The 72,089-nt window shown below is 39.2% G+C and overlaps 1 protein-coding gene across 2 annotated transcripts; it reads left to right on the top strand.

Moving 5' to 3' along the window:
- The first annotated feature begins 28,335 nt into the window (after positions 1 to 28,335).
- ZC3H15 (zinc finger CCCH-type containing 15) lies at positions 28,336 to 59,701 on the top strand. 2 transcript variants are annotated; one of them, XM_062188855.1, is made up of 11 exons: positions 28,336 to 28,558; positions 37,731 to 37,832; positions 42,745 to 42,856; positions 43,964 to 44,116; positions 44,352 to 44,443; positions 45,876 to 46,058; positions 47,887 to 48,033; positions 48,185 to 48,286; positions 49,212 to 49,335; positions 52,145 to 52,373; positions 58,387 to 59,701. In XM_062188855.1, the coding sequence occupies exons 1-10, from the start codon at positions 28,484 to 28,486 to the stop codon at positions 52,333 to 52,335; spliced, it is 1,281 nt and encodes a 426-aa protein (XP_062044839.1). In that variant the 5' UTR covers positions 28,336 to 28,483; the 3' UTR covers positions 52,336 to 52,373; positions 58,387 to 59,701. The 2 variants fall into 2 exon arrangements, with proteins under 2 accessions (XP_062044839.1, XP_062044831.1); XM_062188847.1 differs by lacking the exon at positions 58,387 to 59,701 and having other exon boundaries at positions 52,145 to 53,450.
- The last annotated feature ends 12,388 nt before the right edge of the window (positions 59,702 to 72,089 follow it).

Genomic DNA, 72,089 nt, shown 5'->3' on the forward strand with positions numbered 1-72,089 from the left:
AATTGGTAATATAAATCCTTGAGAAATAAATGATTATGGTTTCTCACTAGAATCAAGTTTATTTGTATTTCGCATACATTATACTGTTGAGCAAATTGGAGCAAAAGGAAAGCTTAACTGATGCAGAGATAGAGTCCAGGTAAGCAATATTCATTTTATGGAAGTCAGTGATAGAAATCTACATCTTCTCCATTCGTTACTGCTTCTGAATGGCATTTGTACACATTTTCTAAGTGCTTTATAAATTAACAATTTTCTGAAAGTGAAGGACAAAGTATGTGAGAAGACTCAGTACCTAAATGTATATATTTTGTTTTACCTAGGAGATATTTAAAATAAAAGACTATTAAAATGAAAAACACAGAATATTAAGACAAAATATTTCTCTCTCATTTAACAAGGAATCCTGTAACCACCTACAAATATCAAAACAAACAGTCTTAAGTGATTCTGCTTTTCTAAGTAATAGTAAGTGTGAATAAGCTCAAACATCATAATCCCTTTGGGAACTGACTGTGTGCAAGAAAATAGAAACCTCTACAGGGAATTAGTCCTTTGCAGTAATAGTATGCACTTTTGCAAAAGAATGTTTTGTCACCTTTAAAAACTTCAAATTTCTAATTTTAATGTGACCTACTAGACAATTTGACAAAGTAAAAAGAACACCATGTAATTGCTTTTGAAGTTACAAAAAATTCTTGAGTATTTGAAATTTTCAACTTTAAAATAATTGCCATTATGTTGTTAAGTATTGAGTGCAATTAAAAGTCATAATTATTTGCTCTTTTACAAGGCAAATCTTCTGGGATGAAATTACAGAAATCATTTTGAATTTGAACTTAATTAATAAAAATTTACATTGTTTGATTTTTTTTAATTACTTAATTTTTTAATTACTTAATTTCAATTAATTACTTAATTTCAAGTGAAATTCCAAATACATTGAAAGTAAAAAAAAATGTGTGAACACAAGAGAATCCTAAGTCTTATCAACAAGAGAGAAGAAAGTTGCTGGGGCTACTGGCTTAAGCCTGTAACCTTATTGACACCTGGTGGATGTTATTGAAAAGACATGTGATAGCAGTTTGCAGCCCAAAACAGCAGCCTCTATGGCTACTGAGCAGGTGAAATGTGCCTAGCCCAAAAGAAGATATTGTATTCATATACTTAGCATGAAAATTCATAACATCTCATCAATGTTTTATCTTGACTATATGTTGAAATGATAATATTCATCTTATGGATTAAAAAAAAACTGTTAAATTCTCCCTAGGCTCTTGTCATGAGTTGCCAAGGCTATGGAAGCCTTTTGAGTTCACCAACTCTGATCTTATTTAGACAAGGTCAAAGTCAAAGTGGAAGTTCTCTCCTCCCTTCAGAGAAAGGTACCTCCTTCTTTGATGGCCCATTCTTTCTGCTGCGATCTCACAGAGATTTTTTTTTTTTTTTTTTTTTTTTTTGCCAGATTGTCTTGGCTTTCCATGCCTAAAATACTCTCATGGGCTGATTACTGATGCCATAAACAAGAGTGTCAATAAGTCAACAACAAGAGTCACTGTGCACTTACTCCTCGTGTAGGATCTCTGTCCTTAATGTGTTGTACATTGTGATTTAATGCTATAACTAGTACTCAAACAATATTTTTCACTTTGTATTTCTGTGTGGGTGCAAACTGTTGAAATCTTTGCTTAATATATACTAAACTGATCTTCTGTATATAAAGAGAATTGAAAATGAATCTTGATGCGAATGGAATGGGAGAGGGAGCAGGAGATGGGAGGGTTGCGGGTGGGAGGGAAGTTCTGGGGGGGGGGAAAGCCATTGTAATCCATAAGCTGTACTTTGGAAATTTATATTTATTAAAGTTAAAAAAAAACTATTAATGTCATCAATTTTTGTTGTATCTTTCTATGTGGCTACTAAAAAAATTTTAAGTTATATATGTGGTTCACATTTGACTTGCATTATATTTCTACTGGATAGTGCTATAATAATATCTAAGGCATTTAAACATTTCAATATTTCTCAGCCAAATAGTGAATATAAGAAAAATGTATGCACTTTAAGATCAACTATGGTAGGCAGAATTTTAAAATGATTCCCAATAATGTAAATTAGTACAGCTATTACAGAGAACAGTACACAGGCTCTTTTTAAAAGACAAAACAAAACAAAATTGAACTACCATATGATCCAACTATCTCACTTCTGGGTATATATCCAAAGGAAATGAAGTCAGCATATCAAAGAGATACATGTACTCCCTTGTTTATTGCTGTACTGTATTGTCACAATAGCTAAGATACAGAATCAACCTAGAAATCTATCAGTGGATGCATGAGTAAAGAAAATGTGATATATATATATATATATACAATTCAATACTATTCAGTTATTAAAAAAGAGTGCTATGCTATCATTTGCAGCAAAAAGGATGTAACTGGAGGGCATTAAGACAAATACCACATACTAGCTCTTATTTATGGCAGCTAAAATTTTTAAAGTCAATCTGAACGTGGAAAAGTGGTTAACAGAGATTGGGAAGAATGTGTATAGAGGGTGATAAAGGAAGTTGGATAACAGCTACCAAAATACAAGTAAGCTAAAAGACAATGGAGGGATTATAGTTGATAATAAATTGAATATATTTGATGAATGCCTTTAAGGGAGGAGCTCAAAGACTGACACATGAGGTGATGACAGGGGAGAGGAAACTGTTAATTGCCTGGATTTGATCAATACACATTGCATGTTCACATATGTATTGGAGTGTCACATTGCACCCCAGAGTCATGTTCTTTTACTTGTATTAATCAAAAAATTGTTTAAACTGTTTAAGGAATTGAACATATCAACCGTCCTATGTGATCATTCACCTTATAGCCAAGTGATAAGTATCACACTGTACCCTACAAAAAGCACAATAAAAACAGCTACAGAAAACATATAAAGCAAAATTAAGTTCCTTTGAACTTGAAAGTAGATAAGTAAAATTGCTCTTAATGATACACATTCACATAATCCCCTCTCCATGGGTCAAAGGGGACCTGTGAAAATGATGGGATTTCATTCCCTTTGGAGTATATTATATAGCAAAAGTGAAGGGATTTTGCATATGTAATTAAGGTCTCTAATTAGTTGAATGAGTTAAAAGAACATTATTCTGTGAGGCCAAACTCAATCAGATGAACCATTAAAGTACCCTCAAAGCAGCTGCAGGCATTCTCTTGTTGGCTTAGAAGCAAACTATGATGTTTGTGAGGACAGCCACACAGCAAGGAACTGCCAACAGTCTCCCAGATCTGCAGGCCTCAGTCCTTCAACTGTAGGAAATCAAATTCTGCTGACAACCAATGACCTTGGCAAAGAAATCACACCTCAGATGAGGCTGTAGCTCTGTCAGCTTCCCTGCAGCCTTGTGTGATCCTGAGGAGAAACACGGAAACTGAGAGGTAATATGTGTTGCTAAATTTGTGGCAATCTGTTACACAATTCAAAAGAAAAAAAAAAAAAACACTGTACAAGTCAACTTTTTCTCTTTTTTTCATTATTACTAATAAGCACTAATTATATCATTGTTAGTCTAAGACATATTCATCCTAAGAATTCAAAATTAGCAATGAAACAATTGTTTTACAGCATATAAGTTCTGTTACTTTATTCATTTTATCATAACATATACAATGGAAACATAAACAAATACCATAAAATCTAACATAAACCTCTCAATAGAGAAGTTCCACGGACATTATAATAGCCCCAATTCAGATCTCTTAAACTTAAGGCAGTGATACATCTTTTTTCTACTTAGCATAATTTTGGCACTTAGGGTTAGTAGACTTCTAATGGTTAGAAATTGATGGGTATCAGGTCAAGTGAAATCAGGGGCTGGCACTGTAGTACAGTAGGTTAAGCCATGGCCTGCAGTGCCAGCATCCCATATAGGCACCCATTTGAGTCCCAGCTGCTCCACTTCTGATCCAGCTCCCTGTTAATGCACCCGGGAAGGCAGTGGAGGATAGCCTAAGTCCTTGGGCTCCTGGCCCAGCCCAGTGGTTGTGGCTATTTAGGGAGTGAACCAGCAGATGGAAGATCTCTGTGTGTGTATGTGTGTGTGTGTGTCCTTCTCTCTCTAACTCTACCTTTCAAATACATATTTTTTAAGAAGTGAAATCATGGCAAGTGGAGAGGTAAAATCAATCCCTATGAGCTCAAATACCTCCATGGAGACATTTAAACAAGACTTTTAAAGAACTAAAAATTCCTCTAGTATCAGAATTTTCACTCTGTTTCCTTGAATTCCCACAATTTATACCAGGGTCTTGACCCATAGTTTCTTGAGTTAAAGATTAGCTCAAATAGTAGTGCACAAAGAGCTGTGCCCTGCAGCCTTGCCAACAATTCTGAAAGTGGTGACTGCCCCTAGCCCTTCCAATCAACTTACTTTCCATCAAACTCACTAGAATCTTTCTAGATTCTTGAGCCTTTACATAAACACCTGGTTTTTCCTGGAATAAATGTTCCATTGCTTCCATGCCTGGAAAACATTGCCTCCACTGCGAACCATTCCCATTTCCTCTTGTTGACTCCTTGCACTGCTTGTTCTTTTTTCCAGTTAAAAATTTCTTCTATTCCAGGGCCAGCGCCATGGCATAGTGGGTAAAGCTGCCACCTGCAATGCCGGCACCCCATATGGGTGCCAGCCTGGGAAAGCAGTGGAAGACGGCTTAAATCCTTGGGCCCCTGCACCCACGTGGGAGACCAGGAAAAAGCACCTGGCTTCTGGCTTTGGATTGGCCCAGAACCGGTGACTGCAGCCATTTGGGAAGCCGTTGCAACCAGCGGATGGAGGATCTCTCTCTCTCTCTCACCCTGCTTTTCAAATAAATAAATAGGGGTCAGCTCTGTGGCACAGTGGATTAACACCCTGGCCTGAAGTGCCAGCATCCCATATGGGCACCAGTTTGAGACCTGGCTGCTCCACTTCCCAGCCAGCTCTCTGCTATGGCCTGGGAAAGCAGTAGAAGATGGCCCAAGTCCTTGGGCCCCTGCATCCATGTGGGAGACCCGGAAGAGGCTCCTGGCTCCTGGCTTCAGATCCGCGCAGCTCTGGCTGTTGCGAACAATTGGGGAGTGAACCATCGGCTGGAAGACCTCTCTCTCTCTCTCTCTCTCTCTCTCCTCTCTCTGTGTAATTCTGACTTATAAATAAATAAATCTTTTTAAAAAAAATCTAAGATTTTTTTTCTTCTATTCCATGATGCTGACTAGAGAACTTGTGTGGCAACATGGCTTGGCAATTTTGTGTTTTGTCTCACTAAAGTTAGAGAAAGAAGTTCTTAGTTTGTAGTACCCTAAAAGCTCTTACAAGTATAGGCTTGGATACACATATTCATCCACAAAGAAACAAGAACAAAAACTCCCTTTGTTTCTTCTCTTGACCACCTTCCCCTGGGATTGCATTCGACATATTGTAGGTTTCTCCAATGTGCGTGTTATTGTAACAGAAAGTTACCTATCTCCTCCTTGCTGTATCCTCCCCTGCCCTACCCCCATAGTATGCTGGTCATAGGTCATGTGTCTGTTTTCTATCAATATATTTTGGGTTCTGATTTTTGGAAGAGTCCTCTTTTTCTTAACTTCTTTTATTTACTTTATCAACATATTTCCAAAATACTAGAAGACCTACTTTTATGTTCTATTACATTTCTTCTCACCCAAAGGCAGAGTTGCTTCAGCATTGTAGTTTCAGAACACGGCAGACTTCTGTTACAGAAGGTACCACGCTGTTAGCTACTTCAAGTCTACATCTGCCGTTAAACTAGGAACAGGGGTCATACCAGATTCAAACTTGCAGTCTTAATCTCTGGAAGACAATATAATAAAACAAAATAAATATATAATACACTATTTCAGTTAAAAACCTCACTGAGCTTAATGAAAACATTTTAAGGAAACTAGCATTATCACCAACAATAAACTTTCTTCTCTCTGCAAATGAGTTAAACTATTCAGTTGGGTGAACTATAACTATCGGAGGCTGTGTGGTAAGCAGGGAAGTGGGCAAGGAGAGAGAGGAGAGGCTGTTCTGTGTTCCCTTCTCCCCTTGCCTCACACACCCACAGTGATTTAACCAATGCCTTTATTTCAGAGCCAGAACTTATTTGACAATGATTAAAATGTGGCTAGAAACATGATCTTCCTTTAGGTGAATTTGATGTTACAGATTACAGGACAGAGCAGAGGTAAAAAGAAGGATATAGTTCTCACAGAGTAAAACAGAAAAGATGAAACTATGCTCTTGTTTTCCACACTAAAAGTCATGAGTGTCCTTGAGAGTGCTTTGGTTCGCTTCATTTCTCATTACTGGTGATGTTTATTTGGATAATTATAATGTAGGAAGGTTTTTAAGTGAACATTTTGTGACTCCTGTATTTATCTGAGTTATTATCTCTGTATGAACTTAACTATTGTTTGAGCCTGTCTCAGCCAAGTTTATTGGCAATTCCAGTCTATTTTCTAATAACTTAAGAAGCACTCACTTTAACTAAAGTATGCCCCACTCTTTAGATGCAATCCTGCCTTGAGTTCATAAAGCCAAATCAATAGAATCATTCAAATCCAAGGTTAGCTCTTATCTTGGAACCAAGCTCATTCCTATTGATTAAACTTGTATTTTTGCCTTATTATGAAGAACAAAAGGACCTTGGGAGTGCTGTTGGAAGAAAGGCACCCTAAAAAATCTATTTATGTTCCTATGGAATACCAAATTAATTCATGAAATTCTTACTCCTTATTTCATTCCAAATATAATAGGATAAGGTGTTGGTGGTATATTGGTGAGCATAGCTGCCTTCCAAATATAATAGGATGTCTCCTATATAAGAATTATTTATTCCTGATTGATGGTAAGATTTTTCAAATACTATTATTAGCACTTTTTTAAAAAGTATTGGGGAAACAAAAAGTGGAAACAAATTAGACATAATGTACTTGAAACAGTCCCAATAGATTTCTATAAAATCAGAAAAGAAAAAATGTAGGTTCTTATTTCTAAGAATTAATCTTTTCTTTTTCTTTTTTTCAAAGATTTATTATATTTACTTGAAAGGCAGAGTTAGAGAGAGAGAGACAGAGACAGAGAGACAGAGAGATCTTTCATTTACTGGTTCACTCCCCAGATGACTGCAACAACCAGGGCTGGGCCAGACTGAAACCAGGAACCAGGAGCTTTATTCAGGCCTCCCATACAGGTGCAGAGGCCCAAGGACTTGGGCTGTCTTCTGCTGCTTTCCCAGGTAGATTGGCCGGGAGCTGGATTAGAAGTAGAGCAGCTGGGACCCGAACCAGCATCCATATGGCATGCTGGCATGGCAGGCGGCAGCTTAACCACTCAGAATCTCCTCATTGCTGTATCCCTGCTGTATAACCTCAGAATTAATCCTGTTTGGTTAACATTAACATTGTATTAAGTGTTATAAGTAAACTAGAGACAATTCAAAGTATATGGCAGGATGTGCACAGGTTATAACCAAATACTACATGTATGATTATAAGACTTGAGTAATGCTCCCCATCAGAGTCTTGAGCATCCACAGATTCTGGAACCAACCCCTCATGGACACCAAGGGATGACTGAATGACTGTATTGCATTTTCAACTGCAAACAGTTGTGAAAGAAATGTCAAATTGCTGTATTTCTTCTCAATCCAATTAATTCCAACTCCATGCTCCTAGTACATGTGCCAGTAGGATATTCAACTTCAGTGCTTAGAGTTTCTAAGCATCCTCTCCATCTCTGCTTACCACGTTCTCCTTTGATATGCTGTTTGACAAGGTCGTTTGTCACTTCCTAAAGGAAGACAGCTCTTTTCATCCAATGTCAAACCTGACCACAAGAATCTGTGTCAAAGCTGGGAGTCCCATTGTGATGAGCCTATTCTCTCCAGAAGAACCACAAAGCAAACCCCCTCAAATGTCTTGCCGGTTCCTGAGGGTACCGCGAAGGATGGCATTACTTGGATTCATGAACCCCTAGTTCTGGTGGAGAAGTCTTTTCCCTCACTGGAATTCAGCTTGCTCTTCTACACTGAATATTTGTTGGAAGCTCAGATCTCCACATAAAACAAAAGCCCCCAGAAAGCAAGCTGTTTGCGAGAAACATCTACTTTCTACCATGTAATACAAATTCTTCATGAGATGAAAAAGAACAAGGGCCAAACTTTCTGCTAGTAATGAAGGGGAGAGAAAAACTAAGATGAATAAAATTCTAATCTGTCAAGAAATCATCATATTCAGTGATATCTTGATATATGTTAACAAGTTAGCTCTTTGGTTGGGAGGAGAGGTAAAAGGAACCTTAATTTTTAGGATTTGTATACTCCACATTGTAAATACATTGTAGGTGATTTCAGCTTAACCATGTGACATAACTGAACACAGAGTTTAAGAGAAATATGCAGTAGCACAAATTATGTGTGATATTTCTACTAGACACACTGCTGAATATTATTTCTTCATAATGCAAAGTATTTTATTATAATCTTATGTACTTAGTCATTAGCAATAGCTATTTAACAACTGGATCACAAAATTCCAGAGAATTTATCAATCCCCTTTTTTTTCCACAGCCAAAACAAATTTATCCAAGAAAAATAAATTTGCAGAGGTGGCCAACTGCTGGCCTGCACACAGATGGAACACGTGGCAAAGGACACAATTCTCCAGCAGACGGGGCCTTATACATTCTTGGGGCGGCTAAGGGTCCAGAGAGGGAGTCGGGGGCAGCAGTGGTGAGTTTCCCAATATAGGTTTCTCAGGTTTTTCCTGGGCTTTCACACTTGGAAAAGAATGCAGGGGGTGGGTGGGGAACAATACAGGGCAAGGGGCTGAGCTGGTCTCTTGAAAGAAGGCAGGGTTAAGGGGTAAGAAGGACTTTTATCTACTTTCAGGCAAAGAGCTAAAATGGCTGAGGCTTATGTCCTTGTTCCATCAATCCTAACTCTGAGCACAGATAAGAAAATGGGGTGCCAGTTTCTTTCTGGTTACTTCCTGCTGATACCAGGTGTTGATGTGGAGCAGGGTATCTATATTCTGGATTGGATTGATTGAAGATTACTCTTACATCATTTCTGCATTATGGCTTGAGATATAGTTATTATTCATTCCTATAAGAACCTTTGAAATATATTAATTGTTTGTGGTAGGAATAGTAGCACTATGATTATGAGGATAGAAGGAAATACTTAGAGACATTGCCCATGGCAGAAAAGATGGCCAAAATGAAGACAGAGAGGGAAACAGGAAAGCAAGAGAACAAGTCCCTGTCCAGTTAGTGAGAAGACAGACATATGTCTGGTTGCCACAGAGAAAGAACACTCCCATTTTGTTTAGTGTGTATGTGCTGACAAGGAGTTGTGGGATGGAGTTAGTGTAGCCTGCTTCTTGTCCTGGGCTCCCTCATTTCCTCTCTGCTTATGAAAACCCTGGCTTTCGAGTGCCGGCTGCTCCACTTCCAATCCTGCTCTCTGCTATGGCCTAGGTAAGCAGTAGAAGATGGCCCAAGTCCTTGGGCCCTTGTACCTGCGTGGGAGATCCAGAAGAAGCTCCTGTCTCCTGGCTTTGGATCAGCACAGCTCAGGACATTGCGGCCAACTGGGGAGTGAACCATTGGATGGAAGACCTCTCTCTCTCTCTGCCTCTCCTCTCTCTGTGTAACTCTGACTTTCAAATAAATAAATAAATAAATCTTTAGAAAGGAAGGGAGGGAGGGAGAGAGAGAGAGAAAGAGAGAGAAAGAAAGAGAGAGAAAGAAAGAAAGAAAGAAAGAAAGAAAGAAAGAAAGAAAGAAAGAAAGAAAGAAAGAGAGAAAGAGAGGAAGGAAGGAAGGAAGGAAGGAAGGAAGGAAGGAAGGAAGGAAGGAAGGAAGGAAGGAAGAGAGAAAGAAAGAAAGAAAACTCTGGCTGCTGTCAGGGGTTAGAGTGATAACCACTCTGGCTGTTTCAAGCTAAGTAGAGGCAAAGTAGGGACCTGTGGTCAAGGTTCCAGCAGGAGGTGGCCTCTCGAGGGGGCTGCAGTGCCAGCTCACAGAAACTGTCTCCATTTGAGGTTTCATGTGCATGGCCAACTACAATTTCAGTGCTTCAAGTCTGGAGAAAATATATCTAGCAGATTAATACAAATACACAGGGTCCAAAACAAAGAACAGATCAATCCACTTTTATGACACAGTCAAATAAAGGGTTGCACACATCTGATCCCATTGCCTTGTGAAAGACCCCAGGACTGACTTCAGTGGGAATTCTGTTGCTATGGTTTGAATGTTTGTGTCCCTCCAAAATTCATGTTGGAACTTAAACTTCAAATTCATTGTATTAGGAGGTGGCACCTTTTGGAAAGTGATTAAGTCATGAGGATGCTGCCCTCATGGATAGGACTAATGTAAAAGCAGCTACAGAGAGCTGTCTGCCCCTGTATCTCTTCTAGCATATCAGGACAGAGTTTTGTTCTTCTGCCATGTGAGGTCCCAGCAACAAGGCACCATTTTGGAAACAGAGAGCAATTCTTTACTAGATATCATGTGCTAGTGCCTTGATGGTGGACTTTCCAGCCTCCAAAACTTGAGAAACTAATATCTACTGCTTATAAGTTACCCAGCCTGTGATATCTGGATATAGTCTCAAGAACACACTAAAATACTTGTGTAATAAAAGTGGACTCATTTTTGTCATCCTTGCAAACAAAGGCTGTAAACCCAATGTATTTTCACCTTTTCAGGACAGGTGGAAATCAGGCCTGCTCAACTCAGGGCACCCAAGCTTTCGACTAGATCTGCTATTGATTGCCATCAACAACAGCAGCTGGCAAACTTGATCTCATGACCACTTAGCACTCAAAATTACCAGGAAACCAAAGAACCTTTGTTTATTAAGGAAAATCTCTCAATATTTATCACATTAGAAGTTAATACTGAGAAGTTTCTTTAATATTTACTTTCCATATAAGGCAACAATAATTAACCTATTACATATTAATGTAAACAACATATTTTGTTAAAAATAACTGTATTTTATGGAATAAAAAATCTATGAGAATAGCATTGTTTTCCACTTATGCAAATCTCTTTAATGTCTGTCTTAACAGAAAGTGGCTGGCTGCTTACACAGTAGCCCTCCCTTATCCTCAGGGGATATGATCCAAGACCCAGAGTGGAAGCCTGAGGCTGCAGATAGGACTGAACCCATGGAAATATACTGTGTTTTTGTCCCTATACATATATACAGCACAACATAGATACACTGGATAAAGAGAATATTCCTAGCCCAGGAGGGACAGAAAAAGATGGCTCGATATTTCTTCATGCTACTCAGAATGTGTACAGTGTAAAACTTATGGGTGATTTATTTCTGGAATTTCCCATTTAATATTTTCAGATCACAGTGGGTAATGGGGTAACTGAAACTCTGGGTAACTAAAATCACAAAAAGAAAAACAATGACTAAGAAAGGACTATTATATCTGCTTCTGTATTCAAAATATGTTATTTTGCGAGATGCTATTTTGTTTAAATAGAAGATGAATATCCACTCTGATACAGGTACACAATGGGCTTCAAAGAGTTTGTGAAAAAATATATTTAAAAGATAATGCACATTTTTTTTCATAAACCTCAAGAGACGTTTTTGTGTGTATGGGTTTTTTAAAGATTTATTTATTTATTTGAAATGCAAAGTTACGGGGCAAGGGTGGGGGAATGTGGTGGAAGTCAGGGAGAGGTTTTCCATCTGCTGGTTCATTCCTCATATGACCACAAAGGCTACAGCTGGGCAATGCCAAAGCCAAGAGCCAGAAGCTTCATCCAGGACTCCACATGAGTGTCAGAGGCCCGAACGTTTGGCTCATTTTCTGCCACATTTCCCAGGCCATTAGCAGGCTCCATATCCAAATAAGCTCTGTGCTTGGGGCACAGGCCTGACTCTGATGGGCTGGAATCACATGATGGTGGTTTGACAGGTCTTGGGTTGTGAGTGTGGCCCCACCCCTGATGCTCCACGAGGCACTGCCCTAATGGGAGCTCCTTGCTATTGCTCTGCTATTACTAGAGCTTTTGCACTCTGGGCCTGTAATAGGGATAGCAGTCCTTATGGTTTCTGAATTGGTTTCAGAGTCATTCTTCCATTGTCTTGGACACTAGTGCTGGCTTCTGTTCAGACAGCTGAATAATCTCCTTATCAGATGGTCATTTGCCCACACCTTTGGTGGCCTCTCCTCAACAACTTTCTTTTGTCTTTCAACATAGATAGGTTGAGGATTTTTCAAATTTTTAAGTTCTGCTTCCTTTTTGAGCAACAGTTCTACCCTTAAGCTATTTCTCTCTTCTCACATTTTACTATAGGCAGTCAAAACCAAGCTGTTCACTCTGGCATCAGAATCAGCCCTTAAGGCATTCCGATCCAGCTGAAAAGCCCTTGTGAGTATTTCAGGCATGGAAAGACAAGACACTCTGGGAAAAAAAAAAAAATGACCTAAATGAAAGATCTCCACGAGTAAGATCCCAGAGGAAAGAACAGGTCATCAAAGAAGGAGGTACCTTTCTCTGAAGGGAGGAGAGAACTTTCACTTTGACTATGACCTTGTCCAAATATGATCAGAGTCGGCAAACTCAAAAGGCTTCCATAGCCTTGGCAACTTATGACAAGAGCCTAGGGTGATTACTGATGCCATAAACAAGAGTGTCAATTTGTTGGGTCAACAACAGGAGTCACTGTGCACTTATTCCTCAGTAGGATCTCTGTCCTTAATGTGCTGTACATTGTGATTTAATGCTATAACAAGTATTCAAACGGTATTTTTCACTTTGTGTTTCTGTGTGGGTGCAAACTGTTGAAATCTTTGCTTAATATATACTAAACTGATCTTCTGTATATAAAGAGAATTGAAAACAAATCTTGATGTGAGTGGAAGGGGAGAGAGAGCTGGGGGTGAGGGGGAAGCCATTATAATCCATAAGCTGTACTTTGTAAATTATATTCATTAAATAAAAGTTAAAAAAAAACAAGCTGTTGCCACAACATTTTACTTAGACATAGCTTCTGCTGGGGCCTTTGTTGTGGCATAGCAGGTAAAGCTGCTGCCTGCAAAGCAAGCATCCAATTTGGGCACCAGTTTATGTCCCATATGCTCCATTTCCAATTCAGCTCCCTGATATTGGCCTGGGAAAGCAGGGAAACATGGCCCAAGTACTTGGGTCCCTGCACATGGTGGAAGACCCAGAAGAAGCTCCTGGCTCTTGGCTTTGGTCTGGCCTAGCCCAGGCCTTTGTGGCCATTTGGGGAGTAAACCATCAGAAAATTTATCTCTCTGCCTCTTCCTCTTTCTGTAACTCTGCTTTTCAAATAAATAAATAACTCTTTAAAAATATCATTGTCACTAAAGTAAATTTTAAAAAATGGTACTTGGAACCAGCATTGTGGTATAGCAGGTTAGGCTGCTGTCTGCAATGCCAGCATTCCATATGGGCACCAATTCAATTCCAAGCTGTTCCACTTCAGATCCAGCTCCTGGCTGATATGCCTGGGAAAGCAGCTGAGGCTGGCCCAAGTGTTTGAGCCTCTGCCACCCATGTGGGAGACCAGGATGAAGCTCCTGGTTCCTGGCTTCAGCCTGACACAGCCCTGGCAATTGTGGCTATTTTCAGTATGAACCAGGAGATGGAAGGTTGGCTTCAGTCTCTCTCTCTCTCTCTCTCTCTCTCTCTCTCTCTCTCTCTCTCTCTCTCTCTGTAACTCTGTACCCATATCAGATGCCAGTGTTGCAGGCAGCATCTTAACCTGCTACACCATAGCTCAGGCCCCAAAAGAACAGTTTTGTGAGCTCATATTAGGTAAGACATTTGAAAATACCTGGAAACATTTGAACCACTGTACAATTCTTGTAGCTATCCAAGAAGGGCTGTCACAATATGGTCACTGAAACTATTTTTTAGATTACAGCAATTTAAAACCATACTTTCCTGTCAATTTTGATATTTAGCTTTGACAAATGGCAATGAAACATGAATTACATGTTGGATTCACACATAAATAGCAGGGGGAAAAAACTTTCCTTATTTCATACATTTTCCTCTGAAAATTGAGGATCTGTTGCATTTTTACAGGAAATTAATAACTTCATCAAAGCCATGAAATAAGATTTGCTGCATTTACTTTACCTTCCTTTACACAATGACTTTTTCAAATCTATATGTGCTATCTTTTTCTCACAACATGAAAATAGACCAGTTACTTAAGGATACTATCTGCTGTATTTTGGGCTCTTGTTTGCACATGATGCCCTATTCTGCAAACCTCAATGAAGCAACAGAAATTTTCTTCCTCTAATAGAAGGTAGGTATCAAACTCCTTGAAAAATAGCCTCTTTCCCAAGAATACATGGAAAATATATATGCTATCTATAATATAGGCATATATTATATATACTAAAAACACCAATCAGCATGATTTATCTAGTTGTATTCTATCGCAGATGAATAGGAGATAAAAGATGAATTGTAAAAACATATATCAGCCGGCGCTGCAGCACACTAGGCTAATCCTCCACCTGCGGCACCTGCACCCCAGGTTCTAGTCCCGGTTGGGGTGCCGGGTTATGTCCCGGTTGCTCCTCTTCCAGTCCAGCTCTCTGCTGTGGCCCGGGAATGCAGTGGAGGATGGCCCAGGTGCTTGGGCCCTGCACCAGCATGGGAGACCAGGAGGAAGCACCTGGCTCCTGGCTTCGGATCGGCGCAGTGCGCCGGCCGTGGCGGCCATTTGGGGGGTGAACCAGCGAAAGGAAGACCTTTCTCTCTGTCTGTCTCTCTCTCTCTCTCTAACTCTGCCTGTCAAAAAAAAAAAAAAAGAAAGAAAAAAAAAAGAAAACATATATCAAGAAGAGAAAAACTCATTCCTTTTGGTTTTTTTTTTTTTTTTGAGTTTTTAAGGTGAACAATAATTATTCCTGAGGCCAGAGAAAAAATGACTTTGTTATACAAGAACCTGCAGCTGACAGAACTGACACACAGATTTCCCAACAGAAAGGACTCTTTCTATTAGCGGAGAAGAAAGAAAATGTTCTGTCCGAGTACAATTCTTGGGCCCCACTCCCACCCCATATAACCCCTGGAATGCAAACAGATCAGTAGAATCCCCATTAAAGACTGAAAGTCAACCCTCCCAGCTTTTCTAATGAGCAGCTGCAGTGTTGACAATCGAAGGAAGGAAGCAGCTGGCCACTACGTACATTCCTGTGTGCGTGAGACTGAGGGCACCGCAGCAGGAGAGGAGGAAATCTGGATGAGCGGCAGTTGGAGAGCCACCTGCCCCCTCCCCAGCTAAGACATCTCTGTCCCTACACCTGGAAACACTAGAGGATACACTAAGGACTAGTTTTAGCCTGCAACTGGGAAGGTCTGAGGCCCATTATATCCCCAGGGAGGTGTGGGACAAGGGGCACCAGAGAGAGCACTGATTAGACAGACAGGCTCAGCACTCAAGTCCATTCCAGTCCAGTGCTAGGTAGCCTGCCTACCTCTCAACCACAACCACCTTCAGGACAGACCCCTGTTTTCAGGGTGAGAGAGTGCCATCTCAATTTCTGCCTGTGTCTGTTACCATCACTGGGGTGGCACTGAGATGTTTCTGTGTGACAACATGACTTGGGTGGAAGGGAGGAATGTTGGAAGACCACAGTGCCTCAGTTACAAGGGCTTGGTTTCCAAAAGGCACCATCCACCACCACACGTTGTCAAACATTCCCTCCCCTTTTGGTCTCATGTGACTGTCAAAAACTAGAATGGTGAGAAGGGAGTCACTGTTGGACCACAACCGTCTGTGGCCCCACCCAGCCCACCCTTCTGACCCTCTTATAAAACCGTATAAAAATTCTCAGCAATGCTGTAAAATTATGCCATCCACAATCCTTTCTCAACCCAATCCAACAGCTCTGCTCTGACATGCTTTCTCCCTGGGCTGAGGAAGCAACAGAAAGTGTGAACTAAGCATGTGAAAATATGATAGCATGTGCTGTGTAATCTCTTCTCCATGTCTTCAAGTTCTGTCTCCTCCATGATGGGAACCTTCCGCTCTTCCCCCAGGTCTCACACACACTCCTTCCTTACCCCCAAGTCTAGGTGCTCCCATCTGCTGGGCTTCCAACACTTATTTCCCATAGACACTCCCATCGCTGTAGGCCACGTTTAGAAAATAGTCTTCCTCATGGCCGTCCTCATACAGCTGGCCCATGGTGGCACTAGTGGGAGAGAGAGTATTGTTGACAAATAAGGTGCTCTCAGGGCTCAGGGGCATCCTCTTCCATTAAGTAGAACTGGCCAGCAGTGAGGTCAGAGGGCACTAGGTACTTCCTCTTGACCAGGTCTGACACACTGGCTTTAGTGCCTTCTCCAAAAATCATGGGGACCCTGTTGGGATATTTCTTCTGGATCTTCTCTCCTTCCTTTTACTGATACTCAAAAGGGTGATTTTCCATGTTCTGGAACTTCATGATGGACCACAGGTTTTCCAAGATTCCCCTGTCGGGCCCTACCACCCTCAAGGAAGATTGCCTCTCACATTTTGGAGCCTTCGGCCTACTTCTGTGGCACCAGGGTGGCCACAGAAGAGTCCGTAGCCTTCACTAGGCTGCCTGTCCCAGGGCTCAGGAGGGAGACCTTGGGCCCCTGGCCTGGAGGTGGTAAGCAGCCAGGTGAAGAAATGCGGGCAGCTCTCCAAAAAGAGTCATTCTGAAATGGACATAGAGTGCTTTCCAGTGAATTCTGTTACTTGCCTAGCCATCCTTTTCTGTTATAGAAAATGACCACTTGGTACAGAAGTGGATCACTAAAGGAAACTCACTTGTTCTTAGTTCTGCCTCCAAATACCTACGCAAGTATGTGTCCATTAATGCTCCATTTCCTCTTATCTCACAAAAACAGACAATTTCTCCACCTTTTTATGGAGAACACTTCTCCATATGTTCTTCAGATGCCTTTATTTTTTTAATTAATTAATTTGAGAAACAGAGAGTGCTCCTTTTTGCTGGTTCACTCTCCAAATACTCACAATGGCTGGGATCAGGGGCCCAAGCTAGGAGCCAGGAACTCAGTTCCGGTTCTCTAGGTAGGTGACAGGAATCCAGTTACTTCAACCATCACTGCTGCCTCCCAGGATTTTCATTAACAGTAAGCTGGATTAGCAATGCTCACTCTCCACCCTCGATTTTGCTTTATCAATCATTTGCTTAGAACTTCCATGTCTAAGGGCTGGCGCTGTGGCACAGTGGGTTAAAGCCCTGGCCCCTGCAAAGCCAGCATCCCATATGCGTGTTGGTTGGAGTCTCAGCTGCTCCACTTCTGATCCAGCTCCCTGCTAATGTACCTGGGAAAGCAGTGGAAGATGGCCTAAGTCCTTGGGCCCCTGCACCCAAGTGGGAGACCTGGAAGAAGCTCCTGGATCCTGTTTCGGATTGGCCCAGCTCTGGCTATTGCAGCCATTTGGGGAGTGAACCAGCAGATGGAAGACCTTTCTCTTTCTTTCTGTCTCTACCTCTCTCTGTAACTGTCTTTCAAATAAATAAAATAAATCTTTAAGAAAAAATAATACAGAAGCTTGCAATGTGAGGGTTTGAACTTCTTCATAATAATAAGAGGTTTAAAACAATTTCTGTGTCTAGGCTTTGACTTCTCCACATATTTGAACATATATACCCTTACTTTTGTCATTCCTTCAACCTACTTTCTTTTACTTCCAGTATGCTTGTCATTTTTATTTAGTCTTCACTTCCCATTTGAATTTTCTGCCTATTATAATGTAGTTGCCATCACTATCAACTCTAATCAAATTGATCTCATTTAGCTCACCAATATCCTTCTAATTGGATTCAATGAGCTTTTTCAGTTGTATTAATGTCTTGTGCCCAAAATATTTGATATTCTTCCTGATTGGTTTTTTTTCAAAACTCTGTTTCCTTTCTACCTCGCTGATAACTCCTTGTAACTTTTTCTTCAATGCCTCTGTATTATCTATTACTGTGTAATAAATTACCCTAACAGTTAGTAGCTTGAAACATAAATACATTAATTACCTCAAAGCTTCTGTTGGTCAAGAGTTCAAGGGCCGGTGCCATGGCTCACTTGGTTAATCCTCCACCTGCAGCGCTGGCATCCCATATGGGCGCCAGGTTCTAGTCCCAGTTGCTCCTCTTCTAGTCCAGCTCTCTGCTGTGGCCCGGGAGTGCAGTGGAGGATGGCCCAAGTCTTTGGGCCCTGCACCCGCATGGGAGACCAGGAGGAAGCACCTGGCTCCTGACTTCAGATCGGCACAGCATCGGCCGTAGCGGCCATTTGGGGGGTGAACCAATGGAAAAGGAAGACCTTTCTCTCTGTCTCTCTCTCTCTCACTGTCTAACTCTATCTGTCAAATAAATAATAATAATAATAAAAGTTCAAGTGCATCTTGAGGAGGAGATAGAAAATAACCTGGCTCAGGGTTTCACATGAGGCTGCAGTCAATGAATTGGCTGGGGTACATCCATTGAGGCTGGAGAATCTACTTACACAGTAGTTTGTCCACATGGTTATTAGCAAAAGGTCTGTTCCTTTCTAGCTTCTTACAGATGTCATAGTTCCTCATTAGATACTAAGACTCAGTTCCTCACCTCAGTAGGTTTCCTGAGTGTCTTCACAATATGGCAGATAGCTCCACCAGCAATGAGAGTGAGAGCGAGAGCGAGAGCGAGAATGAGAGCAAGAGAGAGAATGCCTATCCACTAGTTCACTCCCCAGGTGCCTGGCAGCTTAAAACTCAATCCAAGAGACTCGCAAGTACTGGAGCCCATCACCTGCTGCTTCCCAGGTCCTGCACCTGGAATTGAGAGTGGAGCTGACTCTCAAACCCACACACTCTGATAAGGGATATGAGGCAGGTGTCCCAAGCAGCATCTTAATCACCTAAATAACCACCCCAGATGTTCTGTCTTTATGCCTTCATAAGAACGTAAATAAATGTGTTAAGCTATGTTCCCCATTTTTTAATTCAGAAAACATGATGGTTAGTGATACTACTGATCCCCTCTAGGAATCTCAGAATAATCTTTTGTAGGCAGAGATCTGCATGCTTCTTACAGGATTTTTTCAGTTTTTTCTGATTCTGTGTGGCCAACCTGCACCACTGAAGGAGACAAAGAGCGATTTCACTCCCAGAACTCAAGCAAATATTTTACCAATGTTTACACCTTTTCCACATCGACCATTGCTCATAATCATCAGTACACTATTGCAAACCTGCATTCCATAATAAACTATCATCAGAACTAAAACAAAGCCAAACTATAAACATCTATACACCTCTTCAGAGACATTTTTCTTCAGAAGTGTCACCTATTAATTTTGCTCTTTTATCATAGAATCTTGGCACTTATTGACAAATAGCACATCCCATTATTACTGGAGAATTCCCCAGATGGGTCTGGGTCCTCATAACTTCTTGGCACTGAGGCTTTTATTAAACTCATCTTCAACAGGTAAGATAAATACCAAAACCAAAGAAAATGGGGAAAGAACTCTTAGCTCTCACTTTACTTTTTAGCCATCATTCTTTTTTTTTTTTTTTTTGACAGGCAGAGTTAGACAGTGAGAGAGAGACAGAGAGAAAGGTCTTCCTTTTCCGTTGGTTCACCCCCCCAAATGGTCACCACGGCCGGCGCGCTGCGCCAATCCGAAGCCAGGAGCCAGGTGCTTCCTCCTGGTCTCCCACGCGGGTGCAGGGCCCAAGCACTTGGGCCATCCTCCACTGCCTTCCCGGGCCACAGCAGAGAGCTGGACTGGAAGAGGAGCAACCAGGACACAATCCGGCTCCCCGACCGGGACTAGAACCTGGGGTGCAGGTGCCGCAGGGGGAGGATGAGCCTAGTGAGCCGTGGCGTCAGCCGCCATCATTCATTTTTTAAAACACAGTATGGAACTCTGTCCGAGACAAGTTGCATTAGGAAAGAGAGCCATGTCCATGTTCCTATGAAGTTTACATTCTGGGACAAGAAATACTCAATTAAGAAACAAAAACGGGCCGGCGCCGTGGCTTAACAGGCTAATCCTCCGCCTTGCGGCGCCGGCACACCGGGTTCTAGTCCCGGTTGGGGCGCCGGATTCTATCCCGGTTGCTCCTCTTCCAGGCCAGCTCTCTGCTTGGCCCAGGAAGGCAGTGGAGGATGGCCCAAGTGCTTGGGCCCTGCACCCGCGTGGGAGACCAGGAGGAAGCACCTGGCTCCTGGCTTCGGATCAGCGCAATGCGCCAGCCGCAGCGGCCACTGGAGGGTGAATCAACGGCAAAAAGGAAGACCTTTCTCTCTGTCTCCCTCTCTCTCACTATCCACTCTGCCTGTCAAAAAAAGAAAAAAAAGAAACAAAAACTAAAACTAATTACATATTGTCATAAATCTGTAATTAAAGATGAAAAGGATTTTGAGAGACTAACTGGGCTAAAGTTTCTTTAGATAGAGTGGTTAGAGAGAGCCATTTGGAGAAATTGGCATTTGAGCTAAGACCTGTAGGATGAAAATGTTCTAGCCATGTGGAGATCTGAGGTAATAATATGCCCCCCAAAAGAAAAAGGACAACCATGCCCTAAGTATACACACTCATCACAAAAAATACCCTGCAAAAATTCTGGTTATCAGTATATGACTGTATCTCCATAGGAGAGATACCCATAGGAGGGTACTTTAAAATGTTTGTGAAAATACATATTATGAGAAAACTATGCCTAGATTTTAAAATTAATTTTTCACTAAAACAAACAACTTTTAATTCCAATTTTCTGTGAACTTTTTGAAGTCCTCTTGTATACAAGAAAATAAAGATAGCTTGATATAATTTGAAATATCTACTTGTTGCAGACCTCTGTTATTGAATACCTGGTATGACATATTCTAGTTCTAAGTAGCAACATTTTTTTGTTTTGTTTTGTTTTAAAAAGGGACCATGAAGGAAGGAAGATGGGAATACAAAGGAAAGGTAATTTTTTTTCTTTTAAGATTTATGTGTTTATTTGACAAAGCTAGATAAAGAGAGAGAGAAAGGCAGAATTACAGAGAGAGAGACAGAGAGAGAGAGACAAAATCTTCCACCTGTTGGTTCACTCCCCAGATGGCTGCAAAGGCCAGGGCTGGGCCAGACCAAAGCCAGGAGCTTGGAACTCCATCCGGGTTTCCCACATGGGTGTCAGGGGCCCAAGTACTTGGACATTTTTTGCTGCTTTCCCAGATGCATTAGCAGGGAGCTGATTGGAAGCCAAGTAGCTGGAATTTGAACCAGTGCCCATGTGGGGTGCCAGCATTGTAGGCAGAGGCTTAACCTGCTGTACCACAATGCTGGTCCCTAACTCACATATTTATAACTCTAAAATATAATCTTTTAAACATTATGAAACATAAAAGTAGAAAATTAGCTTTCATTTTAAAAATAAGTATTTAATTTGGGAGTTCTTTCCAAGGACAACGTTACCACTTCAATGATTTTAGGACTGTAGGATAACTGGCACTAAGTCCAGCAATAAAGAAGACATAGAGTTCAATCTATTAAACTGTGTTCTAAAATGTGTTCAGATGACAAATACTTGGAAGTTGTGGTGTTGTCTGGAAAAAAAATGATAAACTTAGTTTCACCCAAAAAGCCCTAGATTTAATTAACATTAAATTCAGCTGTATTTTACATAAACAATCCCATGTTATCCTGAATATATGAAATATTTTAAGCTACATAAAATGTTCTATCCACTACTGATTGTTCATCCTTAGTTTTTGTTCTGCTTTCATTGAAAACTACTAGAAACTCACTAATCTTTAAAGAACAAATATGAAGGAAGAAAGGTTAAAATTGAAAGGTTCATGATTTTTATGTGAATGAGAAAGAAATCAATTTAGTAGATTATCTTAGTCCAACTTGCTGAATTCTTCCCTATGAGCATAACTTGAGAATCATTATGACATGTGTTTTAAGTACCTATTATATTTATTAAACTATGCAACATGTTTATGTGAAAACAAAGAAAAGTAAGATATAATCATTAGTTGGGGGGTGCTGTGGCACAGTAGATAATCCTCCGCCTGCAGTGCCAGCACCCCATTTGGGTGCCAGTTCTAGTCCTGGCTGCTCTTCTTCTGATCCAGCTCTCTGCTAAGGCCTGGGAAAACAGTAGAAGATGGCCCAAGTGCTTGGGCCCTGCACCCACGCGGGAGACCCGGGAGAAGTTCCTGGCTCCTGGCTTTGGGTCATTGCAGCTCTGGCCATTGTGGCCATTTGGGGACTGAACCAGTGGATGGGAGATCTTTCTCTCTGTCTCTCCCTCTCACTGTCTGTAACCCTACCTCTCAAATGCTCAATCGGACTTGCCCCAAATGGTGGAGTTAGAAACGTGCCAGGGGATTCCAATACAATCCCATCAAGGTGGCATGTACCAATACCATCTCACTAGTCCAAGTGATCAATTTCAGTTCACAATTGATGGCTCTGATAGGTCTAAGAGTCAAATGGATCACACAAACAAGACAAGTGTCTGCTAATACTAACTGATAGAATCAAAAAGGGAGAAAAGGATCCAACATGGGAAGCAGGATACACAGCAGACTCATAGAACGGCAGATGTCCTAAACAACACTCTGGCCTCAGAATCAACCCTTAAGGCATTCGGATCTGGCTGAAGAGCCCATGAGAGTATTGTAGGCATCAAATAAATAAATAAAATCTTAAAAAAATAAAAAGATATAATCATTAGCTTCAGTTTGTAAATTTACAGAGATCACAATTCGTTATAGGGTTTATATAAGACTGTTAAATATTGTACAACATATAAAAAGTACGCTTGTTGCAGAAAAAAATGACACTAATATAACTAAAGTATAATCATCAATGTAAAATAAAACATGTATATATCAATTATCTATATAAAATATATATGTAGAGAGAGAGCCTTGGAAGAAGGTAGGGAGAAAATTGAGTTAAGGAACCCACTTTTTGAACAATGCCTTGTTAAGAAGCTGGTACCCCCAAAAATTTAAGAGGCATTTGTAGAAGTCTAAGCAAAAGATATGGCCCTGAAAAATGAAGGGGATAATTTGAAAGATACTTAAGAGTCTTGGCTGAATTTGAAGGTTGAAGAAAGAATTGAAGATAGCTCTCCAAAGTTATTGATAAAGGCCATGATAACTAATATCACAATGGCACCAAGAAATATTTCAAGTAGAAACAAATGTCACTAAGATTTTATTTCATTGTGGGTTGAAGTAAAGGCTTACAATTTTGGAACTGAAACTGACAAGTTAAAAGAGATTTTACATTCTCTCCTGAAACAATGGCAAATCTTATATAATAGTTTATTTTGGAGGGGAATACATCTCAAAAAAGACTGCCTGCCTAAAATAAGTATTTTGAATCATTCGACATTTAAATTAAAATACTTTCTAATATGTAGTGCTTTGACCCATAAAATGAATCAGCAGTATGGCCAGTCAAATTCGCCTTAACTTTATGACACGAATTTATTTAAATAAACTGGCAGTCTTACCTCTGGCCCCTGCCCACTGTAATAGCAACACCCACAGGATGGTTCAGTTCTTTATCAGAACCTAGATTTTTTGAACAACCATAACAAAGTACCACATACCTTGGGGCTAAATGATAGAAATTCATATTGTCATCCTCTGAGATCAAAGTGTCAGCAGGGGGCCGGCGCCACGGCGCCACGGCGCAGTGGGATAACCCCCTGGCCTGAAGCACCGGCATCCCATATGGGCGCCAGTTCTAACCAGCTGCTCCTCTTCCAACCTAGCTCTTTGCTATGGCCTGGGAAAGCAGTAGAAGATGGCCCAAGTCCTTAGGCCCCTGCACCCACATGGGAGACCTGAAGAAGCTCCTGGCTCCTCACTTCAGATCGGCCATCTGGGATGGAAGACCTCTCTCTGCCTCTCCTCTCTCTGTGTAACTCTGTCTTTCAAATAAGTAAGTAAATCTTTAAAAAAAATGTGTCAGCAGGTTTGGTTTCTTCTGAGGCCCCTCTCCTTGGCAGATGGCCACCTCCTGGCTGTGTTTTTATATGTGTATTTATTCATAATGTCTCTTTATGTATCCAAATTACTTCTTCTAAGAATACATTCAGATTGGATAAGGACCTACCTGAACTTATTTTAACTTAATCACCTCTTCAAGGTAGTATCTCCAAATTGTCCCACTTTGAGGTAGCAGGGGTTAGGGTTTCAACATAAGAACCCTGAGAGACAAAATTCAGCCAATAGCTGAGGGCTTGGCTGCAAACAACTAAAAACAACTTTCTGACAAGTTAGAGATTTTACATTCAGACTTAGAAACAAAAGAGAAAGTAACAGCAAATTTGAAAGTGGGTCCAGTGTGGACCGGTCACTGGTCTGCCACCATGGGACTTCATATATTTAGTCTTTTAATGCCCTGAACACCTCCTGGATTCTTCCTGTGTGTTAGTCTCATTCTTTTGACAGTAAAAAGTCCCAGGCATAAGGGGAAAATGACACAGAGAATCTACCTGCTCAATCCTAAATTGCACACCCGGAATTTAACTCGGAGAGATATGGAAGAGGGAGAAACTTGCCCTTTGCTTTTAAAGTGGAGATTTTACATAATGGGTAGTCTCTCCCACATATACAGGAAGGACCATAGAATACTGGGTAGCAAAAATTTGTACTTCATTACCAAATCAATTGCCTAGCAGCTCAGGTACAAGAAATATATTCTAATGCAAAATTATTCACAGCCTGTCCACCAAATCAAACCTGTCAGATGGTTTGAGCATTTGATGAGCATTTGATGTAGAGGTTAAGATACTGCTTAGAGGCCACGCCATGGCTCAATAGGCTAATCCTCCACCTGCAGCGTCAGCACCCCAGGTTCTGGTCCCTGTCAGGGTGCCGGATTCTGTCCTGGTTGCTCCTCTTCCAGGCCAGCTCTCTGCTATGGCCCGGGAAGGCAGTGGAGGATGGCCCTGCACCCGCATGGGAGACCAGGAGAAGCACCTGGCTCCTGGCTTCAGATCAGCGTGGTGCGCTGGCCGCAGCGCAACAGCTGCAGCAGCCATTGTGGGGTGAACCAAAGGAAAAGGAAGACCTTTCTCTCTCTCTCTCTCTCTCACTGTCCACTCTGCCTGTCAAAAAAAAAAAAAAAGAAAAAAAGAAAAAAGAAAGAAAGAAACTGCTTAGAGGGGCTGGCAGTATGGTATAGCAGGTCAAGCCATTGCTTGCAGTGCTGGCATCCCATATGGGTGCCGGTTCGAGTCCAGGCTGCCCCACTTCCAGTCCAGCTCTCTGCTATGGCCTGGGAAAGCAGTAAGAGATGTTCCAAGTCCTTGGGCCCCTGCACTCATGCAGGAGACCCAGAAGCAGCTCCCGCTGTTGCGACCATTTGGAGAATGAACTGGCAGATACTTCTCTCTCTCTCTGCCTCTGCGTCTCTGTAACTCTTTCAAGTAAAACATATAAATTAATATATATATATATATATATATACTGCTTAGAGACCTACATCTCATATCAGAATGTCTGGGTTTGAATCCTGATTCTGATCTCAATTCCAGGTTCCCACTAATGCATACCCTGGGGGACAGTACGTGATGGCTCAAGTAGTTGGGGCCCTGTCACCCACATGGGAGACCCAGATTTAACTCCTGGCTTTGACTTGGCCCAGCAGTGACTGTTGTGGCATATGAGGATTGAACTAGCAGATGGGAGATTTCTGTCCATTTGTCTGCCTTTTCTCTTCCTTTCAAACAAAATATTTTTAAAAAATTCAGATTTGGCATTATTTTTCTTTAAGTTCTTTTAGGATGGGCATTTACTTCATGTTTGACCCTATTCCCACTATTTACTGATGTATGTTACTCATCCTGACAGTCAAGTTTATAACCCTGCTATTTTGGCCACTAGAATTTGTTAACCTTTGGACCATGCCTTCTAAAGTTGGTAGAAGTATAGTTTGAATTATGATCAATACAAATAGAAACGGGAGGTTTACAATTCTAAGTCCTGATTCCAGGTGACATTGGAGAGCATAAAACAGCATTCACCTTGGGGCAGGCATTTGGCTATTAAGACTTCGCTTAGAGTGCCAGTGTTCCATATCTGACTGCCTGGATTCATTACCTGATTTTGACCCCAGCTTTCTGCTCATGTAGACCCTAGGAGGCAGCGGTGATGCCCAAGTAATTGGGTTCCTGCCACCCATGTAGGAGACTTGTATTCTGTTCCCAGGCTCCCAGCTTCAGGCCTGACCCAATCCAGCTTTACCCTTGATCCAGTCCCTACAATCCTGGACATTTGAGGAGTGAACCAGCCAACAGAAACAATTTCTCAATGAAAACAATTTTTAAAAAATTCACTTTTATTAAAAAAAAATAGTGAATTCAATGAGTTCGATTACATTATTCGCAGTCTATGAAGGGATGAATGGATGAGGGGAGCCAGCTGTCAGAGTAAGACCAATACTTAGAAGTGTATATTTGGCCGGCGCCACAGCTCAACAGGCTAACCCTCTGCCTGCAGCGCCAGCACACCAGATTCTAGTCCCGGTCGGGGCGCCGGATTCTGTCCCAGTTGCCCCTCTTCCAGGCCAGCTCTCTGCATGGGAGACCAGGAGAAGCACCTGGCTCCTGCCTTCAGATCAGTGTGGTGCGCCGGCCATGGTGGCCATTGGAGGGTGAACCAATGGCAAAGGAAGACCCTTCTCTCTGTCTCTCTCTCTCTCTCATTATCCACTCTGCCTGTCAAAAAAAAAAAAAAAAAAGTGTATATTTTCCACTTGAGGCAAGGAAAGATCTTTTTTTCTCTACTTGAACTGCAACTTTAGGGAAGAAATAAACAAATGTCAGAAAGGCAAAAAAGAGTTAAGAACTATGACCCTGGAGCCACTATTATAACACTATACACTATACACTTCTAGATTCTTTGTAATTGTCCAATATTTGTTATTTATGTAGTATGCATCAGCTTTGTAATAATGATTATTAATAAAATTCTTTAAAAAGGGCTCAAAGTGTTATCTCTGGGGGCACTAAAAAGACAAAGTGAAGAAAGCTGTATTTTCCCCAATCAAAAAGATTATAATAAAGCAGAAAGAATGAACAGGTTGCATCCCTGCATCCTCTAACAAGAACTACAACTACAGCAGAATAATGAACAAGGTAGAAAAAATGAATACTGTAGTTCATCAAGCTGGGAGAGGTGCTTAGGTGAAGAAGCATATGCACCTGCATATTTGGGATTCTTTGATATCACTTTATTATGTAGGAAGTTACTACACAAATAACCTGTTGCACTAATTAAGGGAGCTTATCGTTTCTCCCTTCTTAATTAATAAAAAATATTTTAAAACTCTTACCTAGAAATATGATTGTTGGCCACATAATGCTTCCCAACAGAAACAAATTAAACAATGATCATGGAACAGATATAACACCTAAGCATTGCACATTTTAAAAAGAGACTATTTTAGTTTACACATATTAACAGGCATCATCCTCGCATTCACCAAGTAAGTTCTCAAACTGGACCTACTTTTGTAATGTTAGATGACAGGTATGGAGGCTCTGAAGCCAGGCTGCCAAGGTTAGAGTCCTTTTCTCAGCCCTTAATATATCCTTGGCATCTTCCTTTTTGTGCTTAATCTATGACATGGGAAGAGTAGCAATGCCTATTTCAGTGTCCTTGTGATAATTACATGAAATGTGCCCGACAGTTTCTACACTTGCCAAGTAAGTACTTAAACTAAGTTAAAACCAAGGTTAGCCCAAATTAAGTTGGTTACTTTTACACCAAAGAGGAGTTTTTCGGAATCATCTAGGCACACTTTCCTCAAGTCTGAAAACAATAAATATATCACTTAAACTCCAGCACTCAGTCTCTCCGGAGCGCCATCCCTGAGCGCTTTAAATCAAAGAAAACTTTTTCCATTTCTTCACAATCATTTGCAGGACTCTGCACTCGCCCGCCGTCCAGTCCTGTCCCGGCAGGGCACAGGAAGGGATGGTACTGGCTCGCCTATCCTCAGTGACCGAGGCGGAGAAAGCACAGACACGCAGCGCCACAATCCTCTCGCCCACTTTCATTTTGAGCCTTCCAGCAACCTAGCAATGCTCCGGTAAGTGCGCGACATCACGTGTGACGCCGTATTTATTTTCCCACGTCCCGTCCCTGCCCCCTCCTGGCCGGAGGCGGCAGAAGCGCACGCGCTGCTCCGCTTCCGGGCGCCGCTCCTCGCTACCCAACATGCTCCGCGACGCCGACCTGTCGCAAAGGCCGCGTTTCGGCAGCGAATGAGCGACTTGCTTTCCGTGCGGAGCGGCGGCGACGGCGGCCGGGTCTTCCTCCTCTTGCCGCGGGGCCAGATCCCCCGACGGTGTCCAGCTGCGTTTAAGTCTGGCCGGTGCCACCTGTCTCCGCAATGCCCCCCAAGAAACAGGCTCAGGCCGGGGGCAGCAAAAAGGCGGAGCAGAAAAAGAAGGAAAAGATTATCGAAGTGAGTACCCACCCCCCTCCCCCACTCATGCCGCGAGTCCTACGGGCAGCAGCCTCCAACTCCCCGGGGCTTCGGCCCCGGCTCCGTGGGCCACGTGTCCTCCCTTTCGACCCCGTGTGGCCCACTGTCCCTTCTCCAGCCCCCTGGTGACGCTTGCTACCTCTCATTGCTATAGTGACGCTGCTGGCGCCCGCGCACCTGGGCTCTGCTGCTCCGCCTACACGTAGCTCGCCTTCACCCACCCGGCTGCGAGGCGACCACCGGGCCCGCCACAAGGGTTCATCCTTGTGTAGCACTTTTTCGAAGCTGGAGACGTTTTCAGGGTTGTGTTTTAAAAAGTGCTGTGAACGGGCTCGGGTCAGTCTTTCTGGAAGGCTGACTCATGATGGGTCTTTGTGTTCCTGGGTAGGTTTTTTTCTTTTTTTTTTTAAACCTTCAGAAGTATATTGCTAATTTTTTGAAGCCAACCGATTATTATTTGGTGACCTTTTCGAGCCACCTCTGTAAGAGTCCTATAAAGAATGGCGGTTTCTTTCAAGTCATAGCTAGCTCAGGCGTCTTGCACGTAGTGCTTGATAACATACATTCTGAGTCAGGTTACGTAGAGTAGCTCTTTAAAAGGGATTAAGGATGTGTCGTTAGCTGGATGAAATACCATACTCCAGTTTGTTTTTTTCTGTATTCGTTTATTGGGTAACCCTTTAATAGCCTGTTGATGTTACGTGCTCTACACTTGTTTTCAAACGACTGTATCGATTCTCCAAAGTGAACTATACTTGACATTTCATAAGCATATTCCAGTAACGAGATTATCTCCTTCCTCACTGTGTATTACTCCTTCTCATAATTAAAATATGTAGTACGGCGTGTACTTTTGAGTGTAGTTTGAAAGACATGACCGTTTTACTGCTTGAGGGTGTCTGAATGATGGACAGTCTTTTAAGTAAAATGCTTACGAAGAATTAAGTTACCTTGGCCAAGTTTCAACTCCGAAATAGAGCCTGTATTGTTAGCTAATTTGTGCAGTTTAAAAACTGTGGCTGGTAGTGATATTTAAAAACAAAATAATTGCCATCACACCTCTGTTCACCATCACTTTTTCTTTTTATATTTTCTACTATTTGAGAGGCAAAGAGTGAGAATGCATGCACTCCTCCATTGGTTCACTCCCAAATGGCCAAGACTGGGCCAGAGCCTAATATAGGCTTCAGGAAACACGAGAGGGGCAGAAATCTGAGTTACTTGAGCCATCTCTGTTACTTCCCAGGATTTGCATTAGCGGGAATCAAAGGCATCAAATCCAGGCATTCTCATGTGGGACTCAGGCATCTTAACCACTAAGCTAAACTCCCACCTCTACTATCACTTCTCTGAACGATCTGGATTCCTGCCACTTAGGTAAATCTGAAGATGATGATCTGATGACATTTATTATGTAAACCAAGGACAGTTTAGGAATGTCATTCTATTTCTAAAATTTCTTTACTAGATTAACATAGTAGACTATGATACAAAGTAAAATTCCCATATGGGGGCAGGTGTCTGGTGCAGCAGTTAAAAGACACACCTTGGAATGCCTGCCTCCCATATCAGAGTGCCTGGGTTCAAGTCCAGGCTCTCTCCCAATTCCAGCTTCCTGCTAGTGTGCACCCTGGGAGGCAACAGCTGATATCTCAGGTAATTGGGTCCCTGCCCCATAGGAGACCTGGATTGCATTCCCAGCTTTTAGCTTCAGCCTGCCCATTGGGAACATTTGAGCCATGAACCAGCCAATAGGAGATCTCTCTGTATGTCATTCTCATTCTGTCTCTTTCTCTGCCTTTCAAATAATGGAAATAATGAAAATTTAGATGAAAAAATGATGTTACATCACAATTTAAACTAAGCTTTATGCATAAATATAAATGTTGGGTTTTGTTTTTCTTTTAATTTTTTATTTGAGAAGCAGGCAGACAGAACATCCATCTTCTGGTTCACTCCTCAAATACTTCCAGTGCCCAGGATTGGCTGGGCTGAAACTGGGAGCCAAGAAATCAACTACTGAAGTCATCGCCTGATGCTTCCCAGGGTCTGCACTGACAGGAAGCTGGAATTGGGAGAGAACCAAGACTCAGACACTCTGATGCTGGCTTCCCAACCACCATCTTAACCACTAGACTAATGCCTACCCCTGTTTATGGGTAGGGCTAAAGTTTTTAAGAAAGTGTATATGAAAGTTATTTATAGTATCCCATCAACTCTAAAACCATAATAATCTTGTAATATGAGTATTAAGATAAAAACTTTAGTTAACACGAGTGAAGATAACTGCCAAAGAAAAATATAAGGACTGCATTCTTTAACTGACCAAAGAAATGTTATATCAGTGATGCAATCAAGCCTGGTTTATTTGTTTGCCTTTAGTATATCAGATGAGCTTTTTTTTTTTTTTTTTAACTTTAATTTAATGAATATAAATTTCCAAAGTACAGCTCATGGGTTACAATGGCTTCCCCCTCCCAAAATTAGCCTCCCACCCACAAACCTCCCTTTCCCGCTCCCTCTCCCCTTCCAATCACATCATGATTCATTTTCAATTCTCTTTATATACAAAAGATCAGTTTAGTATAAATTAGGTAACGATTTCAACAGTTTGCCCCCATATAGCAACACAAAGTGAAAAAAAAATACTGTTGAAGTACTAGTTATAGCATTAAATAAGAGTGTACAGCACATTAAAGGCAGAGATCCTACATATTATTTTTTTTTAAATTAATTTTCTATGCCATTTCCAATTTAACACCAGGTTTTTTTTTTTTTTTCATTTCCAATTATCTTTATATACAGGAGATCGATCCAGTATATAATTAGTAAAGATCTCATCAGTTTGTACCCACGCAGAAACACAAAGTGTAAAAATACTGTTTCAGTACTAGTTATAGCATCACTGCACATTAGACAACACATTAAGGACAGATCCCACATGGGATGTAAGTACACAGTGACTCCTGTTGCTGACTTAACAATTTGACACTCTTGTTCATGGTGTCAGTAATCTCCCTAGGCTCTAGTCATGAGTTGCCAGGGCTATGGAAGCCTTTAGGGTTCACTGACTTTGATCTTATTCCGATAGGGTCACAGTCAAAGTGGAAGTTCTCTCCTCCCTTCAGAGAAAGGTACCTCCTTCTTTGATGGCCCCGTTCTTTCCACTGGGATCTCACTCACAGAGATCTTTCATTTAGGTCTTCTTCTTTTTTTCTTTTCCATGGTATCTTGGCTTTCCATGCCTGCTATACTCTCATGGGCTCTTCAGCCAGATCTGAAAGCCTTAAGGGCTGATTCTGAGGCCAGAGTGTTGTTTAGGACATCTGCCATTCTATGAGTCTGCTGTGTATCCTGCTTCCCATGTTGGATCCTTTTCTCCCTTTTTGATTCTATCAGTTAGTATTAGCAGACACTTGTCTTGTTTGTGTGATCCCTTTGTTTCTTAGACCTATCCAAGCCAGATGAGCTTTTTTGTTTTGTTTTGTTTTTAACTGTAGTAAAGTTCTGCAGACTCAAATGTGCTTTATTGATGTTTGCTACACTGAAAGGGTATAAGAATACTATAGATTGTTAGGTCTGCTCTGGTTAGGAAACAATATATTTCATTTTATTCAATAGCATAGACAATGTTTTTTGTCTTCCCTAAAGGCCCTGCCTGTCTGTAGAGCAAGTTTAACTCCCTGCTCCCTAATCAAGTTTTATACACTTTACCCATATTTTTGTATGCATTTCTAAAATATCAAGTAAAATGACTTTGTTGTCACAACATATAAAAATTAAAGTGAAATATATTTTGTGGCAGATTCACAATGAACGTAATTGAAGCCTGGTTCAAACTGGTTATTAATCTATTTGGTTATTAAAAGTTTTGTTACCAGACACTTCTCCATATTCTATTTTGACATGTAAAAACTAATACTTCAGAGTCTGGTTAATTTGGGGAGATCCCATGTATATGATCTGAAGTTCTAAATTTAGTCAAAATTAACAGGTAGACCATGTGCTTTTAAGCAGCTGTCTTGAAAGGACTTTAAAATAAATTGTTGACTTACATACCTGTCCCGTGCCTCTACTGTTTTTTCTGCCACCACTATGAATACTTATTATGAAAGAACAATAACATGTAACTTCTGAGAGTTCTTCAGGAAGTGAGAGAATACATGAGATGTAGTATAATCTAATGAAAGACGCACCAGCTTTGGAGTTCAGTAGACCTGGGTGAAAGTCCATATTTCAAATGCCTAGCTCTGTTATTCAGGACAAGTTACATGTCCTATCTGAGCCACAGTTCTCATTTGTAAAGTGCAACTAACTTTTAAAAAATGTTCAGGAGGAGTGAGTTAAATGATACAGTATGTGGAAAGTGCCTGCCATATGACATGTATTCAGTAAAAGGTGGCTACTGTTACTAATACAGGATTATAAATTAGTACTAGTTGGGAAATAGACTGATTCTTTCTTCTCAATATTGTGCTTGCTCCCTGCCTACCTGAAGTAATTTCTTTTTATCGCCCATAGGTTTTTCTTCTATAAATGCCCTCAGATGGCATGACTTCATTAGCACTAACAAGTATTTTCTTTCTAAAATTGTATGTCAGAGCGTTGTGATTCTATTAGATGTTCACATATTATTCCCAAATGATATATGTCATTTGTGTTCTTACTGCTAAAATCTTATAATAATAAATAGAAGTCAGCTTTGGGCAGTGTTTGGTTGTAGAAAAGGGAAAATAATCGGGTTTCAGGGCAAATAAAGAATGCACAGATAAGGACTGTTAGCAGCAAGAAAGGTGCTAATACAGACCTACAGAGATCAGATCCAGGTGTGTAAAAGAATGGAAGAAAAATTACTGGTTTATCAGTGAAAAATTTCAACTGTGGTCAACTGTTGATTATTTGATTAATCAGTTGCAGACTATCTATTATATTAATGGACAGCAAAATAACATTAAACAGTGCTTTTGAGGAAAAGTTAATTAAGGTAAAGTGATGCCAGCCTTTGTTTACCCTGGCATTCTGAGGTAAATTCCAGTTACCTTGGACTGCTCTTTGATGTTGACCTACCCTCCCCTGCCTTGTTTTTTCCCACCATCTTGTTTAAGGAACAGAGGCTGTCCTGTGAAGGGAGCAGAATTATCTTAAGGGTGGGAAGGGGGAGGAAGAGTCAGTGTTTTAAGAGAAGTCTGGATTTCATTGTGTGTTGAGGCTCTTGGAGCCTCAAGGAGGCTTGCTTTTTCAGCTGTCTGCTTTCTAAGCTCTGTATTCAATTCCAGATTGTCTTCTGAAGCACATGAACACTGTTCCTTCCCTGTAACTGATTTTTTGGTACCCTGTAAATCTAGTGAAGAGTATCATTTCCCTAATTTTATTTTAACCATGATGTGGAGTTCACTGTAACTTTCTTGTTTCTCACTTCATACTTCCCCATTCCTAGATTTAAGTTAATCCTTAGTTAAGGATCTGTTCTAAGCTCCAGGAAAAAGGAAGAGGCCTTTTTGAAGAATTCCAAATTGTAAACCAGCCTGTTTTCCAGAGGCATTGTGGCATCCCAGATCTACAATGTGATATTTAGAAAGTTTTTAAAGTACTAATCAGCCCAGTAACTTAACCAGTTTTCTGTAGGAGTACATAGTTTTTCATGGTAGAAAGAACAAGTACTTTCATTAAAGTCAAATATATTTTGGTTTAAATATCATCTTCCATTTAATAGTTAATAATGGGCTACACACAGTTCTCAGTGTTTTGGGGAAGGGAAAGGGAAGAGACACAAGCTATCTGTAAGTGATATGTACAAAGCTCCCTTAATTCTGTCAGTTAACTATTATTACCCTTTTTATAGTTTGAGGAAACAAGAACAGATTAAATAACTTGCCCAAGGTTACTAAATAAGCAAGTAGCAGAGCCAGGATTGAAACCCAGGAAGTCTGGCTTCTGAGTCCTTAATATCAACCACTGTGCTGTGCTATCTCTCTGTAGTCAATCTTTTAACTTTCACAGTAAACCTAAAGGGTGAGAATTAGACTCACTTTCCAGTTTAAAACAACAACAAACAAACAAAAACTTTGGCAAAGAGAATGATTTCCCAGCTCTGGTTGGCGTTAGATCTCAGGCAGTCCAGCTAAGAGCTTGTATCTTTACACCACATTGCCTGCACCTTATTAGTAGTGTAACTTCAGAAGAGTGGTTCTGAGTTTCTGTATTCAGATTTCCAGAATGAGGTAACCGTGTATCATAGAATTGTTGAAGATTCAGTAAAGTATATATTCAGAAGTCTCTGTTTAATGACTGCTAGATAAATGTGTCTCCTTTCACTATAAAAATAATTTCTGATTTCTAATCTAATTGGAGACTTCCAAAACACAACTCATTCATTATCTCTTCAGACTGGTTAATCATGTACTAAAGCAGTTTAATTAAATCTGAAAACTTTTTTCTTCTAGGATCTGTAGTCTATATATCTCTACCAGAAACTACCTCTGTGAGTACTTTTTTCCTAACTGACCAGGTCTCATTAAGGGACTTTTTTTTTCCTTCCTGGGATTTTATATATTTATATCTACCTTGCTTTATTTGGCCTTGTTTATTCATAGTTTGTATCTCTGTAATTATGTATGGGCAATGGTTGAACACTAGTCATACTATTTTCTGGTAAAGCATTTGTAGATGCTGTTACACTTGTCCTGATTCTGTTTTACCTAGAGTCTCATCTCCCCATCAGAGCTCATCTTTTTTTATAAAAGAAAACTAGTATTTCAGACTTGGCTGCTGCACTAAGATCAACTCTCTCCATATGTCACATTACGCTTGACCATCTTTCCTTCAAATTGGATTGTGTTAAGCTTTCTCTTCTGTAAAAATAAGGGCAACCATCCATAAAAACTTGATGGCCTGTCTGGGAGAGTGAATCAGAGCATTGGAAAATCCATTCTCTCTCTTTCTCTCTCTCCCTCTTTGACTTTCATATAAGTAAATAAAGCCTTAAAATAAATAAATAAATGTTGGTTTTTTGGGGCTGTTACCCAAAAAACTAGTGTAGGCTTATTGCCCTACTATCCAGTGGATCTTCCTAGAGAAATAGAAAATACACACAGAAAAAAAGACTTACTGTCCATTCACATATGGTAAAACCCATTAGTTACACCCACTGTATTAGTTTTTCAGGACTGCTTTAACAAGTTTCCAAAAACTAGATGGCTTACTCTCACAGTTTTGGAGAGTACAGGTATAAAATCAGGTGTCAGGAGAGCCATACTCCTCTGAAGGTTGTAAGAACTTTTAGTTTCTGGTGGTATCTGGCAGTCTTTGGCATTCATTAGCCATGTCACTCTGTGTATCTATCCTTTCATCTTATACACTAGTTGGACCTAGGGTCACCCTAATCTAGTGTGACCTCATCTCAACTGCAAAGACCTACTTCCTGATAAAGTCACATTTAAAATCAAGAGAATGTGATTTGGGTGGAGGTGGGGGTAATTTTCCAGTTTACAGTCCCTAAACACACACACACACACACACACGCCCTGGATTCTAGGTTTGTTTGTTTGTTTGTTTGTTTTTTGTTTTTGTATTGCATGTTCATTAAAGATGAACAGATAGCCAAAGACCCCATTAGCACCTTACACATAATAAGCATTCCATAAATGATAGCCACTACCATAGTAATAGTATAATCATGGTCCCTTAATGATAGAGGTAATTCTGAGACCCATATCATTAGGCAATTTCGTCATTGTGTGAACATCATAGCATATTTACACAAATTAACATCACTAGGTGATATAGTCTTAAGTCATTATATAAATGGAGGAAGCATATGAATATATTCTGAAACTGTAATGTGAATATTACAAATGAATTTTTTAGAAGTATTGCTTAGGGGCCAGCATTATAGCATAGTAGGTAAAGGTGCCACCCATGACACCAGTATCCCATGTGGATGTCCTTTCAAGTCCCAGCTGTTTTGCTGCCCATCCAGCTCTCTGCTAATGGCCTGGGAATAGCAAGGAAGATGGTTCAAGTGCTTGGACTTATGCTACCCATGTGGGAGGTCCCTGTGAAGCTTCTGGCTCAGTCCTGGCCATAGCAGCCACATGGGAAGTGAACCATCAGATGGAAGATACCTTGTGTGTGTGTAACTCTGATTTTCAAATAATTAAAAAAAAAAAAAATGGTGCTTGGAGTTGGCATGGTGGCAGAGCAGGTTAAACCTCTGACTGCAATGCCAGCATGGGTATGGACACTGGTCCAAGACTGGCCTACTCCACTTTCGATCTATCTCCCTGGTAATGCACCTGGGAAAGCAGCAGAAGATGAATCACGTCCTTGGGTTCCTGCACCCACATGGGATACCAGGAATAAGCTCCTTGTTCTTGGCTTTGGTCTGATCCAGCCCTGGCTGTTGCAGCCATTTGGAAAGTGAACCAGCAGGTGAAAGATCTCTCATTCTCTCTCCCCACTTTGTTTCTAACTCTGCTTTTCAAATATATAAATAAATAATTGTTGCTTATTAGGTATGCTTTAATTTCAGCATTTCTGCTTTAGTGACAATTAGGAATGTGTACATTTCAGTTTGATTCCATTATTAAATTAGAAGTTTTTGAGAAGCTCTTTATTACCCAGAAAACTAGTCCAGAACTTACTGTATCTGCTTCTTATTCTCCAAAATATTTTCAAGCAGTACATAATCCCTCAAGAAAATCTTGGGGGAAAAATATGTGTTGTGAAGTAAAATAAGATTTGGAAGTAAAAGACTTATACTATATTTCTACTGGTGAAGGCTCTAAGAAGTATTGTGTTTAAAAGTCAGGAACCCTGCTTATCTAAACATTTTCTTAAACTGTTTAGATTATAGGACTTCTTATCCCAGTATAACAACTCTGTGTGGCCCATAAAATAGTTGTTCCGAAATGCATTTTGGAAAAAGCATCATAGAATAAAAAGTATGTATTGATATATAAAGAAACCTTGGTAATGTTTTGAGGTCATTAAGTTGCCTTGACTTGATGTTTGAGTAGTTTTTTACATCTGTTTGTATAGCATTAGGAAGAATATTTTTTAAATCAATAGGTTAAGAATAATTTTTAGGTATAATTGGAAGAAATATAGTAATAAACATTGCTGAGGTATTTCCATGCTCTCTGTCTTTTAGGACAAAACTTTTGGTCTAAAGAATAAGAAAGGAGCAAAGCAACAGAAGTTTATTAAAGCTGTCACTCATCAGGTTAAATTTGGTCAACAAAATCCACGTCAGGTAAATAATTTATATTTCTATATTATGAGTGTAATAATATATAACATCTGTTACAGATAAAAATATTTGGTATTATAATTTTATTTCCAAATGAAACTTAATTTTAAGGTTTTTTGCATGTTGCCTTTCTTACACGGATGTATATCTTAAATATTCCTGCAAGCCATTTTGATATAGTTCTTTTTTATTCTAAAAATGACTGCATACTATTCTATAGTACAGGTGTATTTATCTATTTCAGTACTCACAAGTGATCACTTTGTTTACAACTCTTCTGCAAGAAATATCTGTATGTATTCTTACACATGGTTATGCTTTTACTGGTATCCCTGTGAGATAAATTTTCTAGTAACTTTCTAGTTCAAGGGAAATGAATTTCTAAATTTAACAGATTTGCCTAATCACTTTCTGTGTATACATTTTCATCCTTTACTTTTTTGATTGTTTTTTCTTGTCCATTTATGAAAAATACCTTTTGTATACACTGCTGGTAATTTCTGATATTTCAGCTATATTTTGCCATACAACAATTTTTAGTTTTGTCACGTATGTGTAGTTTTTAACACGATTGAGTGGTCTCTTCTGCCACTAGACAATGCATGCTTTTCCTAGATTTTTTTTCTATTTTTATTTTCACAATCAACAACTTGTCATAAATTTATTTTGCATATCCTTAGGTTTGTTTTTCTTTAAATGAATAGCCTTTTGTACCAGGATCATTTATCACTGAAGTTTGAGCTATATTAAGCTCTTATTTCTAGTTCTCTCTTCTTTTCTACTTATTGTGTATCCCTGAGTATCATATTGATTTTTATTATGGAGACCTGGTAATAATTCTGTTACCTATTAAGGCGAGTCCTTTCCCCAGAATATTCTTCCTTCTATTGTTGTTGGCTGTTCTGAGGTCATATGAATTTGGAATTTATTCATTGGCAACTCATGCAAAAATATTTAGCTCTTTTTTTCCTTAAAGCTTTTATAGATCTTTTATGTGCTCAAATTTTATAGACATAGCTGTTTATTTTCTTAAAGGACTTTTTTCACTGTTCTTAATTCCTTGTCCTTAGCTTATAGAAACACTTTGTTTTGTTTTTAATTATTTGAAAGGCTTGGGAGTTGGGGAGAGAGGAGAGAAAGATAGATAGATCTATATCTTATCTTCTGTGATCATCTGGTTCACTCCCCAAATACTCAAAACAGCCAGGGCTGGCCCAGGCTAAAGTCAGGACTGGAAGTCCATCCGAATCTCCCACGTGTGTGGCTGAGCCGGGCTGAACCCAGAAGCCTCAAACATCCAGGTCTCCTGCATGGGTAACGGGCACCCAAGTATTTAAACTCTTTAACACAGGAGAGAAGAATTTCTAAAGTGTTTAAATACACATTTTTTTCACCTGAGATATCAGAGTATGTATTTATGAGACAATCTGTATCTGCAATAAATTTCTTTCTGTTGTGCTGACTACATATCAGTGCCCAACATTTTTCTTTTCCCCCGGCCCAATTCTGGAACCAATAACTGCTCTTTCAAGCTGCTAATGTTAATAGCCTGGTTTAATAAAATACGCTGTTAACTCCCAGTATCTGTAAGTTCTGCATCTGTGGAGTCAAACAACTGGGAATCAAAAAAAATTTTTTTAATGTTGTTACTGGCATGTACTATGTATGCAGTTAGGCCTTTGGTGATTGATGGTTGCCTCCATACTGTACATATACAGACTTTTTGTTATTTCCTAAACTACTTTACATAGCACTTACATTGTAATCAGTTCTTAGAGGTAATCTACAAATAAAGTAAATGGCAGAATGTGAGTAGGTTATATGCAAATACTTTGCCATTTCATACAAGGGACTTGAGCTTCCATGATTTGATATCCTCAGGAATTGGTCCTGGAACCAATCCCACATATGGACATCCATGGACAGCTGTATGCTCAGACCTTGGAGTCAAATAGACTTGGGTATCAGTTGTACAGCAGAAGGACAATTAACCCTCGTAGGGCTCCTCTGGTGGTTAAATGAGAAAAAAAAGTAAATCTTCTGTTAGACCTAGGACTGTAAGAAGTATTCACTTTCTTCCCTTAATCTCTTTTTCAATCCTATGTTCCCTCTCCATCAACCTTTTTTTTTTCTTCTGGGGGAAGTATTTTGAATGATTTCAGATTTCACAGATCTGGAAAAACCGTAAAATTTGTAGTGGTAGTTAGGTTTTAGAGTACATTGAATATTAAACGTTTGATAATTTCTTGGCAGGTGGGATTTTATCTGTGAACATGGAGCACTTTAACCACTCACACTAAATTTAGAAGTGAGCAGCAGTCCTGCTCTTAGGGTTGAATTAAGGTGAGGTGCCCTATGGCTACAGAGGATAGCTGTACTCTTATGTCTTCTCAGACATGTCTCTTCCTCACACGTAGAGTCAGTGAGGCCAAAAGGATGTGACCACCCAGATTTTTTACACTGCTCCCCACAACAGCTTAGAGCCCACTCTCAGGTCCTATAAAGGCCTGTTCCCCTTGCTCATCTCCACCTAGGATTTGCTGTGCTGCCAATGTGCCTGAAGTTGCCAAAGGGAGAATTTGTGCAAGGAGGCTAGACAGAGCCTGGGTTTATACCGTTTCTTTCCCCCATGCCTTTTACCTACCCCTGTATACATAAGGTAGAATAAAACTGGGAGTGGAAAGAGGAGGAAGAGGAGCCGTGGGCTGACTCAGTAACCACTTTGCTTCAATGTGAAACTCTGTGGAGCCTGAGCGTTTTAAATTTGAACCAGTCCTTCCAAGTCATAAAGTATACATATTTGTAAATTATTAATACAAACCATGTTTTACTTAACATTATCTTGATTTCTGATGTTTAAATATTTAGACAAATAGTTTGTGGACCTCCATTACTCCTGCTCTTTTCTCACATGTTTGAGATGGGCCTAATGAGCAAAGAGTATTTTTAGTAGATTTAAATAAAATAGCTTTTTTTTTTTTTTTTTTTTGACAGGCAGAGTTAGAGAGAGACAGAGAAAGGTCTTCCTTTCGCTGGTTCACCCCCCAAATGGCCGCCACGGCCGGCGCACTGCGCCGATCAGAAGCCAGGAGCCAGGTGCTTCCTCTTGGTCTCCCATGCGGGTGCAAGGCCCAAGCACTTGGGCCATCCTCCACTGCCTTCCCAGGCCACAGCAGAGAGCTGGACTGGAAGAGGAGCAACCGGGACTAGAACCCGTTATGCCGGCACTGCAGGCGGAGGATTAGCCTAGTGAGCCGCGGCACCCGGCGCTTTTTTCTTTCTAAAAAATGTTTTTGTTTAAACACTTCCACCATGTGGTCAGGGCCAGAATTGGGATATCTTTAACCTTATTACAGCATCTGGCCATTCGTTTCCTAAAATTTCTTCCTTTAACATTTTTTGTCCTGATTGCTGCCTACTTCTTTGATGTTTTTTAGTGTTTATAATAGACTGTTTACATCCTGTTTACCCATGTAATGGTATTATTCAAGGAATTGTCCACTACTCTTGGCAGTTTTTTATACTTTGAGTAATTTCACGTACACCCCAAATTTTAACCAGTTACTATCTAAGCTATTACTTCTAAAATCTTTATCAAACCAGACTTTTTCTGGTTTCATGTAATCAGTATCTATATACAACTGCCTTCTAAATAACTCCACCTAGCTCCTCTGTAAGCATCTCATACTCGGTATATCCAAAACTGAGATCATCTCCACCTTCTACCCTGAAACCTGTTCCTCCTGTATTCCCTGTCTTGTTCAACAACACCAGCCATGCATATGATAATCCTAGACTCCTCCTCCTTACCCCTCAAGCTCAGCTATTCATTTAATCAGTTATACCTCCTAAAGAGTGCTATCTGTCTTGTTTTCTCTGTCCTCACTACTAATACCCCCCCATTTTAAGCTCTTAACGTTTTCTTGCCTACAACAATTATAGTGGCTTCTTTGCCTTCATTCTTAGATTCTGGTTCTATCCTCAACAAAGCTACCATCATGATCCTTTATAAAATATGACCTGATCTTGTCACTGACTTTAAACTCTTTTAAGTTCTACTTTGTCACTACTGATGTGGTCCAGATTTCTCATGGATATTTCTCATACCTTGTTCCTCTGGTCCTGGTGTCTGCATTGGCTGGCTCTTTCTGCATTTCTTCTTTCTTGCTCTTCAGTAGAATGCATCCAGTTTTCAGCTCAATCTGATTTTCTTAGGCATGTAGTCATTCTTTGTTCCCAGAATCCCATATATTATTATACATAGATGTTGACATGTCTGTCTTCCCACTAGGTTCTGAGCTTTAAATAAGATCTTTGTCTTTTCACCTTTGTATTCCCTGTCATCTAACATAGGACCTGACATGTAAATGTCTGGATGACTCTTCTAATGATATTAGGTATGTAAATTGTGTGCCTGGAACTATGTTACATGTTTTGTTTAGTCTCTTGCACTGACCTAGCCCAGTGTTTTCCCACAGGGACACTGTAGGTATTTGGGGTGGTACAATTCATTATATGTTCAGAATATTTGCATCCCTGATCTTCAAAATGCACCCACACATTTCTGGGGAATGGGTTGCTTTCATAGGAAGAATGACCCAGGTGAGAACCATTTACTAAAAATGCTGGGCATGTAGTAAAAGCTTAATGCTTGTTGCTATAAGCTTTTGAATACATGTTTTTAACTAGGTATGATACCATTTGTAGAACAAAAAGAATCATTACAATGGATAGCAGTTTTGTTTTATAGTTCAACCACGCATTTATAAATACTACAAGGCTATTTTAACCCTTATGTTAAAAGGTAAAGGCTATATACCTATCAATATGCAACTTGTTACATTAGTGACTACCATGTAGTGAAAACAACTTTGTAAACCGTCAAATTTACATTTTAAACCTGGGAATATTATAGGTAGCACAAAGTGAAGCTGAGAAGAAATTGAAGAAAGATGACAAGAAGAAAGAATTACAGGAACTAAATGAGCTCTTCAAGCCTGTAGTTGCTGCTCAAAAAATTAGTAAAGGTAAACTTTAAATTTCAGAGGTGTTACATTATCAAATGTAATTTAGGTTAAAAAGTGTTGATTTATTATGTTTATCTCCTTTAGATTATAAGCCAGTTGTGTCTGCTTTGGAAATTATACTCACTTTGTCAAAATTAATCTGTATCAATGGCTTGCTTAGGGCTCCTCTGTACAAGGATACTTCAGAAGGTTTGTGAAAAAATGGAATTAAATGATAAGATTTGAGACAATTGTGTAGTCTCATTGTAGCTCCTTACTCCAGCTTTCTACTAATATAGATCCTGGGGGCAAGCTGTGATAGATAGCTCCAATAATTGGGTTCCTGCTACCCACATGGGAGACCTGGGTTGAGTTCCTGGCTCCCGGCATTGGCCTGGCCCAGTTCTGGCTGTTTTGGGGAGTAAACCAGTGGGTGGGAACACTTGCTTTCTCTCTCTCTCTCTCTCTGCTTCATTTATAAATAAATATAAAATATAAGTTTGTTTTGGTATAAAAAATTTGAAATTCATGTATAGTTGTTCATAATACACATCATTCATGGACTTTTTAGACATCTGATAGGCATGGTTTCAATTTTTTGTGCTGAAATAAATTCATCTTTTCATTTGCATTTTCCATGAAATTTTTGAAGTGCCCTCATATGTGCAAAGTTGTACCTTTGTACAAGTAACTATACTTGCCCCGTACTTAAGGCAAATTTAAGGATTTAGAAGTCTACCAGTTGATTTATAATATCCAGTCTTTGATAGTAGTCATGGCAAAGCATAGTTGTATAAACTGTCAGTTGCAAATTTTTGGCAGTATTCCTCTATTTATGTGTTTCTCTTGCCTTCTGCCTCATTTACTGCAGTTAGACTAATGACTAGGGAATAACCCACGTTTGTGTTTGGTTTCCCATTGCCTGCTGCCTTTCTTAATGAGAAGAAAAGAAACAAAAATAGATTTAAAGTACCACAGGAAGGACTTAAAAAGAAATTTCTTGATAAATAAATAAAAGTGATATTTTCCTCTAACATCAGTGAATGGAAAAATCATCATTTAGCCAAAAGTAATTACATGTCGCATACAAACTATACTTTATGATCTGGCCAATGCTGTTTGTCATAGGTGCAGATCCCAAGTCCGTGGTATGTGCATTCTTCAAGCAAGGACAATGTACTAAAGGAGATAAGTGTAAATTCTCTCATGACTTGACTTTGGAGAGAAAATGTGAAAAGCGAAGTGTTTACATTGATGCAAGAGATGAAGAACTTGAAAAAGGTATTTCTTTTAACATTCTCTTAAAAGTGAATACCAGTTGCCTTCGGTTTGTTAACTAAGATATTAACTAACTTGAAGAATATTTCAATTTTACGATTATGTTTGTAAAAATAATTAGATTTAAGAGTTTTGTTAGGTTATGAATCTTGTACAACATTCTCATCTGTTTAAGGAGATAATGTATTATGGAAGCATTAGATAAAAATATTTAATCTTCATAACTCCTTTTATTTAGATACTATGGATAATTGGGATGAGAAAAAGCTGGAAGAAGTAGTGAACAAGAAGCACGGTGAGGCGGAAAAGAAAAAACCAAAAACTCAAATAGTATGTCCTTTTCTTGAATTGAGTTGCTGTGGTATTTATCATTAGACAGAATTATGTGGCAAGGTATTTGCTGCTATTTTCTACTGCATTTTTCTTTTTAAGTTGGGAAATTTCATTTCATCAAAATAAGGTGCATGTTTTTTGGTGGGATTATGTGAGCTATATTTGATGATATTAAATACTTCAGAAAAAGCTTTTGAAAGTCATGTAGTACTGAAGTCTTTTAAGTGCCGTTTTACTCAGGATTTTACTTCCCTGAATATGGGTTGAACTCAATCATACTCAGATAGGGATTCTTTTCTTATTTTTGTTATAATGAATGGAGACTTGTTAAACAAACCCACTTAATTAAATTAATTAAATATTTTGTTTTAGTGCAAAGAAGTTTTTGATTGCAAAACTGCACTTTTTTTTTTTTTTTAAGATTTTTTTGTTTATTTATTTGAAAGGAAAGTAACAGAGAGAGGGGAAGAAATAAAGACAGATCTATCCACTGATTTACTCCCAAATGGCTGCAATAGCTGGGACTGGGCCAGGCCAAAGCCAGGAGCCAGGAACTCCATCCTGGTCTCCTATGTGGGTGCAGAGATCCAAGCACTCGGGCCACCTTTCACTGCTTTCTTAGACTCATTAGCAGGGAGCTGAATCAGAAAGGGAGCAACCAGGATGTTACTATGTACAAATTCCAAAGTGAATTTTTGCTAGGTAGTGGCTCTAGTATTCCAGAAAATGTACCTTTAAGTATTAATGAGTAATTTCTCAGACTTTGCATTGATGTTGACACATTTATCTATAATCTCATTACAGTGAAAAATCTTAGTGTGCTAGAAAAATTCTAAATGTTAGTTGCACAAAACTTTTTTTTTTTTAAGAAAAATCCTGTTGGTTAATTTTTCCTTATTCATAAAGCTTATGACCACAATCTCCAGTACAGTTGTATTTTGCCCTTCTGTTCATGTTTTGAAGGGTCACTATACTTTATGTTCCTTTTGTGCCTTGTGCCTTATGCCCTTGTGACTCAGATGTAAGAAATTTCCTATGATGTCAGGTAAATCAAATAGTGTTTATGTAATTACTGTATTGATTAATTTTTAGGAAAGATAAAAACAAAGTAATATTTAATCCATTTATGCTTTTTAAAAAGCAAACTTTGGGATTACATATATAAAGAATAACAAGCAACTTTTTGTATAATTCAGAATGCAAAACATTGACTAAAATAGAATAAATATTGATCTTCTCTAAAGAGAATATGCCATTGTTTTAATTGTTTTAAAATAAATTTTTATGTGTATTTCTGTACATAAGAGTGTTGTCTACCTAAGTGGTTTAGCCAGAGGGTGTGAATAAGATGTATTTATTCCATATACTTAACCATTTACCTTGGAAATAAATGACACTGAGCCACTAGTGAATAATATTGTCTCTATAGGTATGCAAGCATTTCCTTGAAGCCATTGAAAACAACAAGTATGGCTGGTTTTGGGTTTGCCCTGGAGGGGGCGATAATTGCATGTATCGCCATGCACTTCCTCCTGGATTTGTGTTGAAAAAAGACAAAAAGAAAGAAGAGAAAGAGGATGAAATTTCATTAGAAGATCTAATTGAAAGAGAGGTAACTAATATTTTTCCTACCACTAAAAAATTTAAAAGTATTGTGGAATTCTAACAGTTACCATTTGGAGGCAGTAGCATATTATTATGAAAGGGGGAAAAATATTGTGACATTTTCCCAAAATTTCCCGTTCTTTGATTCTTGTATATCTAAAATGTAAACCTAGGCAGGACAATAATTCTTGAATTCGTTAAACGGTTTTTTCCTGACTAGCTAGTGGGTTATCAAATTGCCCATAAGACTGAGTTATCAAAAACACTTAGTCTCTTCTTAGATTGAACATATAGTTTATATCTTTTCTCTGGTGCCTTTTGTTCCCCACTGTAATACTAATTAACACATATATAAGAGGTCACCTTTTTAAAAAAAAAAAAAAAATGATTGATTGATTGAAATTCAGAGTTACAAAGAGAGAGAAAGAGAGGCGTGGGGGGGGGGGCTGTCTTCCGTCTGCTGGTTCACTCCTCAGTTGGCCACAACAGCTGGAACTACGCCTATCCAAAGCCAGGAGCCAGGAGCTTCTTCTGGGTCTCTCACGAGGGTGCAGGGGCCCAAGGACTTGGGCCATCTTCTACTGCTTTCCCTGGCAATAGCAGAGAGCTGGATCAGAAGTGGAGCAGCCAGGACTCGAACCGGCACCCATATGGGATGCCAGCACTGCAGGCGGTGGCTTTACATGCTACGCCACAGCATCGGCCCCAGAAGGAGATCACTTATTCCAGTTTTTCAATTATTTTTATCATTATTCCTGGACTCTAAATACTCACTTTGCTGATACAGGAGGATGCATCTATGTTGTGTAAACACTTTGTGTTGAGATTACATACATTTATTATAAACAGACATGTTTGATTTCTCACATAATGGATATATAATAATGGATACAATAGTACTATAATAGAAAACATACACTTATGTGTAAGGTATATTTGAGCTTGTGTCCTAGTTCTGCCTCTTGTTAGCTATTAATCTTTGGTAAATTTCCTATCACCCACTGTTAGCTCATTTGTGTAGATCAATATATTAGCATAAATGTGTAAATCATTTAATACTAAATACCAGGCAGAAGTTCAGCAAATATGAAGGGGTTGGAAATTGTGTGTCATGGAAAACTACACATGACTTCAAATTTTTTGCTCCAAAATAAACTTAGTTCCGTTTTACACAAACTTTTTGAAATCCCCTTGTGTGACTTTTTTTGTATCTATTTATTACTCAATTATTGGCCCTGAGAAGCAGTTGAATTTTTTTTCTGTTTAGTTTTATTCCTCTCCTGAGAAACACAAATGAAATTTGATACTGCTGTGGTACTCTTTATATATATATATATATATATATATATATATATATATGTATGTATATGTATATATGTGTATATATATATTTTTTTTTCTTATTTAATGAATATAAATTTCCAAAGTACAGCTTATGGGTTACAATGGCTTCCCCCCCCCCCCATAACTCCCCTCCCCCCTGCAACCCTCCCCTTTCCCACTCACTCTCCCATTCCATTCACATCAAGATTCATTTTCAATTCTCTTTAATATATATTGTTTTTTAACTATTGCTTATGTTAAAAATTTTTTTCATCATAAATGTTACTAACATTCAGTGCTAAGAAGATAGCTAGCTCAGAATTATCTATTTTAACTATCTGTGTCTGTGGACGCTCATTTTCCCAATTCTCCTATAAAACAAAAGTAAATTTATTCCAAATTTAATGTCTTCAGCATAGTCATAAGCAGATGTTAATTGCATTAAGAGAAAGCTGCTATTAAACCTACTGCAGATCACTTTTGGAGGAAAAATTAACTCTTTATATTTGCAGCGTTCTGCCCTAGGCCCAAATGTTACCAAAATCACTCTAGAATCTTTTCTTGCATGGAAAAAAAGGAAAAGACAAGAAAAGATTGATAGACTTGAACAAGATATGGAAAGAAGAAAAGCTGACTTCAAAGCAGGCAAAGCACTAGTGGTATGTCTCAAATTCCCACACTTGATTCTTGTTTGGTTTTATAATTTTTGGGTCATGCAAGATTTCAGCCTTATGTAATCATGTGAATGTCTAAAATCAGTGACTAAGAAGTTTTTGAATTTTGGATGATTTTATATTTATATCTCACTAGATCAGTGGTCGTGAGGTGTTTGAATTTCGTCCTGAATTGGTCAATGATGATGATGAAGAAGCAGATGATACCCGTTACACCCAAGGAACAGGTGGTGATGAGGTAAGAGGAAAGTTTTCTCCTCATCTGCTTATGTGTATGAAAGAAACAGTTGAGACAATAGAGCAGCATGGTGAAAAACACCAACACTAGAGCCAGAGTGGCTCAGTTCAAATCCTTAGGCTGTCAGTGGGAAATTACTTTGGGCCTCCATCTGTGTGTAACATGGACATAATGCTAATCATCCATCAAAGTGCTTGTGAGAATTAAATGAGTTTAAAGTCTTTTTTTGTTCAATACTTTTAAAAGAGCAGTGGTGAGATAGAAGATGAATTAGAAAGTATAGAGTTGGGAGTGTAAGAAAATAGCAGAATCACTCGGGAGCAAATTTAGTTATCGCAGGTATACTGTTGACTTTTTTGTGTAGTTGTCATAAAATTTTAGACTCTGAGTTCCAAGAGACTGTTATAATGTGGTGTCAGAGGAAAAAGCTTCACATTTGGCATTGCTGTTCTTTTTTTAAGAACAAAATTGAATTGTGGCAACTCTTTTGTTTTTTAACTTGGTATCAGTGATACTTTTGCTTCATTAAGACCAAAGTAAAACTAATTTATGAGGGGTCTTTATGCGGTGGCTCACTAGGTTAATCCTCCGCCTGTGGCGCCAGCATCCCATATGGGCACTGGGTTCTAGCCCCTCTTCCAGTCCAGCTCTCTACTGTGGCCCGGGAGGGCAGTGGAGGATGGCCCAAGTGCTTAGGCCCCTGCAGCCGCATGAGAGACCAGAAAGAAGCACCTGGCTCCTGGCTTCGGATCGGTGCAGCGCCAGCCGTAGCGGCCATTTGGGGGGTGAACCAATGGAAGGAAGACCTTTCTCTCTGTCTCTCTCTCACTGTCTATAACTCTACCTGTCAAATTAAAAAAAGTAAAGCTAATTTATGAAAATACTATTTTTATTTGTAACAATTTTTTTTTCTGTGTTTTTAAAGGTTGATGATTCAATGAGCATCAATGACATAGATTTAAGCCTGTACGTCCCAAGAGATGTAGATGAGACAGGTATTACTGTAGCCAGTCTTGAAAGATTCAGCACATATACTTCAGATAAAGACGGTAAGTGTGCTAATTTTTGTATAATTCTGAGAAATAGGAAGCTGTCTAAAGGGGATTAGACCAGGCTTAGTAAGCTTAGATGTTTTTCAGTTAACTAGCTGGTAACCTGTGGTTTGGCTGTACACAAAAGTATAAGTGAGTAGCAGAGGCTGTAGAAATACAGCGGCATGGTGAATGTTGAAGCTGTTAACTGAAACTGGAAGGAAAGAAAAGGGAGTTTGCAAATGTAACTAATGAATTCAGTTTGGGACCTCTTGAATTCAAGATTTATTTTTGGCTATCAAAAGTGACATTGTCTAGGATCCTGTCTAAACATTACAGAAGAAAATTTAGAAAGTCATCTGAATTGGTACTATAGAATAAATGAGCTCACTCAGGTAAATAGCATAGAATAAGAACATTTTGGAACACATTGCAAGGGACCAGCATTATGGCACAGCCATTAAAGCCGCTGCCTGTGATGCTGGCATCCCATATGGAGGTTGGTTCGGGTCCCAGCTGTTTGCTTCCAATCCAGCTCCCCGTTAATGAGTCTGGAAAAACAACAGAAGATGGCCCAAGTGATTAAGCCCCTGCAAACCAAGTTGGAGACTCAGATGGAGTTCTAGGCTTCTCCCTTCAGCCTGGCCCACCTGGCCCAGCCCTGGCTGTTGCAGCCATTTGGGGAGTAAACCAGCAGACAGAAGATCTCTCTTTGTGTGTAACTCTACCTTTCAAATAAATAAAATAAATCTTTGTACAACAAAAATAGAAAGATATCTGTGTGTATAACTCTGTGTTTCAAATGAAAAAGATAAATCTTTTTACAAATTAAAAAAAAAAAAAACCTCACTTTAAGCATCATTTAGGGTAGGCAGAGGAGAACAGGCTTTGGAAAGATACTGAGAAATAAAAGATAAAAGATTTGAAATAAAAGCTTCTGAAAAATAAATACGATGATTTGTTAATAAATATGAGTTGTCAAAATTAGGAAAGGAGTTACAGAAACAGGGTGTTTTCATCAGGACTGTAGTGATTTGAGAAATGAAAAAAATGAGGGCAAATCCTACTTAACTTAGAGAGGGAAACATTGTCACAGGACTGACTTTTGGATACAGGAGACCTAGATACATGTGTAGGTCAGAGAAAAAGATCTGATAGAGTTGCCAGTAAACACTGGAGGAAGAAAAAATCTGATAGAGGAGGAGAAATTGAAGATGAAAAGAGCTTGGGATGGGTATTTGGTGCAGCTTGGTATACCCACATCCCACATCAGAGTTGCTGGTTTATCTGCTTCTGATCCAGCTTCTTGCTAATGTACACCCTGAGAGGCAACAGGGGATGGCTTGAGTACATGGGTCCTTGCCACCACATGGGAATTTCAGGCTCCTGATTTCCGCTTTGCTTGGCCCTGATTGTGGGCATTTGGGAAGTGAATCAGCAAATGGAAAAACTTTATCCATCTGTCTACATGTCTCTCTACCTTTCAAATAAAATGAAATAATTTTCTTCAAACAAAGATTATTTTAAAACAAGACCTTGAAGTGTAAATAACAAGTATAAGGATGAAGGCAAGGCTATCTAGGTGTGTTTGGAGATGAGGTTTTGTTGGTGTAATTTATGTCTAATTGTACCATGAGTACATGAGGGGTTTGAAGAGAGGTAAAAGTTTGATATGCGTGATGTGGGATAAAAAGGTAGGAGTAGTAATTAAGCGAAAACCTAAAGGAGAAAAGGATAAACTTTATTTTTACAACAAAGGACACAGTTGATAGCTTGAAAAGCTGGCCTTCCCTCCTGAGATCTGAGAATACTGTCAAGCCTGTTGCCTCTCCAACATGCAGACTGAATTGCTTCTTTTAAAAGTAGAGCTCTGGTGACAGTAGGCACAATTACAAATATTTCAGAGGTTATAATCACAGGACTGTATTAGACATGTTTTAAATTGCTACAATTTGAAGTTAGGCTGATAAAATTATTTGTGTATGTATTGGTGTCATTTAACAAAAAAAGGCAAAATTTTTGTTAGTCACTTAATGGTCTCTGAGGAAAAGTAGCTGCATAGCTCTGTGTTCTTTCTTAACAATTTAACATGCTAGATTGGTCTGATTTCACTAACATTGCAGCTAGTGTGATTTAACTATTTGAAAAACCAACTGCTAATATTACAAACATTTTTTGTTCCATAATGATTTAGTCAAACAAAATATTACATGGATGTTGATGATTTTAAAACCTAGTTGCTAGGTTAGGTAGGGTACACAGTTATACAAGATTTGTCTTACCCTCAAATGTATAAACCATTATGCAAATGTCTAGTTAAAAAGTTTTTCATAGCAGATATATAATAGCAGATAAGCTCAAAAAATTGTTTTTAAATATTTATTTCATTTATTTGAAAGAGTTACAGAGAGAGCGATATCTTTGATCTGCTGGTTCAGTCCCCAAATGGCCACAATGGCCAGCTCTGAGCTGATCCCAACCCATGAGCCAGCAGCTTCCTCCAGGTCTCCGAAATGGTTGCAGGGGCCCAAGGACTTGGACCGTCTTCCACTGCTTTCCCAAGTGCATCGACCGGGGACTAGATTGGAAGTGGAGCAGCCAGAACCCGAACCGGTGCCTACATAGGTTGCTAGTGCTGCAGGCCAGGGCTTTAACCTGCAGCACCACAGCGCCTGTCCCTCAAAAACGTTTTTGCTAGAGTAATTACAAGGAAAAGTTTCATAGAAAAAGGACAAGAGGAAGTATAATTATTAGTTTGTGCTGTCAGTTGCCAGTGGAATAATGTATGTTGTTTCTAGGCCTTATTGACTTATATTTTTATTTTTAGAAAACAAATTAAGCGAAGCTTCTGGAGGTAGGGCTGAAAATGGTGAAAGAAGTGATCTGGAAGAAGACAATGAAGGGGAAGGGCAGGAAAATGGAGCCATCGATGCCGTTCCTGTTGATGAAAATCTTTTTACTGGGGAAGATTTGGATGAACTAGAAGAAGAATTAAACACACTTGATTTAGAAGAATGACACCAAGCAAGTCAATGACAAAATTAAGTCAGCTCAACGTGAGTTGAAATTGACTACATTAATTTTTTTTCCGCCTAGAATCAACAGGATGTTTGTTTCTCATGCTGATTCTGGAGGGTTTGTTTTCCTCCAAAAAAGGAATATTCTCCCTACATCTTCTCTTCTGACTTTGACTACATCTCATAGTAAGTTCAGAGTAGTTCATGATAAATTGAAAATATAATGGTCATTGCAGAAAATGATTGATTGTTGTAACTGTCCACTCAAGTAGGAATTGTAACTGCTTTTTCAGCTTTTGGTTCTCATTGGGCATGTGTTATTACCCTGAACAACATAAATTTACTTTAAAATACCCTTCATTTGATGCAGTTTTTAGTGAGTGATTTCATTTCCTTTGTATTTATATGTTTAAAAGACTGCCTGAATATGAGAACTGTACTTCATAAAGGAAACTGCATATGCAGATTCAGTATTGTATATCTTTGGACAAGTAGATGGACATTTAAAATGGGACTTTAATCTGACAGGATCAGTTATAATGCCCTGTGTTAAACTGTTTAAAAGTTTTCCCTCTTCTTTTTTGCCAATAAAGTTGTAAATAAAGACCGTCATACATTAAAAATTAAGTATGGGCCTTCGTTTTAATTTTTCTGTGAAAATTTTCTTAACATTTTTAGCTTCAGGATTTTAACTAGGTATCATATAGTATCACATAAGGCAGGATACCTAAGTTCTCTTAATAACTACACAGAACCATGTAGAGTACTGATAGTGCTATGAGTTTAATACTTAGCTTCCAAAAGAGACTGTAGACAGTGTTATATGAAAAGGTATTTCTTGAAATTAATTAACCTAATTAAAAAGCAGCTGATAATTTAGCCAAATGCTACTTAAGAATCGTTGCTAAGAACCATGTGTTAAAATAGTGCATATTAAAGTTTGGTTACAGCTGGGAAGAAATTGAACAAATTCACCAGAAAACTCTGGGCTGAAGGTCTTGAGGTAATAGCACATTTTAAATGGAAGTAATTTGTTAAAGGCATACCTTTTTAACCATCATTGTATTAAGTTTTTTTTTTTTTTTTCTAAATAATACTGTGGTTCTTTTGTTATTTGCAAATGTAAGTGGATTTTAAGGTTACTAAGATAATAGCTTAACTGAAGTGTTAAGTGACCTAAGATCCAGCCTCAGATAAATTGTAGGATTTTTTAAATTTCTAGTTTCTTTATTTGCATGTAAAAATTAAAACTAAATAATCTCTGAAGTGCTTTTAAATTGTAAAACGTAAGACAACAGGGTTGTAAATCAGAGTTAATAAGGAAATTGACTTCCTAGCTATTCAATACTAGTACTATAATTTGCACTTTTCAAATATAGGCTGTCATAGGCTAAGGTTTTCTTCCCATCTGTGGTAAAATTGTACTTAAATACTTAATATATAAAAGAGACTGCTTGAGTTTTAAAGTTTATATTCATGATATATTTGTTCCATTCTTTTTGTGAAAAATCTTAGATTTCTTTTAAAGTAAGGGAGATGGAGAGAGGCTGGTATATGTCTGTGCTGTCCAAAAATTTAAAAAACAAACAAACAAAAAGATTTATTTGAAAGAGTTACAGAGAGAGAGGGAGATACAGAAAGATCTTCCATTGGTTTACTCCCCAGATGGCCTCAATGGCTAAGGCTGGGCCAGGTCTGAGACAGAAGCTTCTTACAGGACTCCCACATGTATGACAGGGCCCCAGACACTTGGCCCATCTTCTGCTTTTCCCAGGCCATTACCAGGGAACTGGATTGGATGTGGAGCCCAGGGAGCCAGCATTGTGGCGCAGCAGGTTAAAGCCCTGGCCCCAGTGCCAGCATCCCATGTGGGTGCCAGTTCGAGTCCTGGCTGTTCCACTTCCAATCCAGCTCTCTGCTATAGCCTGGCAAAGCAGTGGAGGATGGCCCAAGTCCTTAGGCCCCTGTACCCATGTGGGAGACCAAAGGAACCTCCTGGCTCCTGGCTTCGGATCGGCTCAGCTCTGGCCATTGCGGTCATTTGGGAGTGAACCAGCAGGTGGAAGACCTTTCTCTCTCTGGCTCTACATCTCGCTGTAATTCTGTCTTTCAAATAAATAAAATGAATCTTTAAAAAAAAAAAAATGGAAGTGGAGCCCACAAGGTATGCAGGCATGATAGGCAGCAGCTTAACCCACATCACAACACTGACTCCAGAAAAACTTAAATGTTACTGCCTTATTTAATAATGAAACATTTTCAGAATGGTCTAAAGAGCTTGAACCTTTTAGAAGCTGTAACCCAGGACAGCATTGTGGCATAGTAGGTAAAGCTGCCACCTGCAACTCCAGCATTTCATACGAATTGTTGGTTCATGTCCTAGCTGCTTCACTTCCAATCCAGTTTCCTGTTGGTGGCCTGAGCAAAGCAGTGGAGGATGGCCCAAGTGTTTGGGCCCCTGCTACCCATGTAGCAGACCCAGATGAAGCTCCTGGCTTTGACTTGGCCTGGCCCTGGCTGTTGGGGCTCTATGGGGGGTGAAGTGGTGGATGGAAGGGAAGTGACTTTTACATAAATAAGTAAAAATCTTTTAAAAATTAGAAAAAGCTGTAACCCAGACAATCCTTTTATCATCTAAAATTTAAGAGTTTGTCTCAAATGGAAGTTAATCATTTAGTTTAGACCTGAATTTTTGGGGTTTCTGCCTCCCCCCCCAACGCCCTCCCCACATGGAAGGTAGGTCTGTATAAACAGAAATATGCTGGAGGCTTTTAGGTGTTTATTTTCAAGCATCATGACTTCGTTGTAAATATTTTTTTATTTTGAAAACCAGGTTTTCTTTAGTAAGTGAGTCAAAGGAAAAATGCTTCAATATGGAGGTAGTTACTGCTACCTATCTACCTGTCTTTAATTCTTAAATAGCCTTTATCTTATCTATCATACTCTGAGGCAGTCACTTCATGATTATGATTATCTTTGCTCAAAGAATGCAGAGGCATTTTAAGCTAAGAAAATCAAAATGCAGGCCAGTAGAAATAATTTTGTTTATGGTACAGTTACTCTATATTATTAGTACAGCTAATCTGGAAGTGACTAATTTGTCGAGTCTATTTCCTTTTATCCTGAAAAATGAGATTGTTTTCCCAAATGTAAAAACTTTTCATTTCCTCCTTAGCATCTATGAAATTTCCACTGTCTACGCTGTTTCTATCCTATTGTCAACAACTGTTACAGCCTATAATAATACCATGTTTTCCAGAATCTTTCTAATTCATTGTAGTTACATTGTGGACTTGACTTTTGTTGCACAGAAGGCTTATCAGATACTGTGTCCATAATGTTCTGATGTAAATTGTGTAATTTGGCAAATTTTTTTTTAATATTTGATGTAGTAGTCAACTGAACATTAAGTGATTTAAAATGTGATAATAATGAAACTAATGGAAGAGAGGTTTAGATAAAGATCATTAAGAAAGCATTGCACCTATCCCCACAGAAGTTTATACAGATGATTATTGGTATTACTGTATGTTTTATTCTGGGTAGTTTATTTTATATAAAGAACTTTCAGGATTACAAACTACAAATCCATTACTCCCTATGAAAAGTAAAGAACTGATTCAGATATAAATACTATTATGTTAATGCTTGTGGGTACTTAGCACACTATTCATATGTTATGAAATCAAATACATATTTCAATGAATGAGCACTAAGGAATACCAAATGAGGGGATGAACTGTCAAAATTTTAGTTTTGGGTTTTTGTTTTTACTTAAAGTATATATCTTACTGATAATTGCAGTGTTTTGTGAATAAAGATAATACCTAGTTTGTCAATAGTAGAAAGTACTAGGAACTGACCTCTTAATTAAATGTAGAATATCACAATATCCACAAAATTGTATTCCTTCTGAAACAAACCTTAATGAAATGTTAGTATAAAACGTGTTTTCATATCTTCTGCCACCTTTCTTAATGCTGTTTTCCCTTTTATTAATTGCTGCTTCTTAATGTGGAAAGAGAAATGATGGCTAGTTTTCATTCATTCAACTAAGATATTTTTGTGCATTTTCACATATGTATATTGAGCACCATAGATAGTATGTGACACATTTAAATACATGGTCTCTACCTAGTTTGAGTATACATTTTAGAAGGGGAATAATAACCACTGCAAGGTAGAAGTGGTAAGTGCCTAGCCATTAATATGGATACCTTTTCAATCAGACTAGGAAAACCTTTCAGTCATGTTACATTCAGATTTAATTGAATGTTTAAAAAAAAAAAAAAAAAACCAAAGATGTTCCTATGAAAATACTGTGTCAAAAGGCATTGAACACTTAACATTTTTTGTCAATTAATCTTGTCTAGGATATGCCTGGTTTTTTTTAAGATTTATTTTATTTATTTGAAAGAGAGAGAGAGGTAGAGACAGAGAGGTCTTCCATCCACTGGTTCACTCCCGAGATGGCCGCACCAGCCAGAGCTGCGCTGATCCAAAACCAGGAGCCAGGAGCTTCTTCCAGGTCTCCCATGTGGGTGCAGGGGCCCAAGGACTTGGGCCATCTTCTACTGCTTTCCCAGGCCAAAGCATAGAGCTGGATCAAAAGAGGAGCAGCTGGGACTAGACCCGGCACCCATATGGGATGCCGGCGCTTCAGGCCAGGGCTTTAAACCACTGTGTCAACAGTGCCAGCCCCTAGGATATGCCTGTTTTAAAAGAACCATATATCAGTTTCATTCCAAACGTGCTGCTGTTTCATTTCTCCTGTGACTCCTTTAAAACGTATTTTTATCAGTCTTAAGAAACTATTTCAGAGACAAAAGGCATCTGTATGACTTTTTTACTGTACATTTTAAGAATTTTATGGTATTTAATTGGTATTTATTTTGAATAATATGACTATAGTATGTGTAGTATAGTAATACGATAGTTGTGTAGTTCACTTCATGATTAGGTATTATTGTAAAGGGGGTGGCACTGCGGCATTGAAGGTGAAGCCTCTACCTGCAATGCTGGCATCCCATATATGTGCCAATTTGGGTCCACTGCTCCACTTCCTATCCAGCTCTCTGCTAATGCTCCTGAGAAAGCAGCAGAGGATGGCCCAAGTCCTTGGGTCCCTGCACCCATGTGTGAGACCCCGAGGAAGCTCCTGGTTCTTGCCTTCAGCCTGGCCCAGGCCCGGCCATTGTTGCTGTTTGAGGAGTGAACCAGCAGAGAAGATCTCTCTTTATATTTCTGCCTTTAAAAATAAATAAATAAATCTTTTTTTTTTTTTTTTAAGAAAAGGTATCATTGTGTAGATATTTCACTTAAAAATGAGAAATGTGGAAGAAGTAGAATCCGTGGCATTAGGAATGTTCATCCTTGTGTTTTTACACAATACTGAAGAGTGGAAAATAAATATTTTAGTACCAAAATCCTTTTTTGATAAGTAATTTAATAAGTTAACATTTAATTGAAATACACAAATAGATAAAAATAAATTTAATTCCATTTTCCATGAACTTCTTGAAGTACCCTTGTAGAAGATGAAATAAGGTGAACTTTTCTTGAAGAAAGAACACCAAATAGTATACTTCAATTGTTGTCTTCCAGAAATAGTGAGTTTGTGTTTTCAAAGGAATGAATATAAGTATAATAAAACATCTATGACAAAATGTCTTTCTGGGCATTTGAATTAAACAAAACTTGTTAATATGTTAGTATGAAGAGAGAGAGAGTGGTAAATATTTACCACTACCGCCCTACCCCTACCACCACCCAGAATCAAAAATATGCCATTCAGGTAGTAAGAAAAAGCAAAATTGCTATGTAAATTGTTCTGATTGGATTTTGCCTATTGACATTTGAAAGCTAATGATACTTTGTAGCCAACTTGTCTTAAGCTTGATTATTACTTTTACATAGTTTTTATTAGAAAATAGCACCTATTCAAATTTAACAGGAGTTTTGTGTACTACCTAGAACTCTACCAGTTTATTGGGAGTTAAATGAAAATAACAAGTTTGGGTTTTGTTTTGTTTTGTTCTGTTTTGTTTCTTAGGTTTCAGTGAGGTTCTTAAATGCATAATGGAAGGATTAAACTGCTCTTTCTTCCTAAACCAGAAAAGCATCCTTTGCATCTCTTCATCTTCTCTTCCCTTTGATAGTTGAAGATTAGAAGACTGAATGCAAAATTGTCAGGACTTGTCCAGAAGCAAACATAAGCACAAGAAAAAAGTTGTGAGCCAAGGAGATTTCAGAGGCTTTGACAATAAATGTAGGCCATTGACAGGTTTATTCTTGTACAGCTTGTATTTTTCTATCTGATTTATTATATAAGTGGATAAGAGTCACAATACTTGCCTGTAGAAATGAGAATGAAATCTTCTGTGAGAAATAGGATATTTTGGAATTTGTTGTGCAATGACTTTTACATGAAGACTTTGACAAATATAAGTGAAATATATTTTTTCAAAATGTGAACTTACATAGTGATTTGTTAACATCAAAACAGAAAATCCTTGGGGTCAGCAACTGGCATAGCAGGTTAAGATACAGCCTGCAACACTGGCATCCTATATGGACGCTGGTTCAAGTCCCAGCTACTCCAGTTCCGATCCAGCTCCCTGCTAATGCACCTGGAAAAGCAGCGGAGGATGGCCCAAGTCCTTGGGTCCCTGCACACACATGGGAGACCAAGAAGAAGCTTCTGGCTCCTGGCTTCAGCCTGGCCGAGGCCTGATCATTGCGGACATCTGGGGAGTGAACCAGCGGATGGAAGATCTTTGTCTCTCCTTCTCTCTCTCTGGAACTCTTGACTTTCAAAAAAAAAAAACTTTAAAATAAATAAATTAATTAAGCAGAATAAGCCAAATTTGAGAGAGAAATTGGTTGTTACTGATTAATTCCTCTGATAAAATTAGTTTTGGAGAGATCTTTATTCATCTTTTTAAACCGCTTTATTGCTAAACATTTTTAAAGTGTATAACTTGGTGTTTGACAAATATATTTGTCTAGGAAACCATAATCACAATCATAAAATAATGCTCATAGTCAACATTCTCATTAAAGGATTCCTCATGCACCTTTGTATACCTTTCCTCCCCAAATAGACTCTACATCCCCAATAATTTATATTTTTAATGCAAGTGGAATCATATATATGTATTTTTCCTTCCTTTTTGTTTTGTTTATTTTCACTCTGTCATTATTTGGAGATTTACCTGTATTACTGCATTGATCAGTAGTGCATTTCTGTAAATTGCTAAATAGTATTTCTTTGTATGGACATAACACAGTTTGTTTCCCCATTCACTTTTTGTTGGATTTGAGTTTCCAGTTTGGGACTATTACAAATAAAGTCAGTATGAACAGTCATGTACAAGTCTTTGAGTGTAAATGTAATTTCATTTCATTGGGGTAATGAGAGTGGAATGTTTCTTCATATGTTTTAAATTTTTAAGAAATTCCCGGGGCTAGCATTGTGGTGCATCAGGTTGAACCACTGCCTGCAATGCTGGTCTCCCCTTTGAGCACCAGTTCAAGTCCCAGTTGTGCTTCCTGATCATCTCCCTACATACGGGCCTGCAAGTACAATAGAGGATGCCCCAAGTGCTTGGGCCCCTGCCACCCGTGAGAGAGACCTAGATGGAGATCCAGGCTCCTGGCTTAGGCCTAGCCCAGCCCCGGCCCCTGCAGCACCATCTAGGGAGTTGGCCAGTGCACAGAGGATCCTGTTTTGGCCTCTCTGTGTGTGACATTGTCTTTCAAGTAGATAGGTGAATCTTTTTAAAAACAGAAAAAAAATTTTTGCAGTGTTTTCCAAATTTGTTATACCATTTTATATTCACAACAGCAGTTTATACATCTTCACTCACTAACACTGGATTTGGTCAGTTTAAGTTTAGGTCTATAATAAGTTTTTAGTTAAATTTTGTATGTAGTCCAAAGTAGACTGGAGTTCACACTTTTTGCATATTGTGAACAGACCTAACTTCTGGCACCATTTGTTGAAAAGACTGTTCTCTGCTGAATTTGCACTGTGTACCTGTTAAAAACAACTGACCATCAATCAGTAGTTCAATGGCTTTTTAAAACTTTGATTCATTTATCTGTCTACGTTAATACCATGGTATTTTGTAAAAATTTTAATTTATGAATGTTCTTGCTAGTAAATAGAAATAAAATTGATTTTTGCATTTCAGTAATATCTTCTTACCTTGCCAAACTCACTAGATCTACTAGTGTTTTGTTTGAACTTTTTTTTACATAAAGAGGACAGATTTCATGCATTCCATAGGTACAGTTCCGAGAGGACAACCACACTTCTATCACTCCCCCTTTACCCCAAATCCCCTCCCTCCCTCTGTTCTCTTCCTTTCGTTAGTTTTTACAAAACATAATTTTATCTACTCTGTATTCACAGACTTAAATTCACCACTAACCATAATACTCAGCAAGTAAAAGGTACCAAGACCACAGTAACATAGGAGTATGAAAAAGGGCTAAGAACCACAATCATAGCACAAAGTGTCCATTCCATTCCTATGCATTTTTTCTTTTTGTTAACTGTGAAATATCAGAGAAAAACATGATATTTGTCTTTTTGAAACTGGCTTCTTTCACTAAGTATAATGCTTTGCAGGAGTTTCCATTTTGTTGCAAAAGACAGGATTTCATTCTTTTTTATGGCCAAGTAGCATTTCATAGTTTAAATATACCACCTTTTCTTTATCTAGTCATCAGTTGATGGATACCTGGGTTGATTGCTTTATCTTACCTGTTGTGAATTGAGCTGCAGCAAGCATGGAGATACAAATAATTCACAGGCTGTTTTCATTTCATTTGGGTAAATCTCCAGGAGTGGGGTGGCTGGTAGATTTATTTTCAGATTTTTGAGGAATCTCTATACTGTCTTCCATAATGGTTGTACTAGTTTACATTCCCACCAACAGTGTATTAGGGTACCCTTTTCCCCACATCCTTGCCAGCATTGATAGTTTTTGTTGTTGTTGTTTTTGACAGGCAGAGTTAGACAGTGAGAGAGAGAGACAGAGAGCAAGGTCTTCCTTCTGTTGGTTCACACCCCAAATGGCCGCCACGCTGGCGCGCTGCACCAATCCAAAGCCAGGAGCCAGGTGCTTCCTCCTGGTTTCCCATGTGGGTGCAGGACCCAAGCACTTGGGCCATCCTCCACTGCCGTCCTGGGCCACAGCAGAGAGCTGGACAGGAAGATGAGCAACTGGAACAGAACCTGGAGTGCTGGTGCCTCAGGCAGAGGATTAGCCTAGTGAGCTGTGGCACTGGCCAACAATGATAGTTTTTTGATTTTTGGATGAGAGCCATTCTAAATGGGGTAAAGTGAAACGTCATGGTCGTTTTTATTTGTATTTCCCTGAAGACCAGTAATCCTGAGCATTTTTTCATTTGTCTGTTGGCCATTTGTATTTCATCTTTTGAAAAATGCCTGTTCATGTCTTTTGTCTATTTCTTAACTGGATTGTTTGTTTTGTTATTGAGTTTCTTTAGCTCTTGATAGATACTAGATTAATCCTGTATCAGTTGGATAGCTTGCAAATATTGTCTCCCATTCTGTTGGTTGCCTCTTCACTTTGTTGAATGTTTCCTTTGCAGTGCAGAAGGTTCTTAGTTTGACATAATCCCATTTGCCTATTTTTGCTTTTATTGCCTTACCTCTGGGGTGTTTTCCAAGAAGTTTTTTGCCTGCCAATATCTTGCAGAGTTCCCCCCAATGTTTTCCTCTAGAAATTTGATATTGGGTTGTATATTTAGATCCTTGATCTATTTTGAGTTAGTTTTTTTAAAAGTGGTTTTTTTTGTTTGTTTGTTTTTTGTTTTTAAGATTTTATGTGAGAGGCAGAGTTACAGACAGAGTGAGAGACAGAAAGGTCTTCTGTACACTGGTTCAATCCCCAAATGGCCACAACAGCCAGAGCTGGGCCAATCCGAAGCCCGGAGCTTCCTCCAGGTCTCCCACGTGGGTGCGGGGGCCTAAGCACTTGGGCCATTTTTCACTGCTCTCCAGGCCATGGCATGAGAGCTGAATCGGAAGAGGAGTAGCAAGGACTTGAACCGGCATCCATATGGGTTTCTCGAGCCACAGGTGGAGACAGCCCACTATGCCACAGCACCAGCCGGGGTTAGTTTTTGTATAAAGTGTTAAGGTAGCAGTCTTGTTTTATGCTTCTGCTTGCATAGATACAATTTTCCCAGCACCATTTGTCGAAGAGACTGTCCATTCTCCAGGGATTGATTAGAACTCATTTGTCCAAGATTAGTTGGTTATAGATAACATAGATTTTCTAGCGTTTCTGTTCTGTTCCATTGGTTTATATGTCCTTTTTTTAAAAAAAAAAAAAAAAAAGATTTATTTATTTATTTGAAAGTCAAAGTTAGAAAGGGAGTGATGGAGAGAGAGATCTTTAATCTGCTAGTTCCTTCCCCAGATGACCGCAACAACCAGGGTTGGGCCAGGCCAAATCCAGGAGCCTGGAGCTTCATCCAGTCTCCCACATGAGTGACAGGGGCCCAAGCACTTGGGCCATCTTCCACTGTTTCCCCAGGCCATTAGCATTGGTCTAAATCAGAAGTGGAGCAGCTGAGACACGAACCAGCACTCACATGGAATGCTGGTATTGCAGGCAGTGGCTTTACCTGCTTTGCCACAGTGCAGGTCCCCACGTATCTTTTTGTGCCAGTACCAGGCTGTTTTGATTAAAACTGCCCTGTGGTATGTCTTGAAATCTGGTATTGTAACATGCTACTAGTGCTTTTGTTGATTTCAGTGTCCTGCCTAGTCATGTCCTCAAAAAGTAAAACTGGTTCTAAAAGGTTCTTTTCAGTATATGTATATTTTATTTCTTCTGTTATTGCATAAGTCAGTAAGCCTTTTATTGTAGATAGTTGTATTCAAACACATCCATCATGTATTATCTGCGCCCACTTTCATGCTACAATAACATACTATCTCTCCCTTTACAGAGATAATTGATGCAACTCTTCCTTACTGCCCTGGCTAGGACCTTTAGTATGATGCTGGATCATAGTAACAGCAAACATTCTTGCCTTGTACCACTGAAGTAATGATATTAGCTATGGTTTGTTCTTAGATGCCATAGGTTAATTAAGGAAGTTCCCTGCTGTTCCTGGCACACTGAGACTTTGGCTTTTTTTGCTTTGTATTTTGTTTTAATCAAGAATAGATGTTAGATCTTGTCAAATGTTTTTCTGCATCTTTTGAGATGTCCAGCTGGCTTGTTTTTAATTTGTTAATATAAAAACAGCCTGAGTTGAGATAAACCTCAGCTGAACCTGATGAGTTTTCTTGGAATACTTGTGTCTCTTCATATTGATAAGTTGTTCTGTAGTTTTCCTATGATGTCTTTATTTTTGGTATCAGGGTAATGTGGTCTTCCTCATAAAAGAAATTAGGAAGCATTCCTTTCTCTACTCTTTTCTTGAAGGTGTAATGTACAGTATTATTTTTTCCCTGAATATTAGGTAGAATTCACCAATGAAACCCTCTAGACCTGTTTAATCCACTTTGTTGGGAATGTTTTAAATTATAAATTCAATGTATTTAACAGTAAAGGACTATTGAGATTATGTCTTTTAAGTGAGCTTTGGTAGTTTGTCTTTTAAGGAATTTGTTCATTTTGTCAAATTGTTGAATGTATTGGTATAAACTTCCTGATCTTCTTTTATCCTATTAGTTTCATACAATATGTAGTAATGTCACCTCTTTCATTTTCCAATACTATTATTTATTCCAATGTATCATGATATTGTCTCAGTATATCATTTTTCTGATAAGGCTGGCCAAAGATTTGTCAATTTTTAGTTTTTGGTTTTATTGATTTTTCTTTGCAATTTTGCTGTTATCAGTTTCACTGATTCCTGCTTTGATCTTTCTTTTGACTACCTAGGATTTGCTATCTTTTAGTTTCCTGACATGGCAGTTGATGTTATTGATTTGATCCATTTCTTTTCTAAAATAGGCAAAGAGGTTCTATAAAACTTCTGGCTAATTTCTTTTGTTTACTCAGGTAACTTATTTTTAGTAAATGCTACTTTTGTAAAAATCTCTTTGAACAAAAATAGCTTTGCTGCTAATTGAGAATATTCATATTCAAAAGTAGAGGTCAAGACAGTTTAAAAAGAATAATCTGATTTTTCCTATTAATATTCTTTGTTAGGGTTAGACATGGCACAGCAGGTTAAGCTGTTTTAGGCACCCACATCCCATATTGGAGTGCTGGTTTGAATCCCTGCTTCTTCACTTGTGATCCAGCTTCCTACTAATGCAACGTAGGAGGCAGAAGATAATGGCCCAAGTGCTTGAGATTCTGTCACCCACAGCAGAGACCCTAATGGAGTTCTGGGCTTCTGCCTTTGGCCTGGTCCAATCTTGGCTCTTTTGGGCGTTTCAGTGGTGAACCAGTAAATGGAAGAGAACTCTACCTCACTGATTCTTATTCTGCCTTTCAAGGTGATGAAAATAAACATTTTTAAAAGTTTTTTTTTTTTTAATGGACAACGAACATTTGAGTAGAAATTGCTTATATGTGAATGTAGAATGGAAATTTTAAAATCTCATAAAAACAACTCAGGTGTGGCATAGTGAGTAAAGCTGCCACCTGCAGTGCCAGCATCCAATATAGATCCAGTTTGAGTCTCAACTGCTCTACTTACTATCCAGCTCCCTGATAATGGCCTGGAAAAACAGCAGTAAATGGCCCAAGTCCTTGGGTTCCTGTACCTACGTGGGAGATGTGGAATAAGATCCTGGCCCCCTGACCCCTGGCTTCAGCCTGGCCCAGCTCCAGCCATTTTGGCTATTTAGGGAGTTAACCAGAGGATGGAAGATCTGTCTCTCTCTCTTTCTCTCTCTCTCTCTCTCTCTGCCTTTCAAATAAATAAATAAATAAATCTTAAAAATAAAATTCAGGTATAATATAAATGACAAGACTTTGGGAGAAATTAATAAAGCTGTTGAGTTGCCGAAAGAGTGATGTTGTACACATTTCCTTTGAGTGCAAAGTTAAAATAATATGTCATTTCTTAAGATTGATTGATTGATTTGAAAGGCAGAATTACAGAAAAAAGAAGAAACAGAGATCTTTATAGAAGCTAAAGTTTTCAGTGGATGGTTTTAGAAAAGATAGCGCAGAGCGAATCGGAATAAACACTTGAGCATTGGAAAGCAAAAAAAAGAAACATAGGACACAGTCATGTGTTGCAATGACAGTAATATGTTTTGAGAAATTCTTCTTTGGCAATTTTGTTTGTACATTATAGCATTCACTTAAACATTGATATAAACCAATCAATATGGCTTCTTGATGAGTTTGAGAACTATGGTAGGGGCTGGCACTATGGCATAGCAAGTAAAGCTGCCGCCTACAGTGCCAGAATTACATATGGGCACCGGTTTGAGTCCTGGCTACTCCACTTCCAATCCAGCTCACTGTCTGGCAAAGCAGTAGAGGATGGCCCAAGTCCTTGGGCCACTGTACCCACATGGGAGACCTAGAAGAAGCTCATGGCTCCTGTCTTGGATTGGCTCAGCTCCAGCCTTTGCCTCCATTTTGGGAATGAAACAGCAGATGGAAAACCTCTCTCTCTGTGCCTCTGCCTCTGTAACTCCACCTTTCAAATAACTGAATCTTAAAAAAAAAAAAATGTAAACATGAGATGTATGAGGCTGCTGCCAGTGTAACATGGCATTACCATTTTATAGTAAATTTTTTTCTTAGTAAATTACACTCCAAAATACCAATAAGAAATATAGTACAGTAAATACATGATCTAATATGTAGTCATCTATTATCACTTCCCAGTATTATGTACCATACATAATTGTATTGCTATGCTTTTATAAGATTGAAAGTGTGGCCATTGGAGGGTGAACCAACGGCAAAAGGGAAGACCTTTGTCTCTCTCTCACTATCCACTCTGTCAAAAAAAAAAAAAAAAAAAGTGTAGTTGGTTTGCTTACACCAGCATCACCACAGATAAAAGTAATGTTTTGCACTATGTTGTATTAAAACAACTGCTAACTCACTAGGTGATGGGAACTTTTCAGCTCATATGGTATGTAATCTTTTGACTGAAATGTTAAATAGTGCATAACTGTATGTTATGTCTTATTTTTACTTCTTCATGTTTAGATTAAAATAGTTGCCTAAAATTGGAAATGAGAGCTCAAGAAATATTTGGACACAAATGACCACTTTTGTTTTGGTTCATTTGCTTGCCAACACACTGATGATTGAAGTTAACTCCACCTGATAAAAGAGAAAAACATTTTACCTTTTTTAAATGCTTTTATTTTATTGAAAGACAGAGTTACAGAGAAAGGTAGAGACAGAGAGAGTTCTTCCAAATGCTGGTTCACTCCCCAAATGGCAAATGGCCACAATGGGCCAGGAACCAGGAGCTTCTACCAGATCTCCCTTGTGAAAAACCGGTGCCCATATGGGATGCTGGCGCTGCAGGCTGAGGCCTTAAAACACTGCTCCACAGCATCAGCCCCGAGAAAAACATTTTAAAGAGATAACCTGTTCAAGATCTAACTTTAAAAACTAAACTGGGGGCTGGCGCTGCAGCGTAGCAGGTAAAGCCACCGCTTGCAGTGCCAGCATACCAAATGGGTGCTGGTTCAGATTCCAGCTGCTCCACTTCCCATGCAACTCCCTGCTGATGTGCCTGGGAAAACAGCAGAAAATGACCGAAGTCCTTAAGTCACTTTATCCATGTGGGAAGCCTGGAAGAATCTCCTGACTTCAGATCAGCCCAGCTCCAGCCATTGAGGCCATTTGGGCCATTTGGGGAGTGAACCAGCAGATGGATTATTCTGTCTCTCTCTCTCTCTCTGCCTCTGCATCTCTAATTCTGTCTTTCAAATAAATGAATAAATCTTTTAAAAAAATAAACTGTAGAAATAAAGGGAATATGCAAGATGATGCTTTATTTTGCCTCAACTCCTGAACACATTCATTAATGAATGAAGTCATTTTGCTGTATAATCATCCTGAGAACAAAAAATTGCTCAACATCTGCATAGACTTTTCTGTATTAAACATACTGCCAGTAAAGTTTTAGAGAATTTTATGTATTTGTTTTTAATTTTAGCTGCCTCATATAAAGGAGTATTTTTTAATGCCATATATACTGCAGTCTATTTTCAAAAAAAAAGAAAAAATCCTGAGACCATTAGTAGTGTCAAGCCAGAGTCATACATTTGATTCTCTTTTAGCTTGTTATTAATGTGTTTTACCACAAAAGAACAAGCTTCCCGTGGTGATTGTATTAAAAAGTATCAGTTTTAGATTTGAGACTCAATGCCAACCTGGAAAAAAAATGGTTTTTTTGATGAGTAATAAATTTTGCATCTTGCAGATTCCCACAACTGCCTAAATTCATTTTACAAAATTGGCAAAGAATCTGGATTCTTAACTGGATACATATATATTTCTCTTCCAAGAAGGTATTAAAAACACGTTTTCTACTTTCTAGAATGGTTGCTGAGTTGCTGCAGTTTATTTTTGACAATAGTTTAAGGTTTGAAATATAGTGAAATTGCTTGAAAAGGTTCATTATGTTCTGTTTTCTCCTCCATAAATTTTATGCAGCCACAATGGGCTGCACCATTTGTTTTCAGATATATGGAGAAATATTTATCTAGAGTTAGAAGATTTTTCCTCAAAAAAAGAATTTTTTTTTAAGATTTAATTTATTTATTTGAAAGAGTTACAGAGAGAGGTAGAGGCAGAGACAGATATAGAGGTCTTCCATCTGCTGGTTCACTCCCCAAATGGGCACAGCAGCTGGAGCTGAGCCCGTCCAAAGCCAGGAGCCAGGAGCTTCTTCTGGGTCTTCCACATGGGTATAGGGTCTGAAAGACTTGGGCCATCCTCCACTGCTTTCCCAGGTGCATTAGCAGGGAGCTGGATGGGAAGTGGAGCAGCCAGGCCTTGAACTGTCACCTATATGGGATGCCAGCACTGCAGGCTGGGGTTTTAACCCGCTGTGCCATCGCACCAGCCCCAAGAATTTTCTTGAATGAAGGAAAGATGGGTAAGTACTGTTTCAGTAAGATAATAGATATGGATATTATTGTAATAGATACGGATGTTATTGGTACTTAATGAATCATCAGAGTTTTTTTAAGAAGAGACTGGCACAATAAGCATGCTGGCAAAGTGGGTTAAACTGCTGCTTGGGACACTCAACATCCCATATCAGGGTGATGGTTTGACTCCCAGCTTCTCTGCTCCTGATCTAGCTTCCTGCTAATTGAGACTAGGAAAGTGTCAGATGATGAAACAGGGCTTGGGTCCCTGCCACCCACGTGGGAGACTCTGATGGAGTTCTGGGTTCTTGGCTTCAGGCTGGCCCTGCCTCAGCTGTTGTAGGCATTTGGAGAATAAACTAGACTATGGAAGATTTCTGTCTCCCTCTTTGTCACTCTGCCTTACAAATATACAAATAAGTAATTAAATAAATCTTTTTAAAAATATATCTCAAACCATATTAAGAATAACTCTGACCCTAACCAGCTTCTTAAAAGAATTTTTTTGAACTTTTTATAATATTAAAAGAAAGTTTCATATTTGACATGCTGTCATATGGCTTTGTTTATCAAAGAATATGAATTTGCCTTACTAAATGTAATACTTTTAAATCCACTGTTTTCTCATTCATTATAGCAGTCTTAAAATTAACTTCAAAATGCCTTTTTGTATATTATTATCAGTTCCATATTGTAATCTTGTGGTGGAATTACCCTTTCCTGGGTGAAATGTACATCTCTGAATAAATGAAACAGTAAGGCATGGGTGTCCACATGTAAACAATAAGCGACCAAGGGGTTCTGACTACTCTGATCATAAGTGAATTCTGTTTATGGTCTTCCTGCATTAACTGATGTTCTGAGAGAACTTTCAGCTTGTCATAAGACTCAGGAGTTCACATTCTTAAGAGTAAAGTTGAAACTCATGATAAGTGGTAACTAGCAGGAAATAGATTGTGAAGTTACCCTTTGGCTTCCTAACCAGCTACTTGCAAACTCATTATTCTAAGGATGCAATTGGTAATTTTGATTGGACTCAAGATGATCAAGTAATTATAGAGCTATGTTTAACTTCATTTGGTGTTTACAATTTGAAGTTTTTTCTAAAGGCTTATCCACCAGGCGTGTTTCCCATTGTTGATTATTCTCTGTCTCTTGGCAATCTCATTTACTTCCATGATTAAAATAATTCCAGATGGGCAACAAAAGTCATCATGTTCTTCCTTTCTTTCTTTCTTTCTTTTTTTTTTTTTTTTTTTTTGCCTCTATTTTCCTCCTGTCACTGAGATTTTGTTATACAGCTACTGGGACTGAAAACTGTCCATTGATTTTTCCACCACACCGAGATTCACATCAATCTCATTTCCATTCACGTAGCCCCTGGCCTGTATTACTAAGGCTGTCATCTCCCTTTAGATTTAGGAACGTAAAATTTAACTTCCAAACTGGTACATTTTTGAGTGGAAAGGACACTGGAGAGTAAAGAAGGCTCTTTTAGTATTTATATACATTAGGACTGCCCCATTCAAACCTGGACTTATGGTCACTACCTTCCTAACCTATTTCTTCTGGTTTTTGTAGCTGATCGGTCCACAGCACTGCCAGCTTTGTCTTCTTAATGCATCGTTTTAATCAGTAGGTCTCCCTCTCAATAATTCATTGACTAAATTTTCTGCCAGATGGACTCTCAGTATTTATGCATGATCTTCAAAGGCATCTTTGGTAGTCCCAGCTTCTCTCTCACCTTATCATTGCTTTAGTCAAATAGCTCACAATGTAATACTTAATTCTTCTGATACTAAGTCACTTCATTAGTAAGGTAGAGATTAAAATGTCTTTCTCGGTTTTGAGGCTGAGATGGGGTATTAAAGAATATCATTTGGTACATAGGTACTTATTACATAAGCATTAAGGAACTGATTGCAATTGTATTACTACATGTACTGGGTTTTGCTTTCTTTTGAGTGTTTTATCAGCCTGTTCGTGCTTTGTGAAATAGTCTTCCTCTTCGTTAGTCACCCAATCTTCACATTTTTGAAATCTCTCCTATTTTTTACTTTATTCTGAAGATAAATTTCTATCCTTCTTTGACCCCCCCAAATGGGGGATCCAAAATTCATGTGACAATTATTCTGTGTGTCTTTCTTTCTGCTTTGTTTATGTGCAGATCTTGGCTCCCATAATAGTGTTGTTTCCTTGAGGGCACTCCTCTATCATTTATTGTATTGGCCTTCCTCTCAGTGCTGTGCATCTAAGAAATGAATATTAATTTAATTATATCTGTAAAGGGCTCATTCCTTTGGAAATATTAAGCCACTGAAATCTATGATGGTACCTTTGCCAGATGTGGTATATTGGTATAATAAAATCCTGTGAATCTATTGAAAGAATGAAGTAGGGACCAGCTCTGTGGTACAGAGGGTTAAGCTGCTGCTTGCAGTGCTGGTATCCCATATGGGAGCTCCAGCTGCTCTACTTCCAATCCAGCTCCCCAGTAATATGCCTGGGAAAGCAGTGGGAGATAGCCCTTGCCACCCATTGGGAGACCCAGATGGAATTCTTGACTCCTGGCTTAGGCCTTGCTCAGCACTAGCCATTGGCAGCCATTTGAGGAATGAATCTGCAGATAGACTATCTCTGTCTCTCCACCTTTCAGATAAAAAAAAAAAAAAAAGATATTTCATGTACTGACATGAAAAAATGTCATGATACTCTGAATAATTTTAAGAAGGCAAGGATGAGAATTGTATTTTTAAAATGTGTGTGGGGGATACCTGTGCTCTGGCATAGTAGGTAAAGCTGCCACCTGCAGTGTTGGCATCCCATAGGGGCACCAGTTCAAGTCCTGGATGTTCCACTTCTGATCCAGCTCTCTACTATGGCCTGGGAAAGTACAAGATGGCCCAAGCTCCTAGCTTCAGATCAGTCCAGCAGTTGAAATACCTCTCTCTTTGTAACTCAGTCTTTCAAATACATAAATTTTCTTGGCTGGCACCGTGGCTCAACAGGCTAATCGTCCGCCTAGCGGCGCCGGCACACCAGGTTCTAGTCCCAGTCGGGGCGCCAGATTCTGTCCCAGTTGCCCCTCTTCCAGGCCAGCTCTCTGCTGTGGCCAGGGAGTGCAGTGGAGGATGGCCCAAGTGCTTGGGCCCTGCACCCCATGGGAGACCAGGAGAAGCACCTGGCTCCTGGCTTTGGATCAGCACGGTGTGCTGGCTGCAGCGCGCCGGCTGCAGCGGCCATTGGAGGGTGAACCAACGGCAAAGGAAGACCTTTCTCTCTGTCTCTCTCTCTCACTGTCCACTCTGCCTGTCAAAAATTTAAAAAATAAATTTTTTTAAAAGTATGTGTGTAAGAATTGCTTTTTTAGGAGATCTAGATGTTACAGGCCTGTTAAGCAATTGTCTTTGATTCTTGTAGTAAAGTATAATTATAGAGAGATGGGTATCTGTATATTTTTGGGGAGTGTCTATATCTTTTAAGATTTATTTATTTGAAAGGCAGAGTAACAGAGAAAGCAAGAGACAAGGAGCCAGGAGCCTCCTCCAGGTCTCCCACGTGGGTGCAGGGGCCCAAGGACTTGGGCCATGTTCTGCTGCTATCCCAGGCCACAGTAAAGAGCTGGATCAGAAGAGGAGCAGCTGGGACTAGACCGGCGCCCATATGGGATG

Source organism: Lepus europaeus, chromosome 1, assembly GCF_033115175.1.
Source record: "Lepus europaeus isolate LE1 chromosome 1, mLepTim1.pri, whole genome shotgun sequence".
NCBI classification, from domain to species: domain Eukaryota; kingdom Metazoa; phylum Chordata; class Mammalia; order Lagomorpha; family Leporidae; genus Lepus; species Lepus europaeus.

Excerpts from the sequence above, each read along its gene's own strand:
- ZC3H15 (XM_062188855.1), top strand. The coding sequence starts at position 28,484 with ATGCCCCCCAAGAAACAGGCTCAGGCCGGGGGCAGCAAAAAGGCGGAG. Across the intron at positions 44,444-45,875 it reads AAAAACCAAAAACTCAAATA|GTATGCAAGCATTTCCTTGA; the intron begins GTATGTCCTTTT and ends TTGTCTCTATAG. Across the intron at positions 46,059-47,886 it reads AAGATCTAATTGAAAGAGAG|CGTTCTGCCCTAGGCCCAAA; the intron begins GTAACTAATATT and ends TTATATTTGCAG.